At 44.4% G+C, this 70,936-nt stretch overlaps 2 protein-coding genes and 1 pseudogene across 2 annotated transcripts in view; 2 read left to right on the top strand and 1 right to left on the bottom strand.

Moving 5' to 3' along the window:
* SUSD5 (sushi domain containing 5) overlaps nucleotides 1-14,653 on the top strand; it is a 72,402-nt gene extending 57,749 nt beyond the window's left edge. Inside the window, exon 5 of the mRNA XM_032798790.1 lies at nucleotides 12,598-14,653. Coding sequence (XP_032654681.1) covers nucleotides 12,598-13,871 — 1,274 coding nt within the window. The 3' untranslated portion in view covers nucleotides 13,872-14,653. The remainder of the gene's footprint in view (nucleotides 1-12,597) is intronic.
* Nucleotides 14,654-21,685: 7,032 nt separating this feature from the next.
* CRTAP (cartilage associated protein) lies at nucleotides 21,686-60,716 on the bottom strand. Its single transcript, XM_032798789.2, has 7 exons — nucleotides 60,107-60,716; nucleotides 54,178-54,327; nucleotides 52,780-52,951; nucleotides 48,354-48,482; nucleotides 44,662-44,807; nucleotides 40,576-40,659; nucleotides 21,686-24,595 (listed from the first exon to the last, which is right to left on the bottom strand). The coding sequence occupies exons 1-7, from the start codon at nucleotides 60,569-60,571 to the stop codon at nucleotides 24,536-24,538; spliced, it is 1,206 nt and encodes a 401-aa protein (XP_032654680.1). The 5' UTR covers nucleotides 60,572-60,716; the 3' UTR covers nucleotides 21,686-24,535.
* A 5,034-nt stretch (nucleotides 60,717-65,750) lies between these two features.
* On the top strand, nucleotides 65,751-65,868 carry LOC116835708 (5S ribosomal RNA; annotated as a pseudogene).
* Nucleotides 65,869-70,936: the final 5,068 nt, after the last annotated feature.

The raw sequence follows: 70,936 nt of genomic DNA, 5'->3' as shown, positions 1-70,936 counted from the left end.
GAATTTAGCACTACTCCTCTGGTCGGGGAGGAGTACAGAAATCGATTTAAAGAGCCCTTTATATCGATATAAAGGGCGTTGTAGTGTGGACGGGTACAGCGTTAAATCGATTTGACGCTCTTTAAATCGATTTAAACGTGTAGTGTAGACCAGGCCTCACATACTACCTTATTTCACAATAGCTTCCTATGTAGACAAGCCCTTAGGCTCCTATATGCATAAGTCACTTTTGAAAGGTGATTTAGGCTCCTGGGAAGCCTGTTTCGCAACCTTAGAATTAACTATGAAAAAACTGAGAATGAATCAAAAGAATTTAATTAGAATTGAAAAGAAGTTGGGTTATATTTGGTTGTTGATATTTTCTGGTACAGCAAAGAAAAATAATCACTAAATATTTTTGGGGAAAATGTTCCAGCAGAGGCCCATGAACAGAGCTTTTCAGATGCTTTGATGCTGGAAAGATGCTGATTCTATTTCAGTGAAAGTTTACTTTTGGGAACATGTATCACAACTTTTATTGCAGCTGATTCCTGTCAGAAATGAGGGACCACAAAAAAGATACTGTAATCTAATGCCTGTATGGAAAAACTGTTACATTAAAATGACATTTTCCAAACAACTGGCTTGATTCTGAAACTGCTCTGAGGGAGTAAATACAGAATCAGATTCAATGCTTTTACAGATAGAGGCCACATAGACCAAAAGGGAGGACACAGGTCTGGGAATCAAAAAACCAGGTTGCTAGTCTCAATGCTGCCAATGACTCACTCGGAGTTTGGGTAAATGACTTCACCTCCTTGTGCCCTTTTTTGTCTCCATCTGTAAAATGAGAATAATTATTCTCCCCCAGCTTTGTAAAACATTTTGAGATTTCTAGATGAAAAGTGCCATGTAAAAGCTACATAGTATTATGATTACTCTACAAGCTTTGTTTGTCATATATTGCTATTGCCCAGCTTAAAAATAATTCATTAATAAGGGTACAGTCTGAAAGATTTTGAAAGAATTAGCATAAGTACACTGAAGAAAATAATCCTAAAGTTTGACATTTGGTTGTAGTCAATGGATTGTGAATACAATGAAGTACATCAAAAATTAATAAAGAAACATGCTGCAAGAGGCCTAAAATGTTTTACACACTTGAGGTAACACACTATGCTTTTTAATCAAGATATTCTTGAGGGGAAAAAATGGTTCTATATAGTTACTTTTCTTGCCATTTCCCACTCTGAGGGCACTGTGTTAAAACTGAAAACACAGGGATTTCAACCCAAACAAAGCAACCTTAGGTAGAGAACAAGAAAATACGTTTTTGCAGTTTATTATTTTTTCTGCTGCAGTGAAGAGAATGTATTTGTTTCAGAAGATATATCCTGAAGTTTGGGATTATAATAAGGATCTGAAAGCTGGTATTTCGCTGTCTTAAAGGGTGAAAAGGAAACTACCACTTGCTAAGTGACAATGTTCCTTTTTTTTGCCCTAAATCATTGGTTCATTATAGACCAATGGTTCTCAAACTGAGAGTCGGGACTACAAAGTGGGTCATGATTCTGTTTTAATGGGGTTGCCAGGGTTGGTGTTCAACTTGCTGGGGCCCGGGGCCAAAGCCTGAGCCCCATTACTGGGCGTCAAAGCCAAAGCCCGAGGGCTTCAGCCCTGGGTGCAGGGCTCAGGTTACAGGTCCCCTGCTTGAGGCTGAAGCCCCAGGCTTTGGCCACCCAAGCCAGGGGCAGTGGGGCTGAGGCTTTGGCCCCCAAAACAAGGTGGTGGGACTCGGGCTTTGCGCCCCCGCCCCCACAAAACCTGGAGCAGTGGGAACTCAGCTGGTCTCAGGCTTTAGTTACTTCTGCTGGGGTCATGTAGTAATTTTTGTTGTCAGAAATTTGAGACTCCCTGTATATAGACAAAACTAATAACGAGCATTACCACTTACATTGTGAAAGCTCCTAGAGGTCTCATTGTATCTGGCACTGCTCAGACAGAATAAATACCCGCAAAAGCTTATGTTCTAAAAAACAAGTCATTACAGATATGAGAAATCATATCAGTTCCCTGTCCCCAAATTTGAACTAAAATGATGCTTGCCAGACTTTACTTTTATCCTTTTGCTTGTACATTTTATTGCTTTCCCCTGGTCTATTTTTTGTCCTTTTAGATTGTTAGCTCATGAGAGCTGAGATCACATCACCACTGCTTGAAAAGGACCCATGCTGGGCACTAAAAGAAACATACAAGGTGGGGTTTTCAAAAACATTCATCATTGACCTGGCTTTGTTCCCATTGGAGTAAATTTTACCATCGACTTCAGTAGAAGCCGAATGAGGCCAACACTAAGTGTTTTTGAAAATTCCACTCATAATAAATATCTGTAGCACCTTTCATCCCAAAGCACTATGGGCCAAATTCTACAACCTCAACCTTTCTATCATAGTCCCACTACAAACATTTTTAAAAACTGAGATTGTTATCAATTCACATTAAGGCAAAATGGGATAATTAATAAAAGTCAGTTCATTTTTTAATTACTATTATTCTGGGACATGTTGGGACAAAGGTCTACTGCTTTGTGTGTGGGGGGGGTGGGGGTGGGGGGAAACAGGGTGGTATTATCTCACAGGAAAATATTTCACAGGCCTGTCAAAAAATAATGCTGTCCTTGGTTCCTGTTTTCAGCTCTGTACTGACTCGCTTTGTGGTCTTAGACAAATCACTTCACAGCTCTATACCACAGCATGATCGCCTGTCAAATAGATATTACTATACCCGTTTCAGAAGGATTGTAAGAGACTTAATTAATTTGTTAATGTTTGGAAAGCAATTTGAGATTTAGATGAAAGGTACGGTATAAAAATGGAAGCTATTAATTATTATGATTTCCATAGGGTAAGATTCTGCTATCCTTACTCACATTAAGTAGTCCCTTACTCTAATTAGTCCCTGAGTCCACAGCAGTAATGAGAGGTGTGTGTATGGGACTCTGACTGAATAGAGAAAGACTTGAATCTTGGACCAATGCTTTTCAATTTAAGCAGTTTTAAAGCCAAGCCTGCCTAAAAGGAAAGGTACAACCACTTTAAAACCAGCTGGTAATTGGTTTAAATGCATGTAAATAAAGGCAACAGCTGTTTAAATAAGGGGTGGACATAGTGAGACTTTGGTCACTAGTCTTCAGTTATGATCCTATAACCTGGAAAGTAGAGAGCTCCAAAAACTGCTTAGGTAGTGAGCAAAACTGAGTGTAAAAAGTAAGCTAGCAGTGCCTGGAACATAGGGTCCACCGCTGCTAAAAAGGCTGTCCTCATAACATTAACTTGCTAAATACCAAATGTAGGCCTCATCTAGAGGTCTAAAACCAAGAAGAAAGAATGGGCTACTACTACCACTACGGGAAGCAATCCAAGGCTATATGAGGCCAAAGCTTCACGGCAATGCTTCCTTTGATGTTTAAAGAGATTAATAGATCCTTTCATTCTGGCATCCCCTAAGCTAACATTAGTTATGTATATAGTCTTCTTTGCTATAAACTATACAAACAGCAGACATTGCATATGAGAATATGTTATAGCAGCTTTACAGCCTGGACTACAATAATTATCTAAGGGCTTGTCTACACTGACAATTTATAGCATTGCAACATTCTTGCTCAGGGGGGTGAAAAAACACCCCCCTGAGTGCAGCAAGTTTCAGTGCTATAAAGTGCCAGTGTAGACTGCACCAGTGCTGGGAGCTGTGCTCCCAGTGCTGGCAGCTTCGCCCCTCGTGGAGGTGGGTTTTTTAGAGCACCGGGAGAGTGCTCTGCCATAACCTCACAAATCACGTTAAAGTAGTGCTGCGGCAGCACTTTAACATTGTCAGTGTAGACTAGCCCTAAAGGAATAAGACTTAAGTATGCATGGGCAGTAGATACTGTACAGCAAAGTTAGGAGCTCCTAATAAAAAATACAAATTTGCTTGTTCTTGTTTCCAGTTAAGTAATTGGTAAAACGCCAATTGATTTTTGAGCAGGATTGGGCCCAGAGAGAACAAATTCTGGGTACTTGATTGGAGACTAACAGTTTATTAAGAGCTCATGCTATTATTTGACTTAGATATTTCAGTAGAAAAATCCTAAACAACAGAAAATGTATTTCAAGTGAGATTCTGAAAAGAAAGAATTTCACTTTATATAGCAAGACCATTTATTACTATTATTTAACATTGACAAAGTGATCTGTGCTGTTCAATACAGACACGCCCCTGGGTTATGCAAACCTGACTTATGCAAATCCGCACTTACGGAAAAAGTTCCATAAGCTAGGAGTGGTTTTTTTTGTTTGTTTTTGTTTTTCAGAGGTGGGGTGGGGGGGAATACAATGGTCAGGTATATGTTTCCAACTTACGCAAAATTCAGTTATGCAAGGTATTCCGGAACAGAATGGTTGCGTAAGTCGGGGAGCATCTGTACACAAAATAAAGCTCCTGGCCTGAAGAACTTCCAGTCTGAAAAACAGATAAGGAGGCTACACCACACATAGGGAAAGAGAGAGAGGAAAAGAGTATGGAGGTGTGGGGGACTGGTTGGCTAAACACTAACATGTAAAATCAATGTTACACCCTGTCATAAACAGATAGCTAAGGGTTAATGTCTATTTCACCTTAGTAGGTGGGATTTCCTACTCATATCTGAACCTTAGAGTTCAGAAAATAAGATGCTAGCATGAAACCTCCAAGCTTAATTACCAGCTAAGATCTGATAGCGCTGCCACCAGCCAGATTCCAGTGTCTGGCGCACTCTGGTCTCCCCAAAACCTTCCCTGGGAGACCCCAAGACTCAGATGCCCTGAGTCTACAACAAAGGGAAATAACTCCCTCCCCTTGTCTCCTCTTTATTTCCTTTCCAGGCTTCCCCTCCCTGGATGACGCCTGGGCGATCACCGCTATTTCAGTTCCTTGACCTTGCAAAACAGAAAGATCAAGTTTCTTCACCCTCAGTTCAGCAGTCCCTGAAAAGTAAGCTTTGCAACTTGACACAAAGCGATTGTCCGCTTCCCCCCTGTTTCCTTCCTCCCACCATTTCCCTGGCGAGGTTTACTAGGAAAAATCCAACAGGTCTTTAAAAAGAAGCTTTATATAAAGAAAGAAAAGAGACATAAAAATTATCTCTCTGTATCAAGTTTGACAAATATACGGGTATTTGCTTAAAGAAAATGAATAAACAGCGCTTATCAAAAGAAATACAATTTAAACATTCAGCGAAATTACACACATGTAATATCAAAAACAATATAAAAAAACCTATTGTCTTCTACTTTTACTTTACACTGGAAACAGAATTAGAAAGCTTGGAAAGAGACAGTGTCACCTCTCAGAGCCCGAGGCCCAGAGAGAGAAAGACCACACACCAGAGTTTCCCTCCCTTGAGATTTGAAAAATCTGTTTCTGATTGGTCCTCTGGTCCAGGTGTTGTGGTACCGCCTTTGCAGTGAAATAGACACTTAACCCTAGCTATCTGTTTATGACACACTCAACTTCACTGGATTCTGTGGTTCCACTTATTCTCTCAAAAAGGATATTCTTAGTAATGTAGAAAGTGCCTTTCAAGCCAGGTGTAAAAGACTAATTAGAGACATGTATAAAATGTGTCCCATTGAGGAGACTGGGACTGTTTAGAGAGACACAAGGATGAGTGAAGAGGGCAATATTAGGCTTACAAAATAATATTAATGGCAGACAAGGTAAGACTGTGTCTCCTATTTGCCATGTTGCATAACACAGGGGAATAGTCCCTGGAAATCAAATGAGCAGGGGTCAATTTTGAAGCACTTTGAGGAGAGGAAGTGCATCCCCAGGAGAACAGTCAAGCATGGAGTTCACCGAAGGCAAGTCATCTGTAGTAACCTAACTGCTTCTATAATGAGATGACTGTGCTCTGTGAGGAGGAGGGGAGAAGCAGTGGATGTGTTTTTCTGACTTTTGGCAAAGTTTTTGATATGTCTCCACGGTATTCTGCCAGCTAAGTTTAAAGAGATATGGGCTGGCGGGTATGATGGACTATAGGTGGATAGAAAGGTGTAGACTCATCAAGCTCAATGCGCTAATGATCACAGTCGCTGCCATTCTAGTGTGGCAGCCAGTATGAAACGTAGGAGCTGCCCCAAGGACTCAGTCCCTGGGTGGTTTTGTTTAATAATCTTTTAATTATGAGCTGTGACGGGATGGCGTGGATTGCACCCTCAGTCAATCTGCCAGATGACACTGTAAACTGGAGATGAGCGGTAGATATGCTGGAGGGGTTCCAGGACGAGAATTCCAGAGAGACGCTGACAATATCAGAGGTATTGGGCCAAAGAAATCTGAGTCAATCAGGACAAGTGCCAATCCTGCACTTAGGAAGGAAAATCCATGCACTGCTACAATAGGGACTTGGAGTGTAGGCAGAAGTCTGCAGAAAAGGCGCCTACAGGTTACCGTGAACACCTTAGAACTGGATATTGAGTCAACCCGCTGTGCCTTGTTGCCAGAGGTGAATGGCATTTGCGGTGCTGTACAGTTAAAGAGCATTGACCCGAGCGACCTGGGGGACGTGTGATTCCCTCTATTCTGGCATTGGGTGAGGGCCTCATCTGGAGTACTGTGTCCAGGTTTTTCGGCCGCCAACTACAAGAAGGATGTGGAAAAATTGGAGAGTCTTAGCCTTAGGAGCAACCAAAAATGCATGAGGTGGGGCTGGAGCACATGACTTATGAGGGAAGCTGAGGGAACTGGGATTGTTTAATCTGCGAAGAGAGAAATGAGGGGGGATTTGATAGCTGCTTTCCACTACCTGAAGCGGGGTTCCAAAGAGGATGGATCTAGATTGTCTCAGTGTGGTACAGATGACAGACACAGGAGCAATGGTCTCAAGTTGCAGTGGGCGGTTTAGGTTGGATATTAGGAAAAACTTTTTCACTAGGGAGGCTGGTGAAGCACTGGAATGGGTTACCTAGGGAGGTGGTGGAATCTCTTTCCTTAGAGGTATTTAAGGTCAGGCTTGACAAAGCCCTGGCGGGGATGATTTAGTTGGGGATTAGGTCCTGCTTTGAGCAGGGGGTTGGACTAGATGACCTCCTGAGGTCCCTCCCAACCCTATGATTCTATGATTCTAACATGAGGACATAAAATGATCAAACATGCCAGAGGAGCACATTGCAAAAAGAGAGATTGTATTGAAGTGGTTCTCTGTGAATCAGAGCCCTCCATCTCCATGTGCAAGCAGATTGGGCTGGAAAAAGAGAGAGAAGGCAGGAAGGACTCTGCCTAGCCTGAAACACTGACAAGACCTGCTCTACCTCACAGAATGGATGAAAGCAGACAGGGGCGGAGCAGGAGCTGCATCTCAGGACTTTTATTTTGCAAAAATCTGTTAATCTCTAGTGCTTTTTAAGAACAGGTTAAGAAATTCCCTTATAAACCATGTTCCTTGCCTTCCTACCATGTTTTCCCCAAAAGAATTAAACTAGAAGTCAGAGTGGATCTCTGGGGTAGAGGGTGAGCATGTGTAAGCAAAAAGGAGGATGTCTACTCACCAGTTTGGAGCCCCTGGGAGCAAATCTGAGAGCCTGCATTGCCAGACTCAGGTGAGTGGGCCTCTAAAAGCAGCTGCATAGACAATGTTTTGAAGTTTAGTGTTGGCGTGGAGCTTGGTCTCTAAAGCCCATACCCTTCCCTATGTGTTATGGTTGCCAAACCTTCAGGTTTGTCCTGGAGACTTCCAGGAATTAAAGATTATGTCATGTGATGAAATCTCCTGGAATACATCCAACCAACTTCAGGTATCAGAGGGGTAGCCGTGTTAGTCTGGATATGTAAAAGCAGCAAAGAATCCTGTGGCACCTTATAGACTAACAGACATTTTGGAGCATGAGCTTTCATGGGTGAATAACCTCGTTACCTCTAGCTTGCTTCTTGCTTGCATATATATACCTGCCCCTGGAAATTTCCACTACATGGATCCGATGAAGTGGGTATTCACCCACGGTAGCTCATGCTCCAAAACGTCTGTTAGTCTATAAGGTGCCACAGGATTCTTTCCAACCAAAATTGGTAACCCTGCTAGGCTTCAGAACTCCATCCTGACCTGTAACTTCAAATTTTAGAGCACCCAGCATGAGTCTGTTGACTTGAGCTAGGAGGCTCACTCCCACATGCTCCAAAACACTGCATAGACAGGCCTATGCGGCTCAGAAGGTCTGAGGTCCTGGTTCCAGGACAGTTGTAGGGTTGCCAACTTTCTTACCAAACACCCTTGCCCCACCCCTTCTCCAAGGCCCCAGTCCACTCACTCCATCTTCCCGCCTCCCTCTGTTGCTTGCTCTCCCCCATCCTCACTTGCAGTTGGACTGTGCAGTCCACGGTGGGTTAAAAGCATGTTGGGTCTACTTACAGAGGGTGACTGGGCTGGGTTGTAACAGGCATCACACAGGCAGGGCCGGTGCAACCATTTAGGCAAACCAGGTGGCCGCCTAGGGCACCTAGCGGTTGGGGGCACCTAAAAGCCCCCTCTGGCGAGGAGGTGGAGGTGAGCTGGGGGGGGCGCGCGGGGAGGGTTGCTTGCAATAACAAGGGGGGGGCACACAGGGGAACTGCTCCCCGCCCCAGCTCACCTCCCCTCTGCCTCCTCCGCTGAGCACACAGCCCAGCTCTAAGTCTCCTCCAATCAGCGCCGCAAGCCTGGGAGGGGAGGAGAATTAGAGCAGCGCAGGCCTGCTCAGTGGAGGAGGCGGAGCCGAGGTGAGCTGGGGTGGGCTACCCAGGCAGGGTTAGCTTCTGTGGGGGGAGGTCTCCCCAGGCAGGGTTCGCTGCCGTGGCAGGGGCGGGGGGAGAGAGGGGAAGTCTCCCCAGGTGGGGTTAGCTGCCGTGGGGGGACAGGGAAAGTCTCCCTGGGTGGGGTTAGTTGCTGTGGTGGTGGGGGGAAGTGGTAGAGGGGGGAAGTCTCCCCAGGCGGGGTTAGCTGCCGTGGGGGGACAGGGGGAGTCTCCGGGGGGAGGGGGGGGGGGTCTTGTTGCGGGTGGGGGGGTATCTGCTGCGGGGGGCGCTCCCGGGTGGGGGGCTGAGTTAGCTGCTGTGGGGGGGGGGCGTTAGCTGGGGGGGGTGCAAGGTGGAAGTTTTGCCTAGGGCGCGAAACTTCCTTGCACCGGCCCTGCACACAGGTATTTTTTTAGGAGGGATTTGAGTAAGAAGGAGGTGGTGGCTTGGCAAGCTGGCGTGAGGCATTCTTTCCAGAGGGCACTGTGGAAAAATTCATGAGTGGGAGAAGGGAATGAAGGTATTGAGGCTGGCATGTTGTAACTGTTTTATGTTTTGTTGACAATTTATATATGATTTTATTTTACAAACCTGTTGATTTAATATTCTGGTAATCTTCCAAATACCAGCTAGGATATGAAAGACTACACAAGCACATTTTATGAACAGTTAGAGCAATTTGTGTCCTACCAGAAATGTTTGTGCTTTAAAGGGCTGAATTATCCTGTGTGCTAAATCCACTCTGCATCGGATGGAAGTTTTCCCATGTTTTTAAACTGACCACAGAGGGCCAGTGGAGAAGTTTCTTTGTGTTGGGATAATTCTCTGCTGGTGTATCTGCTTCCTGCATCAGACGCATCCTAACTCCTTGTTATGAGGGGAAGCAGGGAGTGTGTTGTTAGGGGAAGGAGTTGGAGAGAGTGAAGCTATACATTATCCCTCATAGTGTACGTCAGCACAAGGGCACAGCTCTCTTACATGCTTTGGGACCAGGGATGGAGAATCTGAGACAGGCCTCAGTCAAGAATCTACCCTAAGTTGTTAGCCTATAACAAGACAGTAAAAACACAAGACTTTGTACATTATAGACTGATGCATTTATAGTTTCTTTTTATTGATTTCTTTCCTGCCTCTCGCTAGGCTCAGGGTCATGGCTTCACTATCTCCACTGAAGGTTAAACAGTCTTTGGTTTTTCTGATTCAGTTTATTTTCCAGATTCTGGGCATGGTTCTCTAGGCTCGTATGCCAGCACAAACCAGGAGAAATTGCATGAACTTTCAATTAAGTAAAACTGGTGTGAGCTCAAAATCAGGCATCCTGCCCAGATAGCAAAATTTTCATTGGACTGTAATTATTTTTGAGTTAACAGCAGAAATATTAATAGTAATGCAGTCTTCTATTTTTTGTCTTTAATTGAAACTTTTGTTTAGTGTTGTAAGCCTTGATTATTTCAGGCTGTTGTGAAATGAGTAGTGGGGATGAAAGAGCTGGGGGAGTGTCTTTATATCAAACTCAGACATTATGTTATTTCCCCCATATTGCACTTGATTGTTCTTGGGTAACTGCAGCACCTCCTGGATTGAAGTGGTTTCCATTATATACAAGCTTTACAGTCCGATTCAATGGCTCTCAGCACCCACACAATAAAAATTGTTCCAGCAGCCCTGTTGGTAATCTATTTATTGAAATAGATGTGTTGTCCAATTGGTGATGGCCGAGGGCATTATTCTGAAGTCTAGTCATCACTATTTACATACCCGGCACAATAGATATATATCTATACATGACCTACGAAGGAAGGCTGAAAGAATCGGGTTTGTTTAGTTTGGAAAAGAGAGAGCTGAGAGGGACATGATAGCAGTTTTCAGGTATCTAAAAGGGGGCATCAGGAGGATGGAGAAAACTTGTTCACCTTAGCCTCTAATAGATAGAACGAGAAGCAATGGGCTTAAACTGCCAAGGGAGATTTAGGTTGGATATAGGAAAAAAGTTCCTGTCAGGGTAGTTAAACACTGGAATAAATGCCTAGGGAGTTGTGGAATCTTCCATCTCTGGAGATATTTAAGAGTAGGTTAGATAAATGTCTATCAGGGATGGTCTAGACAGTATTTGGTCCTGCCATAAGGGCAGGGGAGTGGACTCGATGACCTCTCGAGGTCCCTTCCAGTCCTAGAGTCTATGAAAATCCCAGCAGGCAAGCTTTTCATTCTTCTCAGGTACATAAATACAGATCCATATCACATACAGTGAGTGTTTTCCAGATGAGACCTTTCAAAACTGAGGTCCTGTCTGCTCTGCATGGACAAAATCCCATTGCATATCTCAGAAGATCAATGGTTTCCCTGTGTATCCCTAGCCAGAATTTCACCTACTCTGTTATTGTGCAGAATGCAAAGCGCCCCAGGGCTGCTACCCTTCCACTAAAGAGCTGACTGTATTTCAGTGGCAATATCATTCCTCATTTATAGGGCCTAATCTGATAGGCCTTTTTGAGGCAAACTCCCATTGAATTCAATAGTCAAGACTTAGTTTGACCCTTCAGGGTCAAATACATCAAATACTATACCTCTTCGAAAGTAGATTTTTAGCAATGTATTCTAGAAATTGTTTTAGTCTTTCCTTGAAGAATACCTTGATAAGAGCAGGCTATTTTTACACAGTCAGCAGTGATATACTTTTTGTTGCATACGGTGGTCTATCATTAGAGATTCAAAGTGAAATCCTGGCCCTTTAGAAGTCAATGGCAAAACTCTCATTGACTTCAATAGGCCCAGGATTTCAACACCATCCCTTTGTCTTGTTGATATTTGGTATAAAAACAGCACCAGGTTTGACTTTTATAAATTTGGCAGTACTAATCACTGGGAAGCAGTTTCTGACAATGGAATATTGTTCCCAGAAAAAAGCTTTAAAAGGGGTATTATGGTTGGTAATATTAAACCCCAACACTAAGTGACCATTTAATTGAAATATCAATGTTAATAGTGTAAGGCTGCAAAGTAAAACACTCAGGGATCATGAAATGCCTGTGAACCTTAACTTTACCTCTTTGCATGTATGCATCAGTCAATTACCTGATCTCACATAGATGAGAAATTCCTATCAATTCACATATGCATAGGCAGAGTGTCAGTGAAACACTGGGAGAGCATTTTTTTTTTAAATAAAAAGATAAAATTTTGCATAATAGATGATATTATATACACACATACATATATATTTAAACCTTCATAAATTGGGCCAATAAAAATGAATTTTCACCAGACCACTGGAAGGCATGTGTTCCAGGGCATATTTTCCCATAAATATTTAGGACTATTTTTAAAAATTTGAAACTTTTGAAACAAAAGCAGAATTGTCTTTTTTCCTCCCATTTATTCCCCCTGCTTGAAAACAGGTGAACTGTTTTGCTAAAAATTTTTAAATGTTGGCCTCAGGGAGCAGAGTTGGAAAATAGTCTAAAAGGTGAACACTTGATAAAATTATAAGCAACTGAAAAGGTTCTTTAGCGTGGAAACATGTATACTACTTTAACTGGGGGCATAATAATTTCTATGTGCTTTTTTAAGAGTGTTGGAAAGTCAGTAAATTTAAAGTTAAAATTGTAGCAACATTATCCAAACTGTATATAACTTGCTATAATATATCAGAGCTATGGTGACCACTTATATTTCAATAAAAGGCAGAACAACATATAAAATATGGTATGCCATGTTTTAAGGGACACCACTACACAACACTTAATTCACAGCATAACAACAAATCTTCATTCTAGGAGCCCAGCGTTTTTTCTACCAAATTAAACTTTTTTTTTTAAAAAAAAACTTTTTCAGATGAGACTGAGGCACACATTGACTATGAAGATAATTTTCATGATGACAGGTCTATGCCTGTGACTGGGCATGAGGAACAGCATGGCAAAGAGGAAGGGGAGGAGGAACAAGAGCAGGAGTTTTCCCACCCTAAAGAAACAGAGGCAGAAAGAGTTGGAAGCAGCAAAGATGTTACTCAGGGTATAGATTCTACTGAGAAAGGAAGTAAAACACCAACTGAATCACCTGTGTCATTGCTGAGCCAAAAACACTTGTTTTGGTTCCCTGCAGAGTCTTTCAATGAACCTGAATCTGACAAAGACACAAACGATGCCACTAAAACACAATTTTCTGATGGCAACAACCACATTGGAGTGAAAACCGTCTATAATGAACCTGGCAACAAAATGATTTATGACAGCAAGGATTTCCCCATTGGACCTGTTTTTGTGAACAATGATACAAAGCCAATGAAAGATACAGTCACCAATACTGATGAATCCTGGTTAGATGGTTACCCTGTAACTCAGGAAGCAGTGGAGGATGACGAAGAGGAGGATAAGGTTGATGGATCAATGGGAACAGAAGATGACATTATCCTTACAACTGATCAACCAAATCATGTTGAAGTTAGGAAAGCAGGCAACAGGAATCCAGCCCCAGACAAGGATTTAACACAGATTGTGGCAGCCCCAACAAGGATGCATGATTATGGGATCAAAGAAGTACCATTAGTACTAACACCAACAAGTGCTCCCGAGAACGTGAGTGCTAGCAAGGGCTCTGAGGATGTGATCAGGTATCATGCAACTACATCTTTGGGATTTGTGACTCGGGAGTCTACTACAACAACTACACAGCATGACTGCCCTAGCTTGAAAACTGCTATATTGAAAACCTCTACAACAGTCAGTCCCATTAACCACATTCCATATCCAGAGGCAGAAGAAACAACAGCATACTCAACACAAGCAGCAGCCACTATACCAACTCTGGAGGTCTTTACTGACTCATTGTCTGATGAATTTCTTGAGCAAGAAAATCTCACTGATGGCACCGGAGAAAAACTTCTTCCCACTTCTGAACCTTGCGTAGGAGAGAATTGTCCTAGCCCAAGTAAAGGTCCCATGATAGCTATCACTGTGATTGTTCTCTGTTTATTACTGTTTGTATCTATACTGGCAGTGTGGTGTTTCAAAAAATGGCAACAGAAGAGTTCTGTCTATAAATTGAACGGAAAAGGTCAGGCTAGACATCCCTATCACCACCAACAGATTGAAATGCAGAAAGTCTAACCTGCTACCTGTTTTTTGGCAGACACTAGAAAGCAAGAAAAAAAGTCACATGAATGGTGGACACTGAAATCCATCAGTGCAGGAAGCAGAGGGCAAAAAACCAAACAAAAACCAAAAAAAACCCTGTGTGAGACAGAAGGAAGTTCAGCTGTTTGAAATCACAACTTAATATATCTTGACATTTCAGTGTTAAAGAATCTGTACATTTTTACCACATGGGTCTTTTTGGAGATCTCAGCAAAAAAGAATGTAGCGCAACTGGAGATCATCCAGCGTTTACATTTTGCTTATATTAATTAATAAAGGCAAATTCTTTCTCTACGACATTGTCTGGTTACAAGCCAATGGCAGGACTGGTCAGACCTTTCTGCTTTACTTTCAGTGAGCCAGACAAAGAGATGTGGAGCAAAAGTCTCTCTTTGAGCTACCACATATGTTGGTGTTTGTTATTTCTTTTAGAACTAACCAAATTTGTCAGGGTAGACCAAAACCAATGATTACATGGCATATCATGTGAGGAAAAATATTTGGTACAGTATGTTAATGTAATGGGTGATATTGCATTTGGAGAGATGATCACTAAGATACTTTTCTTCAATGTTGTGAAATTTTCTTGAAGCACATTAACCAAACATGTAGGACATTAGGATATTTTGGGGCTAGGGGGTGTTGTTTTAACCTTAGGAAAGAAGTGCTTTTTTTATATTAATATTTTTTGTGGAAGTACTGCTCTCTCACTGGAATTGAGATAATACAAATATTAGAAAACTCCATTTTTCCTTTAAAAGTAAGCAAGCACTGTGGTAGTCAGTGCATTCCTCCTTTCAGGTGCTATGAGTAGCCCCTTACTCATCAAGGAGCCAAACAGGAATAAAGACCTTGGCAGGAAAATACATCTAAAGTAATTTGTTCTTCTGAGTAATAATGCTTTAAGACCAACTGATCAAGATGTTGAATTTAAATACACAGCCTATAACATGAATTAAAAATGTTATGTAAAGTATATTTGCCACATTCTTCTATGGGATGACTGAAGTACACTTGTATACTCAAACACATATAAAAAAAAAAAAAAAAAAGATCTTGGGGTCAGATGGTTCTCTGAAAAACTTCTATTCAATGTGCAGCAGCAGTCAAAAGAGCTAACAATGTTAGGAAACATTAGGAAAGGGATAGATAATAAGACAGAAAAATAAATGTCATGATATAAATCTATGGTACTCCAATACCTAGAATACTGCATGCAGTTCTGGGCACCCCATCTCAAAACAAAACAAAATTAAAATTGGAAAAAGCATGGAGAATTGCAACAAAAATTTTAAGGAGTATGGAACAGCTTCCAGATGAGGAGAGATTAAAAAGACAAGGACTGGTCAGCTTAGAAAAGAGAGGAGTAAGGTGGAAGATGCTAGAGGTCTATAAAATCATGAATGGTGTGGAGAAAGTAAGTGTTATTTACCCCTATACATAGCACGAAAACCAGGGATCTCCCCAATTAAATTAATAGACAGCAGTATACTTCTTTGCACAATGCACAGTCAACTTATGGAACTCATTGCCAGGTGATATTGTGGAGACCGAAAGAATAACTGTGTTCAAAAAAGAATGAGAAGTTCATGGAGAATAGGTCCATCAATAGCTATTAGCCAAGATGGAGAGGGATGCAACCCTGTGCTTTAGGTGTTCCTAAACCCCTGACTGTCAGTAGCTAGGACTGGACAACTCAATAATTGCCCTGTTCTGTTCATTTCCTCTGAAACATCCAGCACTGGCCACTGACAGAAGACAGGATGCTGGGCTAGATGGACCACTGGTCTGACCCAGTATGGCCATTCTTATGCTGTTATTCTCTGATGAACTGAAGGGGAATAGAAAGTTGTCAAAGATATGATGTGGAACAGTGGAAGATACATAAGTTCATAAAAACTGCTTATTTTAGTTTGAAGTATAAAAACAAACCTAGCAAGGAAGACCTTGCCTAGTTATTACAATGAAAACTCTTGCCTTTTAAACTGGATGTTGTTTCAGTTATTGCAAACATGGAGGCTCTTCCAACATAACATCTTATTTAGAATGGTTAAGAATTGGGAGAGAGAGATAGAAGATGTCTTCTATCATCCCTGGAATAATTTTGCTTATTTAGGAATGAAAAATCTTACTGTTTGTTCTTACCTGTCCCAATGACAAAAGTAGTACTCATAACTATGAATAATCTGCAGGTCAGAAACGAGCTCGTCTTCTACTCCTTACAGTGCAGTCTCAGCCAAAATACTCACTTTATTCAATAGATCAAAGCATGAAGGGGGAAAAAGGTGAAATATTGAAATATGAATCAGTGGAGATCATATAGGACCAAATTCTGTCTTCAGTTACAGTGGTGTATATTCTGAGTAACTCTGGCCCCATTTTGTGTAACTCAATCCCCATATACTGGTAACAAAAATTAAAAACAGGATTTTAAAAATATAGCTACACATTTTGTGACAGAATATGACTTTACAGTGAGCAAGAGAAGTTGAGTATTGTTGCCTGGATATAGACAGCAAGAATAAAAATTGTGCAGATTTGTAAATAGTGTGTTTCCTGTTATACTGCATTACTTTAATGTGTTCTAGAATATGAAATAACCTAGGCTTACAGTTGTAAAATATTTTTATGAGGCAACTTTTTTTAAACAATGGATTTAGCACTAAGTAACTTTATGGAGTCTGTTAACTCAAACATATTGTGTTATCTGTGTGGAAATATACTGCAAAATAAATGCAAAAACCATCAATTTTGAAACTTTTTTTTAATCTTAAAGCATGAAATCAGTGTTACAGTTCTGCATAGTGTTATTTGAATGAAGTACAGCTCAACAAGCTAAGTAAACAAAGTCAATACTATTAGTGTCAGGAAACATACACGATGTAAAAATCATACACAAATAAAGTTACAAATGCAAACTGCATGGGGCTCTTGTGAGACTCACAGATGCTTGTTATTCATGAAAAGGAACAAAATGTACATTAACATAGTACTCTGAGGTATCTACAAAGGCGGGGAGGAGAGGAGTGTTCTTGTTCAAATAACTGACTAGACAAATTTGTTTGTAGAGGAAATACTGGTCTCTCCATCAGGGATTTCTTGGAGCAGATATACTCGTTGTTGTGTTTGTGGATACAGAAGTAAGGTGCCACCGAACTCCTTGTTGTTTCTGATATCAGAATTAGTCAAAAAGTGTTAAATCCAGGTCATCAGCCCGATTCTATTCGGCAGAATGTTTTTTCCTCCTCAAATTTACATCCTGAACTAGAATGCTGTTTGCACTTGTGGGCACTTAATAACCAGAGAGACACTGACCAAAAAAATTGTGGGGGGGAGGGGGAAGGGGAGGAGAAGAGGAAATCCAACTCTCCTCTCATGTGTAGCTTGGCTGATCAACTAAGGCAGGGTGTGGAGAGCAAGATAAATACAAATACTGAAAGGATGAAAAGGCAAAAAACTGAGGGGAGGAATTACTTAACATAGTAAAAGGTATAACTAGCAGTGTGGGGCATGGGTCACTTGCTGGAGGATTCTCTGCAGCTTGAGGTCTTCAAACCACAATTTCAAGACTTCAATAACTCAGACATAGGTTAGGGGTTTGTTATAGAAGTAGATGGGTAGGATTCTGTGGCTTTTTGCAGGAAGTCAGACTAGATGATCATAATGGTCCCTTCTGACCTTAAAGTCTATGAGTCTATAATTAAGACAGGGAAAACCCCTTCTCCCTGATGCCCCTGGAACTCCTGCCACCCATCCAACCCTTCCTCTCATTCCTGACTGCCCCCCATGTTCCCCACCCTCTGATCACCCCGACCCCTATCCACAACCCTGCCCCTGAACTCACCTGCCCTCTATTCAACCCCCACTGCTCTCTGCCCCTTTACCGCACTGCTTGGAGCACTGGTGGCTGGCAGCGCTAGAGCTGCGCCGCCCAGAGCACCAGGACAGGCAGCCTCGCCACCCGGCTGGAGCCAGCCATGCCACCGTGCAGCACAGAGCACTGGGTCAGGCCCTGGCTTTGCAGCTGCACTACCCCAGGAGCCTGCAGGCCTGCCGCCAGAGCATTGTGCTGGCAGCACAGTGAGCTGAGGCTGCGGAGGAGGGGAAAAACCAGGGGAGGGCCTGGGGGCTAGCCTCCTGAGCCAGGAGTTATGAGGCTGGGCAGGAAGGTCCCGCGGGCCACAGTTTGTCCACCTCTGTTTTAGAGGATTATGCTCCAGACAGTAAATAAAATGTCCCAACACTTTTCGCAGATAAATGGTAGAGAGACTGACACACAGTGACAAAGCTAATTTTAAAACAACAGTTAATAGTTATATGCAATTACAGCTCCAACTCCCATAATCCTATTATTTTAAAATAAGTAAAAATTTCATGGCTTTGCAAATGTAAAAATAAATCATATTAACTACTTAATGCCATTTAAACACAGCTATCCAAAAGCTATATAAACAGGGAGAGGTTAAAAATAATCAAAGAAACTTCTACCCAAAGGTTACCATTTATAAACTTTAAAAACCGAGAACTCAACAGAATTTTGTTTCCATACACCACCAAATGCTTTTGGGGGGGGGAGGGAAGGGAAGAGAGAGAGGAGAGTCTAAGCAACTGAATATTTCCTTACCAAAAAAAAAAAAGGTCTCCATTTATTACATTTTTCTCTAGGCACTGAAGAGGAGTTAAGATACAAAAACCTGATCTGCTGGTGTATATAGCCAAAACTTTTGTAAGTCAGGCTATTTCTTACTAACATCTTTTTTTGTATGTAGCTTAAACTCTCCACACTAAGTCATTCACCCATTGAGTCACTAGAAAAAAGAAGTCGCTGTTTAAAGGATGGCAGACAACCAAAAGTTCAGACAGCAGCAATGAAGGATTAGTTGTGTTTTTTTCTCATTGCTCTGCTGCAAACTGCATCACAGCTCTATGTTCAAACATTATTATAGGAGTATGTTTTCTCTGGCATCAGTACTTCTCTCCACAGTTAAGTACTGAATTTTTTTCTGAACTGAAGTAGGTTTGGTTTAGAGCCCACATTAGAACTTAAAAAACATACTTCCACAGTAGCTGGCATATGCAGGCAACTGTTTACCCTCAATTGCAGCCATAATAAACATGAGTACATTTACAATCCAACACATCTTTGTCTATTTGCAACTCAGTATTTAGAGCTGTAAGAAGTGCAGGTTACTAAAAATCCCTTTTTAATGGAACCTCTTTAAAGAGACAGATTTCCTGTGTTTGCCTTTGCTGTAAATATCCATCAATATTACCTTTCTTGAATGCAGGGATATGCAATGGAGGTTAGCTACAGCAATGGGGTAAGAAAAAGTCATATAAAGCAGACTGTTCTAATATGGTTTTAGAAGGAAGAAAGGAATAGTTTGTTTCAGAGGTACATCTTTAGTTACATCTATGAGCATGGTTCTATGCTGTAAAATATGTATGTAAAAATGGCACCTTCTTATTCAGAAGTATTTCCCCAGAGATATTCAGAATCACATCTGCTTTAATTACTAATTTAAAAAAAAAAATTTCTTGGTAGCACTGCAAAGCAATACAGCACAAGACGAGAGAGAAAGGGAGAGACAACTGGATTCTGTTTTGCCTTATGAATTGGCAACAGAATTATTAATTACGGTTCCATGGCAGAAACTTTATTGCTAGCAGTGTGAGAGAAAGAACCCAGCTTAACTTTCAGATTCCAGGTTGAATTTGCAGGAACTGACACTTAGAAAAATATTTTTCCTTCTAAACTGAACATATTTAATATAGAAACCATTGAGACACAGTAAATATGGAATCCATTATACCATTGTATAATAGCTTTTCAGAACATAACTATTCTGATGTTTGAACAATACACGAAACCACCACCACTCTTATTATCTATTTTATTTGAATGAACGTTGAACCTTATGAAAGTGAGTTAGAAGCAAGTGAGGCACTGTAGTAGCTAGAAAGAGTCCATGTTAAAATACTCAATACAGCTCTGTCAAATAAACTCACTCCCAACTTGCAATACTGCTAATAGTCTAGTCCTGATTCACAGTCTACAGATCAATAGAGACTGTCACTATACCCAACTGTCTGATAGTTTAGATATGTGGACAAATACCCATTGGGAACTAGACTGTGACAGTCAAAGTCTGTGATCCAGTTCGAGCTAAAACTTCCAGGAAATTCACTGTCTTGCAAAAGGCCTGTGCAAAGCCCTCTGTCCAACATAAGATCTTAACATAGAGCTTAAGTGGGGCAGAAGGCCTTGTGCTAATCATACCCTCTGGGATGAATTTCATTCAGTGTTCACCAATAATGCCGACAACATTATTATTTGTGTAATCTGCAACAGGCTATTACATAAGTGCGGCTCAGAGAAACTAAGAGCAGTTATCCAAATATCTTACTGGATTATTAGAAAAGTAAGCAATTATAAAAGGCTCGATACTACAGTTCTGTCATAAGCAAGACCACCACCGAGGTCAGTTGAGTTATACCCACATATGAGTGGTAGGATGAGGTGCAAGATGTCTGTGTGCACCAATGCCACATGTTAAAGTGGTATGGAACACACTTCTGTCAAAACTGCCACATGTCTACTGTAGCTTGACTGAGATGCAGTACAAGAGAAGGAACGGAGCATAAAATAAGCCTTGAATAAATATTAAAAGAAAATGAAGATGTAACATCAAAATCTCACCAACTAGGCAGAAGCTGCTAGGACGAAGGTGTTGCAGGAAATTTTTTTTGGAGGGGGGGGGCAAAGGGTGAGTGGAGGGAGGGGGCACTGCCCTGCCCACCAGCTGACCCCAAGAAGAAATGGCAGGAAGGACACAGATTTATTGCAGTAACACACAGTATTGGCATTTACCAATAGCAGCAGAAGAAAAATCACGTGAAAGAAGATGAGAATGCTGAAAAAAGCTGCATTAAATACTACAGGACTGGAAGAGCAGCTATTTCTCACTAGAAAAGAGTTGGTGCTAGAGAACTCCTTACACTTGTTAAAATTGAACTGGCTTGGGACCATATGTAGTGGAAATTAGAAAAAGTCATAAAAATCCACAAGGCACATGAACAAAATGAAAACAGATCACTGCCATTTTAGAAGGGTACATGAGTTTTTACACAAATAGTTACAGTATAGAACCACACTAATAGACAAGGCTCAGATTTTGTCATGGATATTTATAGTAAATATCACAGCCGGGTCACGAGCAATAAAAAAAAATTAACGGAAGCTTGTGACCGGTCCCTGATTTTTACTAAAAATATCTATGACAAAATGGGAATGGAGAAGGCCCAATCTCCGGCCGCCATGGCTGGGCTGCTGTGGGGTTCATCCTCCCTCCCCTACCACCTGCTGTGGCTGAGCTGCTGTGGAGGGGTCCCCCACCATGGCTGGGCTGCTGCAGGGTTCCCTGCTGCCTGCCGTGACTGGGCAGCTGCGGGGGGCGATGGGTGGAAGAGAGAGGAGGGGGCTCCTGCCACCTGCCGCAGCTGGACAGCTGCGGGGAGCCCAGCATCCTGCAGTAAGTGGGAACTGCTGGGGGCCTCTGAGAGAGCTGTTGCCAGCTGACAGCAGTCCAGCCCAGGGGCAGAAAATGTCACGGAAGTCACTGGAAGTCACGGATTCCATGACATAATCGTAGCCCTACTCATAGATATTATCTAAATATGTCCAACTTGTGGGGAAAGCTAAAGGGAAAAAGACCAAAATGATCACTTAGATGCAAGTAAAACTGGAAAAATCAGTCCCAGTAAGTCGAATCGTGAGCATCCATTCCTGAAGAGGTCTTTAAGGCACTTTATTTATTTATTTTTGTATTACAGTAGCACCTACAGGCTCCACTCAAAGATTAAGGCTCATTGTGCCAGGCACCATACAAACAAGTAACAGGAAGACTGTCCATGCTCCACTGACCTCACAACGTAGGTTTACGAAAAGACACAACACGAGGGGCAGAAGAATTGAAAACGTAATTAACAAGAACAAGACAACATGGATGGAAGTATCTTTCCCAGAACAGCCCCATATCACTCACATGCGATTTCTGAAGGAGAGGCTGAGAATCTCATTGAGGAGAAGACATTTGGGCAGATTACTTAACCTTGGATGTCAAGTTTCTGATAGGAGAGGTTCGAAACTGTCCTTCCATACATCTTTGAGAGCCAGGGGATAGGAGATAACTCCAGAGTAGCAGCCTCTCCTCGAGCTCTTGTACAAAGCATACATAAATTCTCTAGGAGATAAAATAGGGTACAGGCACTCATCTACCACGATGAGGGGTATATTTTAGTATGGAATGAAAACTAGTTTATAATAAACTGCTACACATTTTAAAAGCAGAGTTAAATTCATGCATAAATATACAATAAATAAACCCTAATGCTGTGAAGCATAACAACATCCCACATATGCTAAAGCACCAAGGCAGAGCGTGGGCCAAATTCTGCTCTCATTACAGTGGTAGCTGCACTGAAATTAATGGGGATATTATGCTGGATATACAACTGTATAACACAAAAGAGAATTTAATCCATTGACGTCAATGGATTAAATTGAGATTAAGGGATTGTTTACAAGAACATTTAGCATCCAACTGGGGTATGAATCTACTACGCCAGCCTGCTGTGAACTAACTGTTCCTGTGGACCCTGCTGATCCACTTTGATCTGGTCCTCTTTGAAATGAGACTACATCAAAGTGCATTAACTAACTGTTAATGCAGGTCAGCAGGGTCCAAACGACAACTAGCCTGCAGCAGATTAGTATGGGGATTCACTCCCCAGCTTGCAGCAAACTAAATGTTCTGGTAGAAAAGAAAGAGAAACAGCAGACAGAATCTGACCCTGTACATCTTTGGTTATATTTTAAGGGTTTGGGGTTTTTTTGTTTTTGTATGACTAGGGATTGCAAGACAACCTAAACTGTGGATTTCCTTTCTTTTTCTCTGATACAGCTTGGAGCTACTGTATAGCTGGTAAATGTGTAGGCAAAATAGCAGGGTTCAAGTTATTTTTACTGACCGGGCTTCTCCAAATTTACTTGCACATACTGGAACTCCATAGCCGAGTTAGGGCTCAGCCATGAAAGGGACTGAATGCCCTTGCCTCCCACTAAAGTGAGTAGATCTCAAGCACTTGCAGGTTCTAGCTCTTAAAGACAGACCTGATATCCTGGCTTCACTGAAGTCAATAGGACTTTTGCCATTGACTTCAATGGGGCCAGGATTTTACCTATTATCTTTAAATACAATATTTTTCATGGTCTTCAAAATACTTGTTTATAGGGCAGGATCATATAACATAACAAGGAAAATATACAAAAATAACAAGAAAAATACACTAGTGAAAAAAGATAGTCCCAAATAGTCCTTCCATCTATGGTCAAAAGTTGGTATAGATGTATTCTTCATGATCACATCCCATCTACCATTAAACAATGGGTACAGAGATTATGATTACATCTCAGGTTTGCTCTTTATTAACATAAATGGTTCTTCAAACAGATAGTTTTATCTCTACTTCCTTTTGGGTATGAAAATATGCTGATTGTCCATCAGACTAAAGAGCCTGAAAATCCTTATCTAGATGAGAGAATACACAAACCATAACTTTTTACCTGATTAGCTCTTACTCACACTACTACTCACATGGACAAGAGCTACTTGTGAGAGAAGAGGTATGCAGGATTGGGCCCTAAAGGAGCAAAAATTGAGAGAGAGAAATTTAACTACTTATTGCATTAATTCTGACTGATCTGCTTCATGCCATTGAACCTTGTGCAATTTTCAAGACAGATCAAAATTGCTGACAGAAGGAACTTCTCAGAGCAGTTTTTAAAAGGTCATTGGTTAAGTCAGTGTAGTTGTAGCCCTGTGAGTCCCAGTATATTGCAGACAAGGTGAGTGAAGTAATATATTTTATTAAAATAAAATAAAAATACTACTTCATCAACCTTGTCTCTCTAACTAGCTAAGTCAGTTAAAGCACATTTCAGTTTTTTTTTTATTATTACCATAATGCCTGGGAATGCCTGGTATGGACCAGGACCCCACTCTACTAGGGATTGTATAGAAAGAACAAAAGGAGAGCTTTTGCCCAAAAAGTTTACAATCTAAATTATGGGGCAGTTTGTTTGATGCATTAGCATCTTTTGATGCACTGAAATTTAGTGCAAGTTTGTTACTCCTCATGGGAAATCCATATACAAAATACCATTACATGCCTCAGAAAATCTGGAGAGTTGGTATGCCCTATTCAATTACTTCGTCCATATTCTGGCAAAACTTCTTCAGAATTTAGCCAAGCTATTACAATTTAGCTGAGCAGACTGAAGGAGTCTCAGTGACAAGTGACAGCATCCGAATAGCTTTCTTTTTTTAAAGTACTATTTTAAAGAAATCAAACAAGATTATACCCCACATGGCTCAACTTTGAGAGCATACAGTGAAAAACCACACTCATGAAAAGATCAGTGCAGTGTGGCAGTGATTGGACAGGAAAGATCATGAGATTTGACTGAGGTTAAAGGCACAGCTTTGAAGTATCTCTAACCTGAGCTACAAATGATGATATGAAGGCACAACAGTGGGCCTTTATTTTTTTAAAAAACTATGCCTTGTTTTTGTTCATCAGGATTCACTGTTTTCATCCACTTCAAGGAGTTCATCAAGGAATTCCACAACTTCACCCTAAAACAGATTAAAAGATAGCAAGACACATGTTAATTACTTACAGTGGAATGGATGGAAAAGGTTTTACATTTTATCCTAGAACTAGATTGTAGCTGAAGTTGTCAAGAACAGACTGATTTTATATAGCAACTTTCGTTTGCTCAAGATAGTGCAAAGCTTTCAAAAGTAATGAGATAGCCTATTTAAGTGTAGAGCACATGGCTACAGCAATGACTCCCTAGTTAAGTGCCAGATTTTACAAACTCAGGACCCTGAGTAGTCACTGACACATCCAGATTAGTTTACTCATTAAGGTCCTGATTGAGCAAAATACTAAACCATAAAACTTAGTTTTAAGAATGAGTTATTCCACTGACTTCAACAGAACTACTCACATGACTAAAGTAAGGCATATGCTTAATAGTTTTTGGAAAGATGGGTAGTTAATTTTACAGTTATATCAATCTTTGGACTTTAGAAAAAAACTCAGATCTTGGCAGAGATAACAAATTTCAAAAGCCTAGTGGAATTAGAAGCTCTGCCAACCAAATCACTTGGGTTCAGAAAGGTTACAAACCCTTCCATGCTAAATCATTGATTAGAATACTGTGCTGTCTTGTTTTTCATTTAACATATCTTGTTTTTACACTTGGCCTATAATTACAGCAAAATATAGACCTTATCAGAAGAGAATATTAAGTTCACAGCAAGTTTTCATACATAGTTTTTTGTAGTTCAACACACCTGGGATACGTCTACACAGCTGCTGACAGGGTGCTTCCCAGCACAGGCTGACAGTCAGGCACTAGCTCTGCTCAAGCTAGCATGCTAAAAATAGCTGTGAAGGCAGTGTAGCACGGTGGCGGTTTGGACCAGCTTCCTGAGTGGGTATTCAAGGGGTCCAGGTGAGTTTATACTCAGATGGCTACTCTAAGCTGCTGCTGGACCGCTATTTTTAGCACACTTCCTTGAGTGGAGCTAGTCTGTCTGTCTCTACCTGCACTGGAAAGCATCCTCCCAGCAGCAATGCAGACACAAGCTAAGGAAACTCGGATTAAAAATGCAGAAGAATGTACTTTAAGGTTGCATTAAAATATCCATTACATTAAGACGGATGCATCAAGGATTTTCATATGCTGCTCCTCCGCCCCTACTTCTCTGGCCTAGTTTTCCACCACTGACCTTTGTTCCTGCATTACTTACTCTTCTCTTTACCTACCTTCATTCTAGAGCTGGTCCAAAATTGGAATTTCTGTTAGGTGCGAAATTCCAACTTCTTTTTTAGGACAAAAAATATTCCTAATCAGAAGTTAAAATTTCCCATAAAATGAATTTTCCAATAAATAAATAAAAATATAATTTGGGACAATCAACACAATTTGATTTTAACTTTTTAAAATTTTAAATACAAAATCAAAAAATAAAATAACTTTCTAAACAAAATGTTGTTTTGAAATGAAAAATCCGAACACTTTGTTCTGATCAGGTTGAAACATTTAGTTTTGATTTCCACCCTCTCCCCCCAAAAATGAAATTTTGTTGAAATTTACACATTCCTGTAGAACACGGTGGTTTTGATTAATGACATTTTTCAACAGAAAAACAATGCACTGGAAAAATTCTGATCAGCTGTGCCTTGTTGTCAGTTTTTAAAAATGAGAATTTATAAGCTTTTTTTGCAACACATTTATTTGAATTCTCCTCTCTCTTTTTTGTACTCCCATTCTTTGTCCATTATGTTCATTTTCTGGTTTGTCACATGTAAACTGTTTGGGGCATGGACTGTTTTTCCTTCTCTCTGTGAAGTATCTTGATAAATTATGGTACTACAAAATAATAGTTTAAAACTTTAACTAGATTTTAACCAAGTTTCTGTCTGGGAATTTATTCATTGAGCATACTGCACACCTAAGTTTATTTCTGCAGTTTCTGAGCCTGGATTTTGCTGCAATCTTCCGTACAGATGGGAAAAGGGTATTATATCCTCTGAGGTCAGTGAAAGGAATTTAAAGCAGAGAGGGGCTCTGTTTATTTTTAATGCAATAAAAATAAACAATAAATCCTGTGGCCAGGATTAAAAAAAAAAAATATCAGGTTCTTCAGAAGTATGAAATTAGTAAGGACAAAAAAACCTCCAACAGTGGGATGACAGCTGGCTGGAATAACTGCTGCTCTCATTCCCAAATTCACAGTTCCTTCTTACAGCTTTGTTGGAGTTTAACCAAACTGTGAAGTGGTTTCAGTGGCTTCTGAAGGATGACTGTTTATTTTGCATTTCGCTCACTTGAAACATATAAATATCCAAGTCAAAAAAGGTTCAAGAAACAAACATCACCAGTTCTTTTATATTCTCTATTTGTCTTGCTGTAGGCAAGCAGTTTGGGGTTATGGAAAAGGGTATTAAAAACATCTCTGCATAGCAAGGAACTGGTTATTCTTTATTAAAAATAATAATTTGCACTTCTGTACAGCCTACCATTTGTGAACCTCAAGATACCTTATAAATGTGAATGAATAAAGCCCCACAACACCCTTGTGGGGTGAGTATTATCATCCTAGATATGGAAACTGAGGCACAGAGAAGTTACGGTCCAAATTTTCAAGTATAGGTACCCAAATTTAGAGGCTATCTTGAGGGGCTGATTTCCTGCAGCTCCCATTGACTTTGATTGGGATTTTGGGTATTCAGCACTTCTGAAAATCATGCTCTAGGGGTGTCCCTGATCTAACAGAATGCTTTTTCTATGCTTCAATATTACATTTTAATAAAATGCTAAAACAGGATGACAAAAGGAAATTTTTATCTTTTCAGTAAATCTGCAAAAAAACGGAACCTTTAAAAGGTAGGTTATTTTGGGCGGGGAGGGAACATAAAAGTCTGACAGCATTATTTCCAATGACAGCATAGTTTAGAGTGAAGACACAGTGATCTTCACTACTATGATTTTAATGACTCAGCCTTTGCTACCCAGAGAAATAAATCCTGACTACATATATTGTATTGCATTTCTAGAATTTTCCTCACACACTTGCCATTAATACAGTTGTCATGGTATAATTCCCCACCCTGAACCCTAGCGTCCAAAAGATGGGGTACCAGCATGAATTCCTGTAAGCTTATTTACCAGTTTAGAACCTGTAGCGCTGCCACCAACCAGGAATTCCAGTGTCTGGTACACTCTGGTCCCCCCAAAACCTTGCCCGGGGAACCCCAAGACCCAGACCCTCTGGATCTTAACACAAGGAAAGTAATACCTTTTCCACCCCTGTTGCCTCCCAGGCTTCCTCCTGTTCCCTGGAAGATTCTGTTGATTCAACTCCTTGAATCACCAAGAGAGAAGAAATTCCTTCCCGCTCCTTCTCTCTCCCTCCCAGACTCTCCCTGAAGAGAAGTAATCTAACACAGAGAGAAATTAGCCTCTCTCTCCCCCTTCCCTCCTTTCTCCCCACCATTCCTGGTGGTCAGACCCAGTCGAGGGGTTCATCAGCATAAAAACAATTCAGGTTCTTAACAGGAAAAGCTTTTCATTAAGAAGGAAAAAACAGTAAAATTATCTTTGAAATTTAAGATGTTATTGTTACGGGTTTTTCAGCAATTGACCACTGGGATCCCTCCAGCCTGTGTATAGAGTCAATTAAAATCCTTTTCGGCACAATACAAATTTGCCCCTTCGCAATCCATTGAACTTTTCAGACCAATGACATTTGCAATTAAAGAACACACATAGCTAAAGCTCGCGCTTATCTACAAGTACCTTAGCCTATTCTGACTTATTAGGACTGTTGGAGGATTGGAGAGAAACCTTGGTTCCCATCTGATCACTCTCAGAACTCAGAAGAGGCAACATCAAAATAACAGCACACAACAACTTCCCTCCCACAAGATTTGAAAGTATCCTGTCCCCTGATTGGTCCTCTGGTCAGGTGACAGCCAGGCTTACTGAACTTGTTAACCCTTTACAATCAAAAAAGATATAAAGTACTTCTGTGCTATTAACTCTTACTTATCTGTTTATGACAACAGTACACTCCAAAGACACTGATGGCCCAAACAAAGTTTTCCTTTGTACTTGAAAGTCTGCCAATCTCATGTAAAAATGAGTATTACTTAAACCTGAAAAAAGGGATGAAATAAGGTTGACTAAAATCCCAAATTATCTAAAGTTTCTTTTCACAGACTCTGAATATCCAAGGGGAAAAAAGAGAGACATTTTATCCCCCCATTATGCTAATGCAAATCCATAGGCTCTAACAGAGTTAAAGGGATGGAATGGAGAACAAGATTTGGCCCAACACGTAAAAAATAAATACCCAGAAAAATCTGCTGCAATGCAACAGAAGACTGGTTTAATTTTTCTTTTGAGAAAGCAGCAACTCTAGATTATGTTTGAAGAAGACTAAAAGCTGTACCTAAATTCTTTGCCTGCCCCACCCACATAATGTAAAACATTTATATTTTGTGCATATTATGGTCTGTAGATGGCATCCACTTTAAAAGGCTATCTAGGCTACAATGGTATGTCAGAAGATTTAATTAGATTGTCGTGTTAAAGCTATGAATAGACAGATCACTATCCTTGTCCCATTAGCACCCTCATGACAGGGCATCATCCCTTTGTTGGGAATGCAGAGCTGAAATAAAAACGCATTTTAAATTACTGAGGTCAGCAAATACTTCACAGATGTTAATTCCTAAGAAAGTTGCTTGTCAACAGAACTCTAATAGCTTCCTACTGGCCTGGAGTCCAATGGGCTGGATGCAGCAAAATATTTAATACCTCCAGCAAGATGCTGGATGCTCTCAATTCCCAATGCTCTCTATGCCTTCTGGATACTAATAGAAAATAAATAATAATAGTAAGACAATAAATGTAATGACACCCCTAGTCAGGTTGTCTGTGAGTCTCTAGTGATTCAGCTAAAAGGATTAAGCCCACTGATGCAGAGGCAATAGGAAATCATAAACCTCTGTCTGTAGTCTACCCACTTTGTAGTGAAGACAAAGTCACATGGTATTAATGTGGGTTACACAAATATGGTGCTTAAATCAACAAACATGCTATCCAGATTGCTAATCAACTGCTAAATGGTAGAATAAAAGAACTGAGGAAATATTGGGGCCACAACACATATCTTGACAGTACCAAAAAGACAAGTTGCCCATGAAATTCTCAAAATGGGAAATTTGAGTAGTTGGATGCTAATCAACTGCTAAATGGCAGAATAAAAGACTGAGGAAATATTGGGGCCACAACACATATCTTGACAGTACCAAAAGGACAAGTTGCCCATGAAATTCTCAAAATGGGAAATTTGACTAGTTGGATTTTAAACAAACCTCATTGCTTAGTGTCTCTGCACAATCTAATCCAATTTGATGAGACTTAATGGCATGACAAGCAGTTACAAGTGTAGCCAGTGTTTAAAACAAATAAAAATAAAAAAAATACAGATCCCTTTGGTTTCAGAGTGGTAGCCGTGTTAGTCTGTAGAAGCAAAAAGAACAAGGAGTACTTGTGGCACCTTAGGGTATGTCTACACTACGGGATTACTCCGAATTTACAGACTTCCATTTTTGGCAACCGGCATGCGGCCACACTAAGCACATTAATTTGGTGGTGTCCATCCATGTACCGAGGCTAGCGTCAACTTTCAGAGCGTTGCACTGTGGGTAGCTATCCCAGGGCTATCCCATAGTTCCCACAGTCTCCCCCACCCATTGGAATTCTGGGTTGAGATCCCAATGCCTGACGGGGCCAAAAATTTGCTGCGGGTGGTTATGGGCAAATGTTGTCAGTCAATCCTCCCTCCGTGAAAGCAACGGCAGACAATCATTTCGCGCCCTTTTCCCTGGATTGCCCAGGCAGACGCCATAGCATGGCAACCATGGAGCCTGTTCAGCCTTTTTTCACTGTCACTGTATGTCTACTGGATGCTGCTGACAGACGCGGTACTGGAGCGCTACACAGCAGCATCCCCTTGCCTTTGCAAGTTAGCAAAGAGGGTTACCAGCCCTACTGTACTGTCTGCTGCTTTTCAAGTTGACAAAGATGGTTACCAGTGATACTGTACCATCTGCTGCTGTCATGGGTGCTCCTGGCCGGCCTCGGTGAGGTTGGTTGGGGGCTTCTGGACCAAAATGGGAATGACTCCCAAGGTCATTCTCTTCTTTAAGTTTTGTCTAATGAAGAGTCAGTCCTGCCTAGAATATCAGGCAAGCCTACTAAAGAACCAGAGAGGCAAACGGCCGCTCCGGGTCAGAGCCCCAGACATGCCACAGAAATGATGATCTGCATGCCATTCTAGTGGGTGCCCCTACAACAACCCCACCCGTTGCTTCCCTCCTCCCCCACGCCTTCTGGGCTACCATGGCAGTTATCCCCCCATTTATGTGATGAAGTAATAAAGAATGCATGAATAAGAAACAACACTGACTTTACTGCCTCTGCAAGCAGAGATCAAAGAGGGGAGGGGAGGGCGGTTGGCTTACAGCAAAGTAGAGTGAACCACCATTCTGCACTTGCTCAGCCTATAGCTGAAAATGGGAGCACTAGGACAGAAGCACAGGCAGGACTGAATCTTCATTTGTGTGTGGGCCTTTGGTTGACACTGGTAAAATACAAAATGCCCCAGGATATGTATGTTGGGGGACAGTTCTAAATGGCAGCTTAATTTTTTTTATTTGCAGCAAAATGTAGAGGTCTAAGTATCTGATTGTGAGCCCTGGTAGTAAGGGGTAGGCTGGGGTAGGTGCGACCAGGCAGCGCTGCCAGCTGGGAGAGCAGCCTGAGGCAGAAGCCTCCAGATGGTATGATATTCCAGGCAGGACTGAATCTCCATTACACAAAACTTAAAGAAGAGAATGACCTGGAGTCATTCCCATTTTTGTCCAGGCACCCCTGACCGACCTCACCAAAGCCAGCCAGGAGCACCCATGGGACGACAATGATGGATACCAGTCATACTGCACTGTCTACCATCCACAAGGCAAGGCAAGGAGATACTGCTGTGTAGCGCTGCAGCACCGCGGCTGCCAGCAGTATCCAGTAGACATACGGTGACAGTGAAAAAAGGTGAGAAACGATTTTTTTTCCTTTTGCTTTCAAGTGGGTGGGGGGGAGGGAGGCTGACGACATATACTCTGAATCACCCACAACAATGTTTTTGACCCTTCAGGCATTGGGAGCTCAACCCAGAATTCAAATGGTTTTCAGAGAGTGCAGGAACTGTGGGATAGCTACAGTCGTCAGCCGCCCCTCCCTCCGTGAGCATCCATTTGATTCTATGGCTTTCTGGTACGTTTGTCTCAGCTCCTTAAGTTTCACGCAGCACTGTGTTAAGTCCCTCTGTCCATCATGGCCTTGAAGATTTTTTCAAATGTTTTGGCATTTCATCTTTTGGAAGAGTTCTAATAGAACAGATTCATCTCCTCATACAGAGATCAGATTCAGTATCTCCCGTACGGTCCATGCTGGAGCTCTTTTTTGATTCTGGGTCTGCATGGTCACCTGTGCTGATGAATGCTGCTGAGTTCTCCACGCCGGGCAAACAGGAAATAAAATTCAAAAGTTCGCGGGGCTTTTCCTGTCTACCTGGCCAGTGCATCCGAGTTCAGATTGCTGTCCAGAGCGGTCACAGTGGTGCACTGTGGGATAGCTCCCAGAGGCCAACAGCGTCGAATTGCGGCAACACTAACCCTAATTTGAAATGGCAATGTCAATTTCAGCGCTACTCCCCTTGTTGGGGAGGAGTACAGAAATCGATTTTAAGAGCCCTTTATGTCAACAAAAATGGCTTCGTTGTGTGGATGGGTGCAGGGTTACTTTGCTTTAATGCTGCTAAATTTGACATAAACTCGTAATGTAGACCAGGCCTTAGAGACTAACAAATTTATTTGAGCATAAGCTTTTGTGGGTTAAAACCCAGAATCTGCAACGGATAGGGTAACACACTGGGTTTGAAGTTTTACCTCATGTGCATGTGTCATTGCTGTCCATTTCCAATACATTACACATACAACACAAGGAGAGAAAGAAATAAAATACAATCTTTTAGGAGAAACAGCCAGCTATTAAAATGAACAGGATAGAGAAAAAAAACTGCTAATATGGCTGTCTCAGTCCATTTGGGGCTGATGGTCCAGCACTATCTTTTCCTTGGCCAGCACAGTGCACCTAAACATTGTAATAGCGACCATTAGAACTCTTATCCCCCATCACCTCCACCCTCCTGCAAGCCCATTGGGCACACAGGGCAGATGCTTTTCCTTTGGCTGCCAAAAATGAACACTAGCTTCTGCATGGCAAATATTAGTCACCCTTTTATGTCACTGCCTCTAAACATAATCTGCTTTAACATTTCTTATTGTAGACTGGAAAGACTGTGGGGAAAACAACTTTTCTGTAATAACCCATGCTTTCCATACAGATCATTGACAGTATTTTGTACAGGAATTTCATATAGACTATCATGAAGCATGTTTGGTTGCACAGCAGTATCACAGAATATTAAAATAATGCATTACTATGATGTGGCAAAATGGCCGATGTTGGTATGGTAGTTCCCATGCTTTTCTTGGCGGGTGAGGTGAGGCTAGGATGCCACCCCTTGCCCCCGCTCTTGCGGCACCAAGGGCCGCTAGTGGCCTGGGAAAGTTGTAGGGGAGGGAAGCAGGGAAGGGGTCTGGGTTTGCTCCTTACTCTGAGCCTCCGCCCCTCTCAACCCCTGTGGGTTTCTTACCCTCTTCCTCCTTGGGTACAGTTACCCTCCGTCCTTGATGCTGTGGTTACCCTTCCTCCAGTTCTCTGGTCTTTCAATTCTCAGCAACACACCTCCCAACTCTAGCCCTCTCTTCTTCCTCGCACCATCCTGTCTGCCTGAAGCAGAGTTTTTGTTTTAGGTTCCTGACAGGGCCTTGATTGACTACAGGTGCTCCAATTACAGGTGCCCCCACTGGGGTGCAGCCGAAGCCGCTCCAGCCCTCCTGGTCCAGCCCAGCACAGGTGGGGTCCTGCTGGCCCGCCGTAGCTGGGGTCCCACCATTTAGCTGACTTCGTGCAGTCAGCTGCGGGGGTTAACGGTTAAGGTCCAGTTACCAGTAAGCCAAATGCTTACTGGTTAACCTTTCACATCCCTAGTTCAGGGACACTCCCTTGGATATGGCTTACAGAGCACTGACAACAAATTAGTTCTGCTTTGATCAGTAATAGCTTCCACTGAAACAAAACATATACAAAAATAATCAACAAAAAAATCCCCAGCACGTTTCTTAACGGAGCAAGCCACACAGCTTTCCTGATGTAACAACGTAGCCTTTCTTGATGCAAAATCCTAGTGGAGACAAGGTCAATCCAGGGCAGGGGGTATAGGGTTAACTAGCTTGATTAGCTACATCACCATAAAAGCAATCTGTTTCTTGTCTCCACTAGGATTTTACATTGGGATAGTTCTGTAAGCATCCCCCTACCCCTTTCTTTTTTTGCACTGAAAGCAGTCTTTGTAACACTCCCCCCACATTACACAGGTGGAGGGACTAGCATGGTACTTTACAGGGGTTGGCAACCTTTCAGAAGTGATGCACCGAGTCTTCATTTATATACTCTAAATTAAGGTTTCGCGTGCCAGTAATACATTTTAACATTTTCAGAAGGGCTCTTTTTATGTCTATAATATACAACTAAATTATTGTTGTATGTAAACAAGGTTTTTAAAATGTTTTAAAAGTTTCATTTAATTTTAAATTAAAATGCAGAGCTCCCCGGACCGGTGGCCAGGACCTGGGCAGTGAGAGTGCCACTGAAAATCAGCTTGCGTGGCGCCTTTGGCATGCGTGCCATAGGTTGCCTATCCCAGTACATTATATCTCTGGCTGAATACTGCAAGAACATTGCTTGCAAACACTGATTCAAATTCCAAAATCTTAATCAATTAGACCATGTTCATGCTTATTCTAGTCACTATTTACAAACATTCACAAGGGTCTTTTTGTACAAATACCTGGAGAAAAACTGCTCTTCATATGTATTTGTAAACAAACAAGTAATTGCTATTCTTCTTTTTAAAAAGTTGTCACCCAAACAGGGAGTAGAAACAATACTATATGACTTCCATGACCAACTACACACCAGTTAACAGTGACTAGTACATAGTCAAAGCGAACAGGTGGCATTTAAACAACACATTAGTCTGCACAAACTTTTGAACAACTAGAAATAACAAATAAGCTTATAAAACTCAAAGTCTGTCTGCTAACAATTTACAAACAGAAATTTGTTTTGGTTAAACTGAGATTATCATTTGCAAATAATAATTTGACCAATGCTGTGCCATCTCTCCTGCAAGCAGCAGCCACATTCAATCAGCATTTGCAATCGCTCTCCTTTGCACCACACATAAAGGAAGTTTGTATTTGAACCTCAATCATTTTGCTTATTTTTCTATACAAGTAGAAAGAGTGGGACAAAAAAAAGTCAAATCCGCCAACAATTTTTCCCTCTACTGATCTGGTATGAAAAAAAGACATATTATACGATCATCTCAGCCAAATACTTGTGGATGTTGCACAATTTACGATGGCCAAGTAAAAATATCCCTAAACCCCCCACTTCCAACAAAACACATAATTATGGGTCAGATCCTCAGCAGTTGTAAATTAGTATAGTTCCATTAGAGTCAGAGCTACACCAGATTACTCCAGCAAAAGGGTAATGTGCTGTAATGACAACATAAAGTAACTTTTCACTCTGCTATTTTAAAGCTGTGTAATTTGAATATTAGGGTTTAGATTTACTTTGTCCTCTAAGGATCCCTCCTGCACAGGATATTCATTACATGTCTGAACATAAATCAAGATACACAGTATTTCAAGGGCCAACACTGCTCTTTAGGAATCTCTGTTCAGGAATGACAACACTGCATAATGTATTTGTATCTGTATTGTGGAAAACTCAATAATGATACATAATAAGTAATCTTTTTTTAAAGAAAAGAAAGTACTTTGTGCCAAGTTGGTGTTAATATTTTCTGTCACTCCACGTACATAAAATATTTGAAACAGAGGTTTTAATTTCCTTGTGGAAAAGCCTTAAAAAAGTAATAAGAATGAGGCAGTATTTCTTGTAGTGACATATGCAAAAATTATTAGTGCATATTCAGGCCTCTAACTATTGTACTATATTGTTGAATGAAACATGTTTGCACTTGCTTTACTACTAGGATTTAAAAAGATATGCTTTTTGTTTTGGACAGGAGAGCACTATGGAATCTAAATAAAGAGTTAAATGATTTCAGAGAAAGAGCACCATCCATCTAGGAAGAGACCCACACCCTATTAATCCTTTTGGCTGGGAATCATCCACTCAAGGACTGATAAAGTGGTTTTCTTCTGAGGTTACAGTTTAGGGTTGGTGGCTTAAAGCTCACTATAAAGACAGCAAGCTTGGTCCAGTACACTTCACAGAGATATGGTCCATGTCATAAGACACTTGCAGTTCAAACAGATGGACAAGAGCAAAAGGAAGGTTCTCTCCCCCGGCTCAATTTTTAATATATTTCCCTGCAACACATCCCTGTAAAGTTTTTGAATTTTCCAAGCCTTCTTGTTTCCAAGTTCTCTTTTGTTAGGACTTCCTCACTCCCATCCCAGCCATCCTTAATCAGGTGGGCAAGACACGGAGCACCACAGGCCTTGGATGTGTCCCGACCAGACAGTTTCTTTAAAAACAGACTGTTTGCAAACAAACTCTTTGGTGTGGATCCTCCCAGAGACCTGTGCACAGCGGGGACTCCCCACATGCAAATCAACTCCTCCTGGCATGGAAGGTGGGTTCAGTCACCTGTACTGCACCATCTCTCTTCAAGGGTCATCTACAAGGGTAGCCTCTGTACCCAGAATCTGTGTAGGGGGATAACTGGTGACTGGAGGGCTTGGGAGAAAACATAACCCTCCCCCTGACAAGCAGAAATGCTGTTTTATCTTTTCCATATGATCCCTTCAGGGGACCTCAGAAGCACCAGTCGCCAGGGAGAGCTCCTGGTAGCCAGGAACATAAGGGGTAAACCAGTAAAGGCCAGAACCAATGCAAAAGCACATGGACACCATGTGGATGGCCATGGTCTCCTGTAAGTTCCTCAAGATCTGTAAAGGAAAAAACTGCAGTTTCTTGGTGAACCATGGAAGGAGGGGAGTGATGCCCCATATTGTACAATGAGGATGTATTTATTTATTTGGGGATAGCAGGGGAAGATATTTTTTAAGTGATCTTTAGAGATCACATGGCCCTTGATAGTGCTGGTTTTTACCCAAAATGTCATGCCCACTCAGAGTTTAAACTAAGATCCTATTGTACCTGCCAACAAAGATTGACCTGACCACCTTCTGCAGAACCCAAACGCAACTAGAAAAAGGACATTCGCTGGTTTTGGATTCATAGGTGCCAGGGCCAGAAAGGACCATTTTGATCATCTAGTATAGCACAGGCAATAGAACATCCCCAAAGTAAGTTCCTAGAGCAAATCTTTTAGAAAAACATCCAATCTTGATTTAAAAATTGCCAGTGATGAAGAATCCACTATGACCTTTGATAAGTTGTTCCAAAGGTTAATTACCTTACTGTTAAAAATGTACCTGTTATTTCCAGTCTGAATTTGTCTAGTTCAACTTCCAGCCACTGGCTCACATTATATTCTTCTCTCCTACACTGAAAAGCCCATTATTGACTATTGTTCCCCATGTTGGTACACAGAATCTGTGATCAAGTCACCCCTTAACTTTTTCTTTAAGATAAATAGATTGAGCTCCTCAAGTCTATCACTATAAGGCATCTTTTATAATTCTTCAGTCATTCTCCTGGGTTTTCTCTGAAACCTCTCCAATTTATCAATGTCCCTCTTGAACCGTGGGCACCAGAACTGAACACCGTGCCAAATACAGAGGGATAAAATAACCTACCTACTTCTACTTGAGATTCCCGTGTTTATGCTTCCTGAGGTCACACTAGCCCTTTCGGCCATAGTGTCACATGTTCAGCTGATTATCCACCATGACCCTGAAATCTTTTTCAGAGTCCGGCTCCGAGGAGTTCCCCATCCTGTAATATGGCCTACATTCTTTGTTCCCAAATGTATACGTTTACATTTACTGATATCAAAACACCACTTGCTTCTGCCAGCTTCTCAAGAGATCCGTATCCCTCTAAATCAGTGACATGTCCTCTATTTACTACTCCCCCAATTTTTGGGTCACATGACAAACTTTATCAGTGATTGTTTTCCTCTGGACATTGATAAAAATGTTAAATAGTGTAGGACTGATCCCTACTGGACCCCATTAGAAATGCACCTGCTTGATGAGGATTCCCTATTTATAACTACATTTTGAAAACTATCAACCAGCTTTTAATCCATTTACTGTGTGCCACATTAATTTTATATTGTTCTAGTTTTTTAATCAAAATGTTGTGCAATACAAAGTCAAATGCCTTACAGATGTCTAAGTACATTAAATCAACACTTGCCTTTATCAACCAAACTTGCAATCTCAGATTAGTTTGACAAGATGCATTTTTCATAAACCCACATTGACGGGCATTAATTATACTACCCTTCTTTAGTTCTTAATTAATCGATTCCCATATTAGCTGCTCCATTATCCTGCCCAGGATCAATGTCAGACTTACACACCTATAATTACCAGGGTCTACCCTTTTTAACTACTGGCACAACATTAGCATTTTTCCAGTCTTCTGGAACTTCCCCAATGTCCAAGACATATTAAAAATCAATATTAATGAACCAGCAAGCTCCTCAGTTAGCTAATTTAAAACCTGTGGATGCAAGTTATATAGACTTGCTGATTTAAAAATGTCTAAGTTTATTGGTTGCTGTTCAACATCTTCCTGAATGGATGGACTGCATCACCTATTTTTTCCCCCAAACAGAAAACAAATATTTATTGAATACTTTTGTCTTTTCCGCATTATTATTGATAATTCTACCATTTCCATCTAGCAATGGCCAATACTACTATGGGGATTCTTTTTGTTCCTGACATACTTTAAAAACTCCTCCTCATTATCTTTTACTCTGCTGGCCATAGATTTCTCCTTGTGTCCTTTTGCATCCATTATGAATTTTCTACAATTCCTAGCTTGATTTATATTCATTACTATCAACTTCCCCTTTCTTTTATTTTTTTTTAAATAGCTGCCTTCACTTCTTCTCTAAACAAGGCTGGTTTTCTAATACAGCCTTCTTCCTTTATTGAGGCTATTTAAGCATCTGGTAAATAGTGCTCTTAATCAATTTCCAATTATCACACACATTTTTCTGCTCATATTCTTCCTCCCAGCTGATTAACCTCATAATTGTTTAACCCAGCTTTGTGAAATTGGCCCTTTTAAAGCATGAAGTTTTAGGGGAAAATGTAATGACTATAATATTATATTACTGAATGAATTAAAGGAATAACAGTCAACAACTATTCACTCCCGTTTATTCCATGTTCCGTGCCCAGGGCTATAGTTTGTCTCCATAATCTCTGTTCTAAAAACACATGTTGAAGGTCATCATGGTGGAATGCTTCCCCACCTCCTTCATTACCCTTCCTTTCAGTTATAACAGCAGATGCAAAGTGAGAAAAATTACAAAAGAAATGTATTCTTATGTCTAACATTAAACTTTATGGGCTAACATTTTACAAGTCAACTGGGGAACTTAAAAAGTGCCCAAATGTTTGCAATCTCTGAGAAAACCAAAAAGACTCTATGGATACAGGAAAAATACATTATTTCAAAAAGTATTAGCCAAGCAAGATCTCTAAACCCTCACCTAAACTTAATCCTGTAGGGAGCCTTACCAAGAACACATCACAGAGTTAAATCACAATAGACATCTTCTGGGGCGGGGTGAGGTGGGGTGTCTTTTCAACCTTTCTAGAGTCTAACCTTGGAATGGAGCTTTACTTCTAGTACAGGTTTTTAGGTCATTCATATAGGTGGCATTGCTTCTAAGATGTAAAATATGTATCCTTTCCTTTGTGTCACACAGTCAAAATCACAAGGTAACAATTTCATATTATACAATGGTACACCTTCCCTCCATTTTCAGTTCTAACTAGGGAACACCCTAACAGTGGTCATTGCAAGGAATATTTATCCTACTTATACAATAGATTTCAACCTAGTTCTAGGCCAAATATTTTATACACTGCATTTCTTTTGATGCCACCAGTGGGTCGTTCCCTAACTTAAACAGAAAATTAAAACAAACAAACTCTTTCTGCCTGAAAGATATTTTCTTTAAACACATGATTTATACTTTAATTCCAACTGTGGGGAAGAAAAAAAAAATCGGTCTCTTAGCAATTTAACCATTTTTCCTGCACTGATGAAAATACATAAATAATTTCATACCTCACAATAGTCAGTTATGTATCATTTGTTCATGAATTTTAAGCAATTAAGAAATAAGACTTGAAGACCAAAATTTAATGGTGTAATAAGAATTAGCAAAGATAACAGGACTATCTGCTGAAGAAGAGTTAAATTTTGAAAAGTGGTTATTTCTAGATAAAAGTTAGAATAATTTTCAAATCTAGTTTTAAGTAGATTAAAAAAAGACTAAGAAAATTTCAAGTTTAGATATACAAGTACCACTTTTGTGCCCCCTGGTGCTCCTATTTTGCAGAGCAGAAGATCTTATAAAATCATTTTTGTTTCTTGAACACATATAACTTCTACATTTGTGTCAACAGTGTCCCATATATACTGTCCCAAAGGCACACATATACACTAGGTTTTCTGGGTCTTTTTCTATTTTCACTTATCAAGGAACACTATGATAACCTGGATAATTATTTTCTTTACAAAAGAGTATTTTGTCATATTCTATACATGCCACAGGATTATATCCATGATACGTTATAAATATTTCACATATCACATTTATTTTAGTGTCACTAGTGGTATATATTACTATACCCTCAACTCTCAAAAACTCACCTCATCATCATCCATTATATGCCGCTTTGCAAATTCATACATTTCCATCTGAAGTGTGGTTATGTTATAATATCGAACTGCTTCCTATCAGAACAATAACAAAATTTTTAGATTATTTTTTAGGCCAATAAGACATTGTGAACATATTTCTGAATTTCTCCCAAGGCATCAGATACCACCTGTAAAAATTCTAGCAAAGCCAGTTCCAAACTCAGCACTATTCTGGGTTAATTTCAAGATTGCCCCATGTTTGCGAAAGGAAGATGGAAGTAATGAATGAACAAATACACCAAGCAGAATATCTAATATGTTCTGTGAATCCTTCAAATTGTGTCATCCTTTTGAACCTTTTTGATGTCTTAAAAATTAGCCAGTTTGAGACTAAATGAACGAGATCCCAAAGTAAGCAGCTCTAGGGTCCGACCATACCTGGCCTGGTGTTCATGAAGAGGCACAAAGTGAGTGGTTAGTGTGCTTGACGGAGTCCAGGCCTCCTTCCACACCATTCTATGGAGTTGGCCAGCCATGGAGAGAGACGCTTGCTGACAGTGGCTCTGGAACTCTTTTAATAGTGGGAGTGCTGAAAGCCAGCTAATGAAGCTGCAAACCATGTGTGTTCAAAAGCAATGTGAAAAAGCGCAATTCCTACTCATACCACACGGGTGCAGCACAGCTCCGGGATTCTCAAGAATCATGAAATAATGCTAGCTTTGTTCTGACAGTACCAGCAAACTTTTCAGTGAAACCTGGGGGTGCTGCAACACCTGCCGCAGCCCTAGTTCCTGCGCCTATGCATGCTGAGTTATGGTGCACTGCCCTCTACCTAGAGTGGTGGCTGAACATCACAATCTATCTTATAGTAAACAGTTGCTATGTTTGGTGACATTACCACCGTCTGCAATGCTTGTCCCATATAACTCTTTCGGGGAGAGTAAGAAGAGGAGGAGGAGTCCTTTCTCCTTCACAACGGTGTCCAAAGCATAGCATACGGTCAAAATGCAGCCCCTGGCCAACTTAACCCTCTGTAACTACCAGGGCTGCCCGGGGTGGGGGGCAAGTGGGGCAATTTGCCCCAGGCACCAGGTCCCGCAGGGGCCCCCACAAGAATATAGTATTCTATAGTATTGCAACTTTTTTTCTTTTTATGGAAGGGAAATTGCTTTTCCCCAGGCCTTCTGAATCCTCTGGGCGGCCCTGGTAATTACTAAGGGAATGCAAATCAGGTCACCTATGGGATTTTCTGCTGGGCAACTCAAACAACAAGCAACTTTTAATAATTTTTGGAGGATCAAAGGATAAGCACAATGAAGTTGTATGCATTTAAAATAGTACATAAACATACAGGTGCTGCAGGCTTTGAGCTCCTGAAAGTAGTCAATGAATCGGGGCGGGCAAACTTTTTGGCCTGAGGGCCACATCGGGTTTTGGAAATTGTATGGAGGGCCGGTTAGGGGAAGCTGTGCCTTCCCAAACAGCCAGGCATTGCCTGGCCCCCACCCCTGATCCCCTCCTGCTTCTCACCCCCAGATGCCTCCCCTCCCCCCAGTGCCCCTGCCCCATCGAGCTCCTCACCGGAACCCCTGCTCCATCCAACCCCCGTTCCCTTTCCCCGACTGCCCCCAGAATGCCCACTCCTGACTGCCCCCCCATCACCCCATCCAACCCCTCCTATCATTCTTGACTGCCCCCCCTAGACCCCTGCCTCATCCAACCATGTCTCCTGACCATCCACTCCCGACTGTCCCCCGCCGCCCCATCCAACCCCCCCCTTCTTGACTGCCCTCTCGGGACCCCTGCCCCCATTCAACCCCCCTGTTCCCCACCCTCTGACCGCCCCGACCCCTATCCACACCCCCACACCCTGACCACAACCCCGAACTCCCTTGCCCTCTATCCAACCTCCCCACTACCCTCCCCCTTACCGCACTGCCTGGAGCACCGGTGGCTGGTGGCGCTAAAGCTGCGCTGCCCAGAGCGCCAGGACAGGCACCTGGCTGGAGACATCCATACCACCATGCAGCACAGAGCACCAGGTCAGGCTGGGCTCTTCAGCTGCGCTGCCCCAGGAGCTCGCAGCCCCACTGCCCAGAGTGTTGCGCCAGCGGCGGGGCGAGCTGAAGCTGAAGGGGAGGAGGAACAGCAAAGGAGGGGCTGGGAGCAAGCCTCCTGGGACAGGAGCTCAGGGGCTGAGCAGGAGGGCCTTCCGGGCCGGATGTGGCCCGTAGGCCATAGTTTGCCCACCTCTGCAATGAATCCTACAGTGTCAGAGCATGGGTGTCTGTGCTTCTTTCTCTGCATTCCACATCCCGAATGCATTTGCAGGTGGCTAATTTCTTAGAAACTTTACATTTATGGCCATTACATAAGTCACTCCCTATGGATCTTTCAGCCACGTAAAAGACCAATGTTGAAGTTCACTTCTACTTTGAAAGGGGACTACATAAAAATGGCACCTTCTCACTCACCAGATCTGTTCCCTGTGTGAGCTCAGAATCATACCTACTGACTGTCAAGACAATGAGATTTTACTGCATTTTGCTCCTGTTAGCCCTGCAAAGCCAGCACAGTTCAGGGCTTGTCTTAACAACAAAATTAAGTCGAAGAATAACTCTTGCGTTGCATCAACTCGTGCACACACAAAACCCTTAAACTCGAGTGGTCGTGCTTTTAACTTGAGTTTGTTGACCTGAGAGGGGATATAGGCTCAACATTCAAGTGAACACAACTTGTCAGCTGCTAACATGATTACTCTACATTGTGGATACAGGCTACTGTCATTTCTATGCCACTTGTCCTCCAGTGCCTTCCCACAATTCTCCACTACGTGCCCAGAAAGGACAGACAAATTTTCCTCCAATTCACAGAGCGGTTCAGGTTATTGCAGTAATAAGCATCACATAACATGCACATACACATCTAAGTGCCACACATGAATGAGTGTGGTGCCATTGTGGACATAGCACCTTGAGTATTGTTTCACAGTGTGGCTGCTCTCACTCCAGCTAGGCTAACTCAAATTAACTGTGCAATGAAGACAGACCCTAAGTGAGTGTGAGACAGATTCTGTTCTGGATCATGCATCGTCAACAGAAATGTTAACTGAATTCCAGTCACTTACACATGTGCAAACCCACTGAAGCGGATGGGGTTGTGCACGTGTTACTAATGACATTATTTTGTCTGCAGAACCATAATACTGGGCAGAAGGAATGAGGAAGAACCCAGTTAAAAAAAAACAAACTTTTTGTAAACTGGAAACATTGGAGCATGCCTTGTAAACTGGAAACATTGGATCTGGAAGTCAAGCTGAGTCAGAGCCTCATTATACCATTTTTACAGAGTCACTTTTCAAAGTATAGCCGCACTTTATCTTGGTTCCTGGCTAAACTGATTTATAACACAGCTTGGCCGGCCTGTTTGGAAGAAAGTCACATTAAAAGGTTTTTCAGAAGGCATTCTAGGTTAGATGGCTAAGTGTAATACAGCATAAGTATATCCCAGCCACCCTGGCTATATAAATGCTTTCTCAAAAACCTTTTTAATGTGGTTGTTCCTGTCCACAGCAACCAAATATGTTCTGAAATCATTTGTGGAAAGTGGTGTAAATATGGTTATTAAACATAGCTACAGTCCATTGCTTACAGAACTTAGAAGAAAACAAGGCACCTTTCATGACCTGGGAGTGATCTGTTGACAAGCAGTAAGAGACCAACAAGAGTCCCAGTGCTATTGTGGTGTCACTTAGATCTGGAGACTTCCAGACTTCAGTGACTGGTTACGTAGCCCTCACAGGCAGATAAAATAAACAAGTGTAGATAAGGTGGTAAATAGGCATGTTTGATATCTCAGTGAATTAATGTGTGCATCAGCATGCTCCAGCAGAGAGGGAAGAATTGTAAAATCCCTTCCCTACACATGTAGGACAACACAATATACAGATATTTTTCACAACTCTCTGATTCTAGTAAGTGAATTGTGTTCTACACAAAAACCTCTAAACAATCCTTCTCTGCCATAACTTCACTCTTTTGGATTTGGGGGTAATATTAGGAGATATCTTGCAACCAATTTACCCACTCAACTTACTGGTCTGGGCTGGAAATCCTCCTCTGTGAGTCCCCATTTGTCTTTATGGTACTGATAATAGACCATGTTCTGTTTCATCACTTCATCTTTCTGGTCAAAGAGCATGTAGCTAGCAACACAAGGGGCTGCATTCTTCATGTCATTCACTGAATTAATAAAACAAACATAAGCCTGCAGAGAAGGTAAATAAGCAACAATCCACATTTCCCTTTATTATCCAAACTCAGGAAATTCAGGTGACGACAGGTGCAGTATTCCTCCTAAATTCTTCCCTCCTAACTGTATAAAAATAAATAACCCCCCAGAAAGGATATATTTAAAAACAAAAAACAAAAAAATCCCCATCCTGGCCTACTCTGAAAAGCTTGGACAGAACATTACCTGGCTACAACTTTGCTCAAGTAACAGGATGAATGATGTCTACCACTCAGAGGTTATTTCACGAGATGACAATATGCAAGGCATGCTCCAAAAAGCCCACTTCATAACTGTGGAGATTGTTTGAAAGACCTGCAATTCTCTCACCATAAAAATGCTTGAGATAATCTTATATCAAAAGTCTATCATTGACACATTAAAAAAAAGAACAAACAAAAAAACAAAAACAAAAAAACCATAACCAAAAACTCTTCCCTATATTCCAACAAACAGGGCAGTATTGACCCAGTTTGATTATCTTCCCCCACTCTGTAGCATTTTTTATGGTAAAATTGAGTTAAGAGGGTGAGGGAAAAGCAAACAGGGAGGTGGATAATAAAATGGCACACACAAGAGGCAGAAAAGACTCCAACTCAAGCCTGAATTTTACCCTCTGATAGAAGTCAGCAGGAGCTAGGCATGCAAAATTTGGCTCTTAAAATGCAGGTCTATACCTAAAAAGAGACTGTAAAATTCTCAGTGATCTTCTTATCAAATGTGTTCCTTCTAACTGCCAGCCCTTCAACCTCAATGTGGTCTTAGAAAGTCAAGCCGGACTCTTTCATTTTGTCATGGGGTGTGTACCCCCATACAGATAAGGAATGGATTAATATGGGCCTGAGAAGCCAAGTATACTACCTGGTTGCACTGGAGGATGGGCCTGGTTTAATTAAAGATGAAGCTCAGCTCGGGCAGGGGTGGTCACGGTGACTATAAAGACAGGAAGCACATGTTACAAGGAGACTGTAGTCTTTTTCTTGGTGTTAGAGAATGGAGAGATCAGCAAGGTCACAGATGAAGATCAACGGAAGAGTTGGCCCAGCACATCGTCTCCTGAGTAGCAAAGTCTAGCAAGAGGCCAGGAAAGATACAGAGCAGCCATCGGGCTGGCACAAGCTCTGGTGAAGAGGCCTGATAATAAGGCAGGATCTGGACTTTCACAGAGAGCCCTGCAAGGTGTCCCACTGAGGACCAAAGGGGGATGGAAAGTCACACCTGAAGAGGGCAGAAGTTGGTTTAAGTTGGTACTCTTAGCTTGGGAATTTTGTTGGGGGATTCTGAGGTGGAAAAAAAAAAGTCTTGGCCCTGAGAGAAGGGTAAACCTGGAGAAGCCCGCTGACTGGCTATGGCAGGAAGAAGTCCAATGAGGCAGCAGCAAGGAATCTGATAGAGCAGACCTTGGTTGCGGGTTACAGGGTCCCTGAAATGAAACTCAGTGTAGTGGGAAGGCCTGGGTTCCTCTACCAGCTTCTGGGGAGGGTAATGAGAGGCCCCTGACAATCCCAAGAGAAGGGTGGTGAGGACTACAGGGGCCCATTGGGGGCAAATCCCTTTTGCAAAGATGCTGGACTTTTTCCATTGGACTTTGTTATTCTGGAAATGGTGGAACTAAAGCATAATCTGGCCGGAGGGCTATCACAAGAAGAGGCACTACTACAAGGCCAGAGTGGCTGTCAGCAATAAGCACTAGAGGAGGTGTCTGCTGTGCCATGTCCAGCTATGAGTGGGTGCACAGTAAGTCAACCCTTCTACATCTTTTCACATACCCATAGCAATAAAAGTTCAGTTGGTCAAATCACGCTTTTGTTACACCTCCTTTCAGAGGGCTGCAAAGGTGTAATTGATTGGAAATTAGTAAACAATTATTTTCTGAACAAGGAACAGAACCTAGCTCCATCTCTCAGCCGCATTGTCTCTTGCAGAAGTTTAAAAAAGTGTAGGGAAAAAAGCAGGGAAAATTCTTCTAGTCACTTCTAGTCACTACATGCAAGGAGCAGATCAGCTGAGAAAGCAGGGACAATGTTTACAAAGTCACTTTTAAGAGTACAACTGCACTTTAATAATTGCGGGGTATTCAAAGAGCCAAAGACAAATGAAAAAATATCCATCATAGAAAGTGTGCAAGGAAGCTTTCATACACAATTATAGCCAAATCAGCAGTTCCCATACCAAGTACACCCTATGAATACTTCATTTGCCCAAACCCCTTCATAAGAACTATCATTCCTGAGAGAGTTGCAATAATAGGTTCCCTCTTTATGTATGTATGTAGTTCTAGTCAGATGAATGAGGTCTTACTATGAAAAGAAACAAATGTATGAAACAGTTAGCAGTCCTTTCTGATGGAAAAAATATTACTTGTAAGATTAATTTTCAATGGTTTGCATTATATTTGATGCACTGCCTCTAGGTCATAATTTCTCTTCTTCCTAGCTGAAATAGTTGGATGTCCTTATATAACAAAAAAGCTCTCTTGTCTTGGTAAAATTGCACATTTCTCTATCTAAAAAGGCTATGTAAGCTAGTTTGGGACTGAAGGCTTGTCTGCACTGAGGTTTTTGCACCTGTATAACTACAATAATCTAGCTGTACCAAGGCAAATGCCTAGTGTACATGTGCTGCACCTGTGTAAAAAATAGCCTGCACTGATGCAGTTTAACCCAGAATGCACCAATTCCAGGCACTGTACATCAGATAAACATGTCTACAATAGGGAGCAAGGAAAGAAAGGATAGTTAAGTGGTTGGAACAATTGCTTGATTACTCAGGAGACTCAAGTTCAACTTCTGCTTCCCCACACACTACCTAGATTGTCTTGGGAAAGTCACTTGGTGTCTCTGTGACTCAGTTCCTCATCTGTAAAATAAGGATAACACTATTTCCCCACTTCACAGGAGTACTGAGAATAAATACACTAATGATTGTGAGGTGCTTACACACTACAGTAATGGGGGCCATATAAGTATCTAAGATAGATTGATGCAGAAGTCCCCAGTGGAGACAAGTGCTGAGAAGAACCAGTAGATTGTACCAACAGAAGACAAAGAAATGAAGCAGAATGTGACAAATAAAATCACGCTTATTCTGTCATTGTCTCAGATGCAAGTCTTCATTTCTCTAATAGAAACCTGATTAGAGACTATTAACAGCCAAGCACCTCCTACAACTGCTGTTACTCCAGTGGCAGTTGAGGGGGGCTCAGCACTTGGCAGGATCATGCCATAAAATACTTTTTTCCTGTATCACTTTCATAGGGGGCTATTCAGCTCTCCTCACATATGTTTGTCTCCCATAGATATCAACAGCACTTACACATGTCCAGGGAGAAAGGAGACTAAATGTCTCAGACTTTTAGGTCCAAAATAGATTAATTGCAATTTCAAGATGCTACAAATAAAATATTCTAAATCATTGTCACTAGAGGTGAAGGGCACTGTAGGAGGCTTGCCATCACCATCCCAAGCTTATTTAAAAAACAACAACACACTACTTACATTTATAATAGGCAAACTGTAAATAATGGTACATGGTTGCCACAAACTTCTCCACAACAAAGCCTCCTATGACCGGCGTCAGGTTGATTTCACACTGCAGTTTGCATTCAAGAACTTCAATGTAGTGATCTAAAGGAAAACAGAGATAGAACTGGATAGAACACAGTTAGCTGTTTCAGGCCTGGTCTACACTACGCTGTTAAACCGATTTTAACAGCGTTAAATCGATTTAACGCTGCACCCGTCCACACTACACTGCTCTTTATATCGATTTAAAGAGCTCTTTAAATCGATTTCTGTACTCCTACAAAACGAGAGGAGTAATGCTAAAATCGATATTACTATATCGGAATAGTGTTAGTGTGGACGCAAATCGACATTATTGGCCTCATTATTTTACAGTAGCTACCCACAGTGCACTGCTCCAGAAATCGATGCTAGCCTCGGACCATGGACGCACACCACCGAATTAATGTGCCTAGTGTGGACACGCACAATCGACTTTATATTATCTGTTTTATAAAATCGGTTTAAGCTAATTCGAATTTATCCTGTAGTGTAGACGTAGCCTCAGAAGTATTCGGGCAGCCAGCTCCTCTATACATTATGGCTCTATACTGCTCCCCTGGGTCCTAGGCACTAAGGTCCTGATGTTCACAGATCCTTAGCCCTCACAATTCCAGCTGAAGTCAATAAGAAGTGTTAATGATCAGCACTTCTGGAAATCAGGCCCCAGTGACTTCAGACCAAAAGTTTCAATCACAGTAAATAGCTGTTATGTTTTACAGACACCTAAAGGCAGCCTGTGTTGACACATTTTATATGCAGTGATATTTCTATCTATTAAATGATTGAAATGGAGTACTGCTGTATTTCTACCTGTGACCTCAACAGAGTTTTTTTTTTAAGTAGTTGATACCTTTGCAGTCTTATTTAATTGCCTTTCTCCAGTATTTGGTCTCAATAAAATAGATGCAAATATGACAACTTATTCATAGAATGTCTTTCATCCTATAAGATCCTAAATTCAAGTTCACAAACTCATTTACAAACCACCGAACAGCTCAAAACAGGCTAGAACCAGAAGTAATAAATAATTGTGAGATATACTTCTTACGGGCCTTTTAAAGGATCTCAAAGTCCTGAACATTAATAACTCTTTAACACTCAACACCCAGGTAAAGCAGATATTTGCGCTTCAGTTCCTTTGTCAACAAAATGGAACAGACAGGTAATGCACTGAGTCATCAACAGAGACAGTAAAAGATCAAGAACTCAGCCCCTCCGTTCCTTTTCTCTATCTACTAAGCCCCCTTTCCTTCCAGAAGTGAAGACTACTGTATCCATGTGTACGTAATCACCCACATCAGAAATTGATTAGAACATCAGGGCTTATCACTCCTTCTTTCACAAAAGATATGGAATCTCTGAACGCAGCAATTAGCAATTTGGTGTTATGTCTTATCTAAATGACATGAGGCAATCAGCAGAAGTGTTTCCGGGACTGATATCTGTATACAAGTATTATCCATAATTCAGGATCCCCAAATATAAAAGTGTTACTCATAAAATTAGGAACCCATCTCCCCATACTTGCAGTCAATTATAATTCAATTTAAAAAACATTATCTTGACTGGTGGTGCTGAGACATTTCAGGATACAAGGTCAAGCTAGGCATCCTTTTGGCAATTTAGAAATTCTGCTGCATTTCTAGTGCGGTGTTACCAGACACCTACCTTTGAAAAGAAGCCTCTCTGCAACCCCTTTACTGAGGTTCACATAGCTCTGGGGATGGTATTTATTGTCATTGTTACTGAGGAGCAAGGGAAACTTACACATGCCATTTTGATAACACAAAAACTGTGGCTTTTCTAATTATATTCTTTGTGATGCAGGCATTTCAATTTTTTAAAATTTTGCCTCAAACAACAGGGCATATCTCTATTGCAGAGCATGCAACAGATATTCACAATACAGACTGGAGAGGAGAAATTTACCAGCTCAAATGTTAAGGCTGCGATGCTGTCTAGCAGGTTGCCAGCTCAAATCAGAGCCAAAGGCCCAATTCACTCGTGTTAGCTGAGTTGAAAGGGAATGTTAATGGCATTGTCTTCACTTATCTATAAACCGGTTGATGCATTACATTATGTATGTCCCTGTAATTAAATAACCCCAGATTAAAGTGTGTGTATATTCAGGTATTAGAACTTCGTGAATGCTAATGAACGATAGACACTTGTATTGTTTCACTTATCTATCCCTATTATAATATAATGGCAGGCAACTGCATTATTATATCACGGTATGGCTGTGTCTACACTTAAAACTTTTGTCAATCAGGGGTGGGAAAAATACACCCCCCTGATCAACATAAATTTCACTGACAAAAGTGCTGGTGTGGACAGGGGCAATGTTAGCAGGAGAGGCTCTCCTGCCAACATAGCTAATGCCGCTCACTGGGGTTTAACTAAAGAGCAGCTACACGGGAGACCTTACAGTGGTATAGCTTTTGGTACAGCTGTGCTACTGTCAGGTCTGTAGTATAGACATAGCCTAACTAAATTACTTGTGAATGCCGGGAAACAGACTGTTGACTTGAACACAATGACCCTTGCTTTGAATAAAGGAAATTCACAGGCTCAATCTGCAATTGCTACTCATCAAAACCCACTTGGGTGAAGACACTGTTCAAATGGTCTTCTGTGAAGAGGATCTATAAATAGTGATTTGAGGGAATGATACTGTATCTCTGGACTGATGGATTCTGACAGGGTGGAATACTGAGTGACTGAAGAGAGATACCCAAAGTTATTTTGAGTAACCCTGAGAGACATATAGAAAATTAGCAGATCACTACATCTCTGCTATCACTTTGAACTTACAAACTTGGATTCACCTCTTAATGTATTTTATCTGCTTTAACCTCTCAGTAACTAATTTCTTTTCCATAGCTAATAAATCTTTAGTTAGTTTACTAGAGAAATTGGCTGTCGGTGTTGTCTTTGGTGTGAGATCCTGAGTATCCATTGACCTGGGGTAAGTAACCAACCCGCTGAGGTTGGAAATAAAATCACCTCACCGCAGGTTATTTCAGCACAAAGTCCAGTTTGCCTGGGTGGTAAGGGGGCTGTCTGTGACTCCATGGTAAAACTAATATAGTGATCCATGAGTGCACATTTGTTACTGGCTTGGTAAAATCTAATTATAGAATATATCACCAGTTTGGGGTGTGTGCCCTCTTTCCTGACAGTCTGACCTGAGAATGGCACTCTGAGTTGTAAGCCATACCAGACTGTGTGACAGAAGCTCAATAGCAAATAAAGTTACTGGTGAGAAATGGGTCTGGATTAATACTGCTAATGAGATGGAGAAATTCTTACCATTTCCTAGAAGGCTACTCAGATATTTAGAAACACCAACACATTTCTCTTTAATAGTCTTCTGTATATGAACACCCTCCATTATGGCTTTCCTATAGTACCTATGTTTTCCAAGGACAAGATAGCTATTGATAAGGCCAACTATAACTCTTCTTTAACATGGGCCTCAATCTGGCATTGATGAGGCATCATGCAAGTCACCATGCAGAATGAGGAGCATGAAAAGCACACACCAACAACACTTATTTAGAAACTAAAATACGTGTTCAAGACTCCTTGTCCTAGAGCATGGGTGGACAAACTTTGGCCCGCGGGCCAGATCTTGCCAGCCAGCTCCCGCTGGGGAGCAGGGTCTGGGGCTTGCCACGCTCCAGTGCACCAACTGGGGAGCAGGGTCAGAGGCGCTCCACATAGCTCTTAGGAGCAGCGGCATGGCTCCCCTCTGGCTCCTACATGTAGGAGCAGCCAGGGGGCTCCATTCCACATGCTGCCCCTGCCCCAAATGCTGCCCCCAAAGCTCCCATTGGCTGGGAACCACAGACAAGGGGAGCTTCAGGGGAGATGTCTGTGGACGGGGCAGTGTGCAGGGCCACTGGCCACACCTCTGTGTAGGAGCTGGAGAAGGGACATGCCGCTGCTTCCGGGAGCCGCCTGAGGTAAGTGTAGCCCAGAGGCTGCAACTCTGAGCCTTCCCCCATGCCCCAACTCCCTGCCCTAGCCCTGGTCTCCTCCCGCCCTCCAAATCCCTTGATCCCAGCCCGAAGCACTCTCCTGCACTCCAAACTCCTCATCCCCAATCCCACCCCAGAGCCCACACCCCACCCTGGAGCCCCCTCCTGCATCCTGAACTTCTTATTTTTGGCCCCACCCCACAGTCTGCACCTCATTTCTGGCCCCAGCCAGAGCCCTAACCCCCTCCCGCACCCCAACTCCAATTTTGGGAGTATTCATGGCTTGCCATACAATTTCTATTCCCAGATTTGGCCCTTGGGTCAAAAAGTTTGCCCATCCCTGTCCTGGAGCTAAGATGCTGCCGAACACCAACCTGCTATTGAAAGATAAAAATCTTTAAACTCTTTGATCTCCCGGGAACCTTCACAGGCTGCAAGGCAGTCATCATAGGCTTTGAAGAAATCAGGAAGTGCCAGCTCCATATCGGAGATGGAGGTCCTCCAGTTATCCCCATTGTACGCCCTCACAGACCTGACAAAGAGAGTCTGAAAAACAAGCAGAAGTGAGAAGCAGCAGTTTTTAAATCTGTGGAAAAAGTAGTGGCCCTATGGGCTCCAGTGAATAAAAATAAAATGTTTAATTACAGGGATTCAAATACAATGAATGCCATTTATTTCTCAATCTTAATACAACCTCATTTATTCAAGTAACACATGGGAATAAGTAAGTAAATTTAGATAATCAAGAGAGATTTCAAGGTATTTACTAGAGAGTGGGGGACATGATCCTATTTCAGAAAGCTGATAGATAAATTTGTGGAAGAGAGATTTCAATGTGACCCTGAGCCACCATCAAATTTTAAAAATATATTTTTTTCAACAAGATCCAAATGACCTAAAGAGAGTTCTAGGAGACGTTTACACTGCAAAGAAAAACCTGCATCACATGTCCCAGAGCCCAGGTCAACTGACTCCTACTGCAGGGCTCAGGCTTCAGAGCTAAAAACATCAGTATGGAGTTCCTACTTGGACTCTGAAACCTGGCAAGGAGTGGGAGGGCCTTGGAGCCCCAGCTTCAGCCCATGCGGGACCATCTACACTGATGTTTTTAGCCTCGCAACCCATGCCCAAATCAATTGACCTGGGCTCTGAGACTCGGTGCTGTGGGTTTTCTTTGCAGCGTAGATGTATTTCCCAGTTGTTTTAGGCCCTGATCCTGCACTTATACACCTGAATAACTTTGCATACTTGCCTAGTCCTGTTGAGTTCACTACTCGCATGCACAAAATCAAATGGCGGTTACATCTTAACAGGATCTGGCCCTCAGCTTGGACACTATTATATAAAGGCTGCTTTGACTTCATGGTTTACTATAAACTAGCTGGATGACATACCTACAGGCATAAAGTTCCAGGTCAAAGGAGTAAGCTTTCAAATCGGTGTGCTAGTGTTGTAGCTTCATTTACTGTAATGAGGCGAGGGTACAAGAGAGTGAGCTTGAGATGAGTTATAAGAAGGGATTTGACAGAGGAGAAAGAAGATTGTTGGCAGATGGAAAAAAAGGAGACTGCCCCAGGCACAAAGGGTAATGTAACAGGATGTGAGAAACAGAAAGTAGCAAACAGGTGACTGGGAAGATGAGAGGGAATGGGATGGAAAATAGGGATAGAGTTCAGAGCAAGATTATAAGAAGAATGAGAACCTTGAATCTAATGCATTGAGAAAGTCAATGGAGGTATTCAAGGAGAGCAGACTGCAGGTAGAGAACTTACCTCATATGGTTTTGTCTCCAAGTCTTTAATATACTCCTCGGCATCAGGCATGCTCTTGTAATAAGCCATATTCCTCTGCATCATCTCGTCATTTGGGTGCTTCAGCAGAAACGTATGAGCTGCTGCAATGGCTTTTGGAAAGTTATTAGCCTAAACAGGGAGAATACACTTAACTTAAAAAAACAGCTTTTCCATTATCTGATTTTTGCCAGCAAACTTTCCTTCCATCTCATTGTACACATTTATTTCCATTTTATAGAATCAGTGAATGACCTCTGGAGACTTTTCACTACAGCAAGTTCATATAACTGTCTGGCTACGAAAACCAGAGGGTAAATTTAGTGGGGAACATCGAACGAAAAGATTTATTTATTTAAAGAAAGAGAATTGAATTCAACTCTGAAATAATCAGAATAAAACACACATTAAACATGTTCTTTGCAGGTCTGAAGAGGAATCCTCCCCAATGTTCTTTTTCAACAAAACTATGTGGTGTGGAGTTACACTATTAAATTTAAAAAAGTGACTGATTCCTGGTGTAAACTGCAGGAAAAAAAAGTGTATTTACCATGAATTCACATTCTAAGTGTTACAAGGCACTAGGACATATCATATTGCTCAATTACAATAAATCACTCCACTGTTTGACTGCCTAAAACCAACGTACTGCAGATCGTTAGAGTTCTGGATGCCATTTTGTAATTCAAGTACTGTATTACATTTGCTCTGGTGTCTTACTTTTTATTTCTTAACCCACTGATAACCTGCTCCACAGTCTACCGTACAAGACCCAGAAAAAAAACCAAAAAAAAAACCCCACTGTCTAAGAGCTAAGGGCTTTACAATCTAAAAAAAACTGCTGTAACGTGCTACATTTTGGGATATGAAGAATTTTATCAGACACCCACTATGCAGAGAACAAAAGATAGTGGTGGGAAAGGAGGGCAATTAGTGAGGTCACAGCTCCAGTGGGTCTGTTCTGCTACTTAAAAGCATTCCCAAGCATCAGCAGAGTAAAACTGACATCATTCTGGTTAGTTTTACTGCTACCAACACAGTTCTGAACTGTTCATTTTGTCTTAATGTTTACCACCTATTGTTACAAATAGCAGCTATGATTATTATAAATCAAAGAGACCAGCAATTTTTAATTTTTTCCCTCCCAATTCATAGAATGGTCAATGCACAAAATTTACAGTTTCCTTTTCCCAATCCTGCACCACTTTTGTGCATAAACGGCTGATGAATTGGGCTCAGTCTGCCAGCTTCCTCTGCTGTTTATGTAATCATTCACACAGCAACAGGAGACAAACATATATATAAAAACACCTGGGAAATTGCTGTTATAAAACCACAACAATTGGGTAGTGGACAGATAGGCCAATATGCTACCTGGTCATTTATTTAATTGACCTGATTTCAAACTGACATTATCCCTTTGAGCCACATTAGAGATATTTAGTAAAGTATGCATTTGGTACCCAAAACTATTTACATGCCAACTTAGCTGGAGGGGGAGGGGGCAGAAGGGGGGAGGGGAAGGGAACCATCTGACATTTCTGGAACTGCTAAACCATCTTCTCCCCATGCTATGATAAGCTAAGATTCTCGCCAACACAATCCAGTGTGCTCTTCACAATCTCTGCAGTAGCTTATGCAAAGATACTTCTGAACAAAAAACCTGAAACAAACATGCACAAACCCCCAACATTTTGCTTATAGAAGGAAAAATTTCATTCCCACTGGCTAAATCAAGAGGAGAAAGCGCACAAAATTGCCAATCCCACCCTTAAGTATAGCCTGGCTACTGTGAAGCTATAACTGTCAAGGAGCTGGAATGTTGCCAACAACATTTACTGGCCTTCTCCACATATTCTATGTGTAATCAGGCCAGACATAGCAAAGGACAAGAATAAACGCAGCTGCACTTTCGTCAACTGTCCAGTTCTGTTTCCTGTCTTGTGCTTTACTCTTCAAACCTGTTTGCTGGTTAGGTTGATATTTATTTCTCTTTTGCTTAGTCCATGATTTATTTGTAATCTTAGTGTGTTACATTAAAAAAAAAAAAAGTTGTATACATATTGAAGAAAGTAAACTCAGCAGAAATGAGAAAGACAAACTGGACCCTTCAAAGGAGCAAATGCAGCAATAAGAATATCTGCTCCCAGGATCTGAGACGTGGCAAAGTTTTTCTTCTACACTCACATGAGTAAATACTAAGTCATCTGAAAAATTTCATCCAAAGTTTCCCCTGACAGTGGCGTTATCGAGAAAATAAATGACAAACATTCCTTCCTTAACAAAACCTGTCAGCCAAGAAATGGTTTGTGGGGCCTGCAATGGTTTATAGCTGCACGATACCTAGAATGCAGAAGCCACATAAAGTTTTTAAATTTGATGACTGAATCAAATTGCAAATTATAATATATTCTGCAAAATGATCTCTCATATACTTTTGCTGTTGCTTGAGTTAAGGCACTGATGTATTTGCTAGTAATTTACTGAATACTTTATGCGTAAACATTTTATGTATCCGGTATGCTTGCTACCGTGATCATAAGTACTTTGTAAAGACTGCATTCTCTGTAAAGGGAACAGGTGGTGGGGACAGGAGGATAAATTAAGGCTGGTATGGTCAGGTATATATTGGTTTGGAAATTAGGAAAGTGAATATGAGTTGAGGGTAGAGTTACTGCACATTCATTTTTAAAGAGATGTATTTGGTACCTCATGTATCTAAAAAGGAGTTACTTATCTACATGGGAATTTTTGTTTGTTTGTATTAGGTGTGAATTTAAATCAACCTAGTTATGTCGAAATAACTCCCCACTCCTGTGTGAACACTCTTATTCTGGCATAAGTGTTTTGTTTTTTTTCCAGTTTATTTCATGACAACTGGGAAGATTTCTGGTTTAGGTTATGTTACTTCACAAGGGGTTTAGCTTATACTAGAAGAAGCCACTCTTATAATGGAATAAGAGTGTGCACACAGGGTGTTATTTTGGTGTAAATGGTAGAAATTTCCCATGCAGCAGAAGCCTAAAAAGCACTTTATCAGATAAAGAATATGCTTTCAAGCAGCAGCCACAAAAAAAAAATCATATCGTGTAATACAAGTGACCCTGTTGAATAAAACGTTACAAGGTGATGTCTCTGAAAAATAAGTTCCTCTTCTTTTTGATATTGTTGTCCTGTTTCCCTGAAAGAGGAAAAGTGAAATGGCTGCATCTTGCCCAGTACAGGGCAGAATGACAGCGTCCTGGCTCTTGCTGTATTCAGCCAAGAGAATGAGCGCTTGGAAAGCCATTCCCCTGCCCTGCCTTGGGCCCTCGGCCTGCTGTGCTGCCTAGCTTGGGTTGAGGAATGGCGGGGACAGGGATGCCCAAGGGGGTAAGGGAAATCGAAAATTCTCCATGAAAAAAATAAAATTCTGTGAGGAACATGAATTCTGTGCAAATTCTGCATAGTGCAGTGGTTCAGAATTCCAGCAAGAGTAAGGCAGTTGGTGAGAGAAGGGCTGAGTGGTGTAATTCAGGCAAGTAGGTGGGATGATTTTCGGGAAGACTTAGAAAATATGGGGTTGTGATCAGAGCTGCATTATATTATAGGGGCACGAGATGGGAGCATATGGGAGGAGTGGGCTACAGGATCTGGGGGTGAGATGGCACAGGGAAGTCACAGAGTGAGGGCAAGGGGTAGGATGGCCTAGCGGAGCCAGTGGGGAGATAACATGTAGGTGAGGCAGTGAAAAATGGAGTAGGATAACCTGTGGGAGAAGAGAATTGTGGAGACTGGGGTGGGATTATCTGAAATGGGGGGGAGGGGGAATGTATGAGAGAGTAGACTAGATTATTTGAAGTTCAGTTGGCCTTGGGGAGGCAGTGTGAATTGGAATGGGATGGCCTGGGTGAAGGCAGCGAAGAATAAGACAATACAATAGACTGTAGGATGGGATGTCCTGGCAAAGGTAGTTGGCTGAGGTTAGGGCGTACTTGGTAGGATAGAGGGTACACATCCTGGGCATGGGGTGTACAAGAAGCCAGTAGTAGGATATACGAGGGGAGATAATGGGCAGGGGGTGCACTATTACCTTGAACAAGATGATTGGGTGAGGGGGACAGGCAATAGGGAGGAAGCAACCCAAGTACAAGGAGGGGTGTGTGGGGGTGTGCATGCAGGGGCACACTGAAGTGTGCGGTGAAGTGGCTGGACATCCTGGGAGAGGGAACATATGGGGGGCGGGGGCAGCATTACACTGAAATACAGAGTGGAGTACATGAGATAGCAAAAGGGCAGGGAGGGATGAGTTCAAGCAGAGTGTGTGTGTGTGGAGGAGGGTGTAAAAGACATTACACTGCAAAATGAGACTATGGTATAGGGAGAGGGGACATAGTGGGGTGCAGAGTCAGGAAGCACTGGGGTGTATGACAGGGTGGGGGAGGCAATGGGCACAAAGTAGGTGGGGTAGAGGCAGTGGGCACACTAGTGATAGGGTGCTGAGTGCATGACAGCAGCAAGCATGGTGTGTGTATTGTGGCAGTATGATAAGGTGGTGAGCAGCACTAAAAATACAGAGCCAGTTCTACGGTTTTTGCCGCTCCAAGCAGCGCGCCGAATTGCCGCCACGGGTGGGGGGGGGCAGTCCGTGGGCGGCAGGCACATTTCCGTGGTGGTGGCAATTTGGCGGCAACTTCTATATTTAGCTGAAGCCGTCGCGGACAGCTAAGCATAGAAGCTGCCGCCGAATTGTCGCCACCGCAGAAATGCACCTGCCACCCTAAGGGCGCACAGACTGCCCCCACCGCCAGTGGTGGCAATTCCGCGCACTGCTCGGTGCCAAAACAACAGGGACAGCCGCCCCTTGCAGAATGCCGCCCCAAGCACCAGCTTGGAATGCTGGTGCCTGGAGCTGGCCCTGTAAAAATATGACGGGGCAGTGGTCACGGGGTTTAGTGGGTCCGTGAGGGGTAGGGGGCAGTGGAGGCACCATGGGTCAAATGGGCACTCAGGTGGGGGCACAGTATGTGATGGGGCAGAGGGGGCAGTAAGTATGTCAGGACACTGGCTGTGTAATGGGGCAGCGAGGGGCAGAGAGAACACTGGAGTGTCATGGGACAGCAGGTGTGGGGTCAAGGAGGGACCATGGAAGTGCAACGGGGATGATGGGTGTACGATAGGGCAGTGGGCACTATGGGTGCACAAGGATGTAATGGGGGCAAAAAGTGTGTGGGGCATTGGGGTATGGATTGGCAGTGGGGCACTGGTTTTATACTAGGGCAATGAGGCACTGGGTACATGACAGGGCAGTGGGGCACTATGGAGCATGGTAAGGCAGTGTTATACTGGGGTGTATGATAGGGCAGCGGGGCACTGGGGGCACTGGGTGTATGACAGGATAGAGAGGCACTGCAGGGCAGTTGGTGTATGGCAGGGCAGTGGGCTCTATGGGGTATGATAAGGCAGTGGGACACTGGGTGTATGGCAGGGCAGTGGGCACTATGGGGTATGGTAAGGCAGTGGAACACTGGGGGTTGGGGCACTGGATGTATGACAGGGCAGTGGGCACGGTAAGGCAGTGAGGCACTGGGTGTATGACAGGGCAGTGGGGCACTGGGTATATGACAAGGCAGTGGGCACTATGGGGTATGGTAAGGCAGTGGAACACTGGGGGCTTGAGACACTGGATGTATGACAGGGCAGTGGGCACGGTAAGGCAATGAGGCACTGGGTGTATGACAGGGCAGTGGGGCACTGGGGGGATATGGTAAGGCAGTGGGGCACTTGGGGGATGACAGGGCACTGGGGGTGATATGGTAAGACAGTGGGGCACTGGGGGGCAGAGGGGCACTGAGTGTATGAGAGGGCAGTGGGGCACTGGGGGGGATATGTAAGGCAGTGGGGCACTGGGGGAGCCGCGGGGCGGCCTCACCTTGTAGTAGGCGTACTGCAGGAACTTGTAGGGCTCTCGCCTCTGGAACTCGTCGAGCACCTCGCGGCTGGGCTGGGACTGGCGGAAGGCGGGCAGCCCCTGCTTGCAGCGCTTGAGGCACTGCGCCCGCAGCAGCACGTCCGCGAAGAGGCGCAGCTCCGGGAAGCCAGCGAAGCGGGCCGGGGAGCCGCGCGGCGGCAGGCGGGCAGCGCTGCAGTTGAGGTGGCAGAAGGCCTCGCTGTCCCGCAGCAGGCGGTGCAGCCGCATGCTCACCTCCAGGTAGCTGACGCTCTCGGGCCAGTTCTCGCTGCTGTACTGGTCCAGGCCGTAGCGATAGGCGGACTCCAGCGGCATCAGCTCGTCCCGGGGAAAGCTCTTGAAGCTGTAGCGCTCGTACTGCGCCCGCGCCCCGGCCAGCAGCAGCAGCAGCCCCAGCCCCATAGCTCCCGGCCGCTCGCAGCCCATCCTGCCTGCCGCCAGCGCTGCACCCGGACCCAGCACCACGGAACAGCTACCAGCCCGGCGGAAGCACGAAGAGTGAGCGAGGCGGACCTAGGGAAAATGGACAATGGGCCGGCCGGCCTTTTGCACGGGGGGAGGAGACGGGCCCCAAACCGGCATGCAGCAGGGGCGGGGGAAAGAAGGGCTGCGCCTGCCCGCCCAGCACATGAAGTGTCAGAGTCAAATTGAGAAGGGAGGGGAACTGTCAGGCAACCTCACTGCTGCGCCTATACACCAAGAGACACCCCAAGCAGTGCAAGGTTTACAATGGCACCAGTGGCTCCATGGAGCCCGGCCTATGCTCAGAAGGGGCCCTGGCCTGCTCCACTTGCACTGTGCTCTGAGACCCTGCTGGCTCACCCCCCTGCCCACTTGCTCCTCTCAGCCTGGTACCCACTCCACTGCTTCTCTCTGCTCTTTGGCCCCCCAGTGAACCTCTGGCTCTGGGCAGTCTCTACTTCCTACCAACTGGGGCGGGGCACCACCTGCTGTCTCCCCAGAGCTGAGCCGCCTGGGACTGTCTCAGCCAAGTGGGAGCTGGGGAGGGGTGGAGACAATGGATGTGGGGGAGGCTTGGCTTGGCTGGGCCTCTCCAGGCAATTGCATCTTCAGGGAGCCTGGCCCAGGCAGATCCTAGCCTGTCTGACTGGGCTACTCCCAATGGGCTGGATCAATTGACCCCAGGACCAACACTGGCTCTGCTACTGGCTCAAACCTGCAGACACAGTTGTGGCTGGGAGGCAGGGCATGGGGGAATGGGTCTCTGAGGCCAGGTCTACACTACGCGCGAAAATCGATTTTAGATACGCAATTTCAGCTACGAGAATAGCGTAGCTGAAATCGATATCTGAAATCGATTTACTCACCTCGTCTTTCACCGGCGGAGGTCGATGTCCGCGGCTCGACCATGTTCAATTCCAGAACTTGTTGGTTTTGGTGGTTCCGGGAATTGATTATACAGCGCGCTCAGGGGATCGATATACTCCTGTCTAGATCAAACGCGATATATCGATCCCCGATCAAATCGATTTTAACGCGCTGATACGGCGCGTAGTCCTAGACGTGGCCTGAGAATGGGGGGAGGTGCTGGCTGTGACGGGGGTGGGGAGAGATCTTGTGGGGTGTTGGGGCACTAGAGAGTGGTGTTTTTGGGAGTGGCTGTGTCGTTGTGGTGGGCTCTGGGCACGCGTGTAGGGTGGTGGTGTGCAGAGTGGCTGTGGCATTGTGAGGGTGTGACAATGGCGGTTCTGGGCAAACCCAACTGAGAGTGCCAATTCAGGACAAGCTTGAAACAGGGCAGTTACAGCCCAAGGCCTTGGGGTTTTCCACTCTAAGGCAAACCAAGACCAGCCAGACAGAGGAACTTTGGTCTCCCCCTCCACTGTGCTAACCAAAGATTAACGGAAACAATTCCTTAGACCTCCAGTTTTCCCCGCATCACCACAAGTGCTACTCATCCCTGGGATGAATGGTTGTGAACCAAGCACCCCAACTAAAAAAAAAGGTTACTCTCAATCCAAAGAATCGACACAAGCCAGACGCCAAGGTCCAATATACAAATCAGATCATTACCACAAATCACGCTGTTCCAATCCTTTAGAATCTAAAAATCTAAAAGTTTTATTCATAAAACGGAAAAGATACACGATGCAGAAGCTAAATTGGTTAAATTGAAATCAAATTACATACAGTAAATGGCAAAGTTCGTAGTTCAGGGCGTATAGCAGTGATGGGTAAACTTGCAGTTCAAATCAAAGTCTCTGGGATACATCCCAGCTGGGATAGGTCATGTGGAGTCCTTTGTTTCAGAGGCTGCAGTTTGTAGCCCAAGTCCCTCTCAACGGGAGGTGCAGAAGCAGGATTGAAGACCAGATGGGAGATGAGGCATCAGCCTTTTATAGTCTTTTTTCAAGGTGTAAGGAACCTCTTTGTTCTACTTGGAAAATTACAGCACAATTGGAGTCTGAGTCACAGGGGGCAAGTTCTGCATACTTGCTGAGTCTCAAGACATATATGCCTCTCTCATGGAATAAGTTATTACAGCTGATGGTCCTTAATGGCTCAAGCAGGCGTAGAACAGAGCTAACACTCTTGTCTGGGATGTCTCCCAAGAAGCATAGCATACATTTCAAGTAAGACAGTATAGAACCAATATTGCATTTGAACTTCACTACAAATGCCAACATGCAACACCAGCATAATCATAACAGCACCCATAAGCCTGGTCTTGACTGCCTTATATTACCAGCCGCCCTTTACAGAGCAAGATTTGGTGCAGCGTACAGGAACCTTGGTTTGCCAGACGCCATGTTCTATATGGCCCAGATAATATCAATACACACAGAGGGGCATCTAGGGGGCTGCTGGGCATGGAAGGACTGGGGAGGCCATCTGGCCAATAGGAAGCTGGTAGCGTGGGCAAGGGGAGATGTGTGGTGTGGATGGGCTTTTCTCCCGGGAGGAAGGAGCATTCTGGCACCAAAAGAACAAGGTTTAGCGCATCTGCATCTGGCACTGCCTCGTCCTGGCTGGCTTCCGCTTAGTGTCCGCCCAGGGCTGTAGCCACCTACCGGCCGAGACAGAGGCGTAGGCATTGGACTTTCGGCACCCGCCTCATGTGCGGGTTTTTTTTTTTTTTGAAACCCTCCTCGCGTCTTACCCTGTTGGCAGCAAGGTATGGGTTGAGAGAGCCAGCTGGCCAAAGCATCACAAACCTGAAATTACTTAATCTCATCTGATCTAGATGCTAAACAGGGTCAGGCCTGGTTAGTACTTGGATGGGAGACTCCTGTGATGTAGCTTTTGCCGCCCCTGACGCTGCCTCGCTGCAGGTCGTCCCTCGCGCAGCACACTTTTGCCCCTCGTCTGGCTTGCCTTCCAGCTAAGGTCTCTGTCAGAGACATTACAGCCTTATTCCCACTTTGAACTGTTCGCGTCCAGAAAAGTGGGGGATGTGCATGGTACCCTTCTAGCTTAATTCCTAGGGGCCAGGTCTACACTCGCGCGCGAAATATCGATTAGATACGCAATTTCAGCTCAGAATAGCGTAGCTAAAAATCGAACGTATCTAAATGACGATTTACTCACCGTCTTCACCGCGCGACGATCGAGGTCTGGGCGGCTCGCCATGTCGATTGCCGGAACTCCTTGTTTTGGTGGAGTTCCGGAATCGATATAAGCGCGCTCAGGGATCGATCATATCCCGTCTAGATCAGAACACGATATATCGAGTCCCCGATCACTCGAGTTTAATGCGCCAATAGGCGCGTAGCTCGAATGGCCTAAGCTAGATCTGATAGCGCTCACCAAGCCGAAACTCCAGTGTCTGGTACACTCCCTGTCTTCCCCAAAATCTTACCTGGGGACCCAAAGACCCAAACCCTTGGGTCGTATAACCAAAGGGAAATAAACCATTTCCCCCTCCCGCCCTCCCAGGGTTTACCTGAGAGAACACTGATCACAGACTCCTTTGGATCCTAAAACAGAGAGGAAGGAACTTTCCCCCACCTCCTTTTCCCCCACCAGTCCCTGGGAGTTCAGACCCAGTCCCTTGGGCCTAAAACAAGGGGAAAAAATCAATCAGGTTCTAAAAATGAAAGCTTTTAATTAAAAGAAAGAACAAATGAAAAAATCAGCTCTGTAAAATCAAGGTGGAAAATGTTTCCAGGGTCTAAGCTTATATCATAGACTAAGGGACCCATTCCCTCTCCGCGGCCGCCGCGCCCCCCCCCCTCCCCGCCTAAGTTTACAAGTTACAGCAAAACAGAGGTAAAATATCTCCCAGGCAAAACACACATTGCAAATAAAGAAAACAAGCGTAAAGACTAATCCGCCCTTCTATCTATACTTACTGTTTGAAGAGGAAGCCACGTTTCGGAAGATGGAGAAGATCTGGTTGCACGTCTGGCCCTTCTTAGCCCAAGAGAGAAGAAGAATCAAAAGAAACAGACAAAGAAAGCACTTCCCTCCACCAAATTTGAAAGTACTTGTCCCCGATTGGTCTTGGGTCAGGGTCGGCCAGGTCACTGAGCTTGTTAAGCCTTTACAGGTTAAAAGAGACACACGCCCCTAACTATCTGTTACGAGCGTCTCCCAGGCGCGTAGCCGCCCTCACACCCCCGCGGCCGAGGGCTGGGCTTGGGCCCTTTGGCAACCGGGGCCCGTGGCCGCGGGTTTTTTCTTTTTTGCAACCAAAAGCCGGCGGCTGTGCCCCGTTGGCAGCAGGCGTGGGTGGGAGGCCAGCTGGCCGAAGCGGCGGCAGCGCCCCAAGGCCTGTCTGCGCTCAGCCCTCCCTGCCAGCCCGCTTTCGGCTCTGCGGCGGGAGCGCCCGAGTGGCGAAAGAAGCCGCAAAGCGCAGCCGGGCTTTGGGGGTGGCTGCCTTGGCAGCATGCTCCTTGGCAAGCTGCCCTTTAAAACGGGAGGAGAGAGAGGCAGCTGCTGCCCTAAAGGCGGCCCTTTTGCCCGGGAAGGCCGTCTGCGGGCCTGGAGCGGTCCCCACTCCGGGGGCCAGACGGGTGCTGGGTCTCCTCTGGGCCTGATCCCCCTGAGGAGGAGAGGCGTGTCGGTGTCGGTGTCCCATCCTGCCTCCCCGGGGCCTTGCGAAGCGGGAGACGGGGCAGGGCGCGGGCCGAGGCTCCGGGCCGCGCGACCCGGGTTTCCCGGAGGGAGGAAAAGGCAGGCAAGTGCGGGAGGGCGTCCCCAAGGGAGGCGTGAGGTGTGGCGAGCCCCAGGAGCTGTTGAGCAAAGGGCGAGCGCGGCGGTGTGGTGGGGCAGCGGGGCTGGGCGTTGGGTTGCGCCGGCGGCTGGGTGGGGTGGTGCAGGTTTTGGTGTCGTGGGTGGGGTTTGCGGCGGATTTGTGAGGGTGCGCGATCACGGGCGAGCGCGCGGGGGCGGCGGGGGAGAGGGGTGTATTTGTGAGGGGCGGGGAGGAGTCTTAGGCCGTGGTGTGTGCGGGCCGCAGTGGTGGGTTCCGGCGGCCGTGGGCGGGGCGGGAGCGTCGGTGTGGCGAGGGAGAGTGCGAGGCTGGTGGCGGTGCCTGTGTTGCTTTGTCGGGGCGGGGCCGGAAAGGTGGGGCCTGGCTATCGGGCAAGAAAAGGGCTCTTCGGCGGCCTTGTTTAAAGAGGCAAAGCGGCAGCTTGACAGCATCTATGGCCATACCACCCTGAACACGCCCGATCTCGTCTGATCTCGGAAGCTAAGCAGGGTCGGGGCCTGGTTAGTAATTGAGGGAGACCTCCCTGGATTACCGGGTGCTGTAGGCTTTTGGCCGCTGCCCGGCCGCAGGTCTCCCTCAGGGCACACCTTTTGCGCCTCGTCCGGCTTTCTTCCCGCTTAAGGTCTCTGTCGAGGTATTGTTCCACTTTGAACTTTCGCGTCCAGAAAGGGGACCTGCATGCCCTCTAACTAACTTCCTATCCCGCTTAGATCTGATAGCGCTGCCACCCAGCCGAGACAATTCCAGTGTCTGGGCACTCCCTGTCTCCCAAAATCTTCCCCTGGGGACCCAAGGACCCCAAACCCCTTGGTCGTAAACCAAAGGGAAATAAAACCATTTCCCTCCTTCGGCCCCTCCAAGGGTTACCCTGAGAAGGATCCACTGATCAAGTACCCGTTGGATCCTAAAACAGAGAGGAAGAACCTTTCCCCCACCTTCCTTTTCCCACCCACCAGTCCCCCGGGATTCAGACCCAGTCCCTTGGGCCTTAAACAAGGGGAAAAAAATCAATCACGTTCTTAAAAAAGAAAGCTTTTTAATTAAAGAAAGAACATGAAAAAAAGTAGTGCTCTGTAAAATCAAGGTGGGAAAAATGTTCCCAGGGTCCTAAGCTTATATCATAACTAGAGGGACTCCATTCCCTCCCGCGGCGCCGCCGCGCCCTCCGTAATCCGCGCCTAAGTTACAAGTACAGCAAACAGAGATAAAATATCCCCAAAAACACACAATTTGCAAATAAAGAAAAACAAAGCGTAAGACTAATCCGCCTCTATCTAAGTTACTTACTGTTTTGAAGAGGAAGACTGTTTCAGGAAATTGGAAAAGATCTGGTTGCACGTCTGGCCTTCTTAGTCCAAGAGAGAACGAAAGAACAAAGAAACAGCACAAGAAAAACTCCCCTTCCCACCAAGATTTGAAAAGTATCTGTCCCCGACTGGTCCTGTCAGGGGTCGGCCAGGTTGCACTGAGCTTGTTTAAGCCTTTACATGGTAAAAGAGACATTCAAAACCTTAACTATCTTTTACGAGCGTCTCCCAGGCCGTAGCCGCCTCACCCCCGCGGCCGAGGGCTTTGGGCTTGGGCTTGGGCAGCCGGCCCGTGGCGGGGGTTTTTTCCCTTTTGCAACCAGCCGGCGCTGGTGCCTCCCGATCCGTGGCAGCAGGCGTGGGTGGATGGCACTGGCCGATAGCGGCGGGCAGGCGCCCAAGGCCTGTCTGCGCTCGCCCTCCCTGCCGCCGCTTCGGCTCCGCCGGCGGAGCGGGAGGCTGGGCGAAAGGAAAAGCCGCAAAGCGCAGCCTCGGCCTTTGGGGGTGGCTGCTTTTGGCAGCAATGCCTTGGCAGTGGGCCCTTTAAAGCGGGGAGGAGAGAGAGGCAGCTGCTGCCCTACAGGCGGCCCTTTTGCCGCGGGAAGGCCCGCCTGCTGCCTGGCCGGTCCCCACCCGGGGGACAGTCGGGTGCTGTCTCCTCTGGGCTGCATCCCCCTGAGGAGGAGGAGGCGGTGTCGGTGTCGGGTCCCATCCTTCTCCCCCGGGGCCTGCGAACGGGAGACGGTGCAGGGCGCGCGGGCGGAGGCCTCCGGGCCCGCGCGACCCGGGTTTCCCGGAGCGAGGAAAAAAGCCAGGCCAAGTGGCGGTGAGGGCGTACCAGGGAGGCGTGAGGTGTGGCGAGCCCCAGGAGCTGTGAGCAAAAGGGCGAGCGGCGCGGGTGTGCGTGGGGCAGCGGGGTCCTGGGCGTTTGGGTTGCGCCCGCGCGGCTGGGGTGGGGTGGTGCACGGGGTTTTTGTGTCGTGGGGGGTTGCGGCGGATTGTGAGGGTGCCGCATCAGGGAGCGCGCGCGGGGGGAGAGGGTGTATGTGAGGGGCGGGAGGAGTCTTAGGGGGCGGGTGTGTGCGGCCAGGGGTGGGGGTCCTGCGGCTCCGTGGGTGCGGGGCGGGAGCGTCGGTGTCGAGGGAGGGGCTGCGAGGCCTGTGGCGCGTGCCCTGTGTTGCTTGGTCGGGGCGGGGGCCGGACGGGTGGGGGCCTGGCTATCGGGCAAGACGACAGGCGCTCGTCGGCTGGCCTTGTTTAAAGGCAGGCCAAGCGGGCAGCTGACACGGTCTACGCATCACCCTGAAGCACGCCCGATCTCGTCCTGATCTCGCGGAAGGCTAAAGCAGGGTCAGGCCTGGTAGTACTTGGATGGGGAAGACCTCCTGGGAATCCGGTTGCTGTAGGCTTTTGCCGTCGCCCGGCCGCAGGTCCCTCGGGCACACGCTTTGCCTGCCTCGTCCTGGTCTTTGCTTCCGCTAAGGTCTCTGTCGAGGTATTTGTTCACTTTGAACTTTAAGCGTCCAGAAAGTGGGGGACTGCATGTACCCTTCTAAGCTTATTCCTAGCTAGGATCTGAATAAGCGCTTGCCACCAACGAAATTCCAGTGTCTGGTGCACTCCCTGTCCCCCAAAATCTCCCTGGGGGACCCAAGAGACCCACCTCCTTTGGGCGTGTAAAAACCCAAGGGAATAAACCATTTCCCCTCCCCTTCCTCACTGTGCCCGTCCACGCGCCCGGACCACATGTACTCTCCGGATTACCCTGAGAGATAACGACTTGTATCCATGACCTTCCTGTAATCCTAAAACATGAGAGGAAGGAACCTTTCCCCCCACCTCCTTTTTCCCACCATCAGTCCCCGGGGTGAGTTCAGACCCGTCCACTTAGGGCCTTAAACAAGGGGGAAAAATCAATACCAGGTTCTTAAAAAAGAAAGCTTTTAAATTATTAAAGAAAGACAAATGAAAAAAAAAAAGTAGCTCTGGGGGAAGGGTAAGAAACTACAAAAAAGGGAGGGCGGGGGCGGGGGGGGGAGGGGGGGGGGGGGTGGGGGGGGGTGGGGGGGGACGGGCGGGGGGGGGGCGTAACAGAATAAAAAAAACAAAATAAGAGTAAAATAAAACAAAAAACAAGATGATCAAAGTGTGAAAATGGTTTTCCAGGTCTAAGCTCTACATACGAACTAAGAGGGAAAAATCTTTCCAATCCCTCTCCGCCAGCCGCCATGCCGCCGCCCCCCGCGCTAACCTAAGTTAACAGTTATGCAAACAGATGGTAAATCCTCCAGCAAACAACACAACATTTGGCCAGAATAAAGAAAACAAGCGTAAGACATTTGTCCCGCCTGCTATCTAGTACTATATGTTTTTAAGGAGGAGAGAAACTGGTTCAGAGAAGATTGGAAAGAGATCTGGTTGCACGGTCTGGCCCTCCCTTAACCTTGAGCTCCAAGAAGAACGAAGATACAAAACATAGCCACAAAGAAAAGACTCCTCCCCCTCCCCAGATTGAAAAGTATTTGTTCCCGATTGGTCTTTGGTCAGGGTCGGCCAGTTTTCGTCACTGAGCTCGTTAAGCCTTACAGGGTAAAAGAGACTCAACTCAAACCCCTCCCTTTAACTATCTTGGTTTACGAGGCGTCTCCAGCCAGGCCGTAGCCGCTCAACCATTAAGAACCCCCGCGGCGAGGGGCTTGGGCTTGGGCTTTGGGCACCGGCCCGTCGTTTGGGGCGGGGTTTTTTCCTTTGCAAACCAGCGCGGCGCTGGGTGCCCGCCCCCTGCCGTTGGCAGCAAGCCGTGGGTGGGAGCCAGCTGGCCGAACGCGGCAGGCCGCCCCAAGGCCTGTCTGCGCGTCTAGCCTCCCTGCCAGCCGCTCGGCTCCGGGCGGGAGCGGGAGGCTGGGCGAAAGGAAAGCCTGCACAAAGCGCAGGCCCGGGCCTTTGGGGTTGGCTGCCTTTTGGCAGCATGCCTCCTTGGCAGCTTGCCCCTTTAAAGCGGGGAGGAGAGAGAGGCAGCTGCTGCCTAAGGCGGCCCTTTTGGCCCCGGGAAGCGCCCTGCGGGCCTGGAGCGGGTCCACCTCGGGCGGAAGTCGGGTGTGGTCTCCTCTTGGCTGATCCCCTGAGAGGCAGGAGGCGGTGTTCGGTGTCGGTGTCCCATCCTGGGGGCCTCCCGGGCTTGCGAAGCAGGGAAGGGGCAGGGCGCGGCGAGGCCTCCGCGCCGCGCGACCGGGTTTCCCGGAGCGACGGAAAAGGCGGCCAGAAGTCGGAGAGGGGGGCGTCCCGGAGGCGTGGGGTGGCAGCCCCACGGAGCTGTGAGCAAAGGGCGAGCGCGGCGGGTGTGCGTGTGGGCGCGGGGTCCTGGCGTTGGGGTTGCGCCGCGGCTGGGGTGGGGTGGTGACGGGGTTTTGTGTCCGGGGTGGGGGTGCGGGCGGATTGTGGAGGGTGCCGCCGACTCAAGGGGCGAGCGCGCGGCGGGCGGGGCGAAGAGGGTGTATTTGTGAGGGGCGGGGAGAATCTAGGCGTGTGGTGGGGCGCCAGGGGTGGGGGTCTGCGTCGTGGGCCGGGGCGGGATGCGTCGGTGTGGCGAGGGAGGGGTGCGAGCTGGTGCGCGTGCCGTGTTGCTTGGGGTCGGGGCGGGGCGGAAGGTGGGGCCTGGCCCCCCCCCCCCTATCGGGCAAGAGACAGTGGCTCGTCACGGTCGGCCTTGTTTAAGGCAGCGCCAAAGCGGACAGCTGACAGCGTCATCGGGCCATACCACCCTGAACACGCCCGATCGTCTTGAATTTCTCTCGTTTGAAGCTGCAGTTGGTCGGGGCCTTGGTTAGTACTTGGATGGGGGAGGACCGCCTCCTGGGACAAGAAAATTACCAGGGTGGGCTCGTAGGAGTTTTGCCAGTGTCCGTCCGCAGGTCACTCCCTCCCTCTCTGGGGGCAACGACACGCCTAATCTAGCTTTGCTTTTGGGTTTGGGGGCCAGCTCCTTATCAGTCCAGTGGCTTGGTTGCTCCCCGCTCGGTCCTCTGCTGGCGTGTCGTGGTATTGTTGCCACTTGAACTTTAGGTAGCGTCCAAAGTGGTGGGATGACTCTGGCATGTACCCCCCTTCTAAGTTAATTCCTAGCTTAGGGACTGAAGCCCGCGTGCCCTACAAAGCCGAAATTACCAAGGTGCTGGGGTGCAAACTCCTCCCCTGTCCTCCCAAAATTTTTTCCTGGGGACCCAAGCCAAAGCCCCCCCTTGGGTCGTGAAACCCAAAGGGAGAAAAATAAACCCATATTTCCCCCTCCTTCCCCCCCCTCCAACGCGC

The sequence above is a fragment of the Chelonoidis abingdonii genome, chromosome 2, assembly GCF_003597395.2.
Source record: "Chelonoidis abingdonii isolate Lonesome George chromosome 2, CheloAbing_2.0, whole genome shotgun sequence".
NCBI classification, from domain to species: Eukaryota; Metazoa; Chordata; order Testudines; family Testudinidae; genus Chelonoidis; species Chelonoidis abingdonii.
Note: the sequence above shows the minus strand (reverse complement) of the source record. Positions and strands in the feature narration are given on the sequence as shown.

Coding starts and splice junctions, on each gene's coding strand:
- CRTAP (XM_032798789.2), bottom strand. CDS start 60,571: ATGGGCTGCGAGCGGCCGGGAGCTATGGGGCTGGGGCTGCTGCTGCTG. Junction 44,808..48,353: donor ACAGTTTGCCTATTATAAAT/GTAAGTAGTGTG, acceptor TTATTAATTCAG/TGAATGACATGAAGAATGCA. Junction 24,596..40,575: donor ATATAATGGATGATGATGAG/GTGAGTTTTTGA, acceptor AATCTGTTTTAG/GGTGAAGTTGTGGAATTCCT.